General features: G+C 34.2%; 1 protein-coding gene and 1 long non-coding RNA gene across 4 annotated transcripts; one reads left to right on the top strand and one right to left on the bottom strand.

Moving 5' to 3' along the window:
• Nucleotides 1–23,315: 23,315 nt before the first annotated feature.
• Nucleotides 23,316–24,172, bottom strand: LOC149987441 (uncharacterized). 2 transcript variants are annotated; one of them, XR_016498370.1, is made up of 2 exons: nt 24,026–24,172; nt 23,316–23,935 (listed from the first exon to the last, which is right to left on the bottom strand). It is a non-coding gene; the product is annotated as an uncharacterized LOC149987441 (long non-coding RNA). The 2 variants fall into 2 exon arrangements; XR_016498371.1 differs by having other exon boundaries at nt 23,316–23,872.
• Nucleotides 24,173–59,297: 35,125 nt separating this feature from the next.
• On the top strand, nt 59,298–66,962 carry LOC141046505 (uncharacterized). 2 transcript variants are annotated; one of them, XM_090244258.1, is made up of 11 exons: nt 59,298–59,561; nt 61,804–62,007; nt 62,171–62,620; nt 62,767–63,604; nt 63,786–63,998; nt 64,330–64,407; nt 64,529–64,608; nt 64,735–64,976; nt 65,132–65,707; nt 65,835–65,898; nt 66,033–66,962. In XM_090244258.1, exons 2-11 carry the CDS (start codon nt 61,924–61,926, stop codon nt 66,183–66,185), a joined length of 2,778 nt encoding a protein of 925 aa, XP_090100384.1. In that variant the 5' UTR covers nt 59,298–59,561; nt 61,804–61,923; the 3' UTR covers nt 66,186–66,962. The 2 variants fall into 2 exon arrangements, with proteins under 2 accessions (XP_090100384.1, XP_090100385.1); XM_090244259.1 differs by having other exon boundaries at nt 59,299–59,561; nt 63,786–63,887.
• The last annotated feature ends 5,127 nt before the right edge of the window (nt 66,963–72,089 follow it).

Raw genomic sequence — 72,089 nt, 5'->3', positions numbered from 1 at the left:
GAATTGAAACATAGTTTGAAATTTTCTATTTTTGAATTTTATACATTGAAAGGTATTGACACCATCAAAAACGACTAGTAAAAGTTAAAATATGAATGTCAATTAAAGAGTCTAAAGCATGAATGAAGGTTCATTCTCTGCATTCAGCAAACCAGTAGATATATCATTTATCATAATATAATCATCTATATTTTTAGTATAAATGTTGGATTTACATTTTCTATGTAGAAATACAATCGTCTTGTTCTTGGTACAGTGAGTTAAAAACGAAAATAAAGATAAATCTATTGTGATATTCACTCGCAAGTTTTACAAGGGTTTTGGAAAAACTACAGTATTTGGATTGTTTTGAATATAGATTTTATAAATAACCAATTTTTTTATTCCTGTGCATGCATAACACTACTTGAACGGAAATGAGCAGATGTTTGCAAAATGCTGAGTCAGCAAGGAGAAGAATAGTCAGGATCTGGTGGGTCAGGCTGGGGAAGGAGATCCTATGGCCGTGGAAGTGGCACCCTGAGAAATGAAGGGTTGGGAACATCCATGTTCCCCAAGAGAGAGAGAGCTCATGTGTGAGTGTGTGAGTGAGTGTGTCTGTCATTGAATGAAGTGTGTAGTGTAGAACTCAAGGATTCCTTGTGCAAAGGACATCGCACTTTACGAGGGGAACTCATTGGGTGGATAGATAGGAACACGTTGTATACATGGGAACAATCTGGTGGGTCAGGGTAGAAGGACCACCCTGGACCAAGAATCCAAGGCAACAATGAGAGAGCTGCCAGCTCAGCTGGCCAGGTCTTTACCTCTTTCTCGTACTTGTTTTGTTTTGTTTTGTTTTAAATTTTTTGCTGCTGCCCAATCACGTGGTTTATTGGGCAACTGCCAAGTCCAGATTCCTGCGAAGCAAAACAACGGTTGTTGATTCTAATTAACGTTGACAGGATTTAACATAAGCAAGCTTGAACCAAAAGAGAAAAGCACATAATTTTTATTTATTTATTTTCATTTAAGCAAGTTATGTAAACAAAGGTGAGTATCCCCACACATTGAATTACTCGATTGGTTGGGTTAGTTTGTCTCACCTACACAAACCACAATAGACTGGGTGATGCAACCCAACAAAACCTTCAGCTTTATGAGCAAATTCTGTGTTAAACCCACATCTAAGTGTTTCTGCATTTATCTTCTGAAATACACTTCAACGCTTAACCTTTCCTTGTACTGGGGAAAAATTAGGAACCACACCATTTACCTGTGTAGAATGCTCATGTGTGCTCCAAAATTATTATCACTTTTTGCTTGCTTCCGACTTTGAGGTTGAGAAGGATTTACTCATTTCCTCTAACACTATTATTGCTTCCCATCCATCTGTTCACCTTGTACGAGTGTGATCGACAAAGTAAAGCCCCTTGTGTGTGTTTCGACAGTTTGTTTTACTGTCGTAGCATTTTATGATTTAAGCTACTGCTTCGTATCGGGAAAGTGCAACAATTGCTCCGTGCACAAATGCCTTGTGACTTCAGCGACTCTGACAACTCCCTGCAGCTTCACTGCCAAGCAGCTGAGTGTCTCGTGGTTTGCTTGTTTGCAGCACTCATCAAGACAGTTCCTCGTTTATTCTATCACTTGTTTGGTGGCTGCTCGAAATGTCGTCACGATTTCGCTGAGGAAGGTGAGGCAATCATTTGAAGAAGCAAGGATGGACTTGATGCTTCGTTTGCCAGCTATCACTCAGATTCAACTAAGCAAAGGCGAAATAAACAACACTTGACGTTTCTCCGAATCACTTCGACGACAATCTCTAGAAGATGATGTTCAAATTTCATGCATCCCCTCCTGTCTCATTGCACTTGAGAGGAACGATTCTTCACCCGATAACACCAGGTTAACAGAAACCTTGATTTGTAGTCACTTGTGCTCATCAGGGAATTCTATCAATCTGAGAGATAAGAATTATTGCAGGTGGAGTAGACGACTGTGTACCTTTCTACGGAGGTTTGTTTCTCGGGTAGACAGTTGGCGAAGCCCCAGCGAACCACATGATTGGGCAGCCTCTCCTCCTATTATTGAAGCCTAGATGGGTTGTGTCGAGTATTCTGACTCGGCAACCGCATCATCGAAGTATAGGAAATACTAAACAAAATGAACTATATTGAACTGAGAGCTTCTGAACAGGAGCTCGTATTTATACAGAGTATTAGGATAGAATCCTGATCGAGGATGAATGTAGTTGCTAGTCTGTTGATGCTCATCATCTACAAGGCCAACACGCCGTCTTTCTCTAAAACATCGGTTCTAGGATTTGAAGGAAAAACCCTAACGACAATTAGTAGATTGATAGACTTGACAATAGAGACTAATGTTGTGGTGATTATTTGAGTTTCTTTGCTTTTAGTGCTGGAGATACCCGTGATAGTTACTATAATAGTCAATGAGTGGTTGGAGTGGGTTGCATTATTGATTCTGTCTTCGTGGAGGTTCTGTTTTTTAGCAAGTGTTAGTTGCTGTCTTGAATGTCAACAATCAGAGGCAGAGAATTGTTTGAGTGCGGTTGAGGTTAGTGAACTTTGTTTGAGTGAAGCAGAATTTCCTTGCGCTGTGAATTCGACATTGTCTATTCAAGGCAAAATCAGTAGGCTTAAAGAATGATGTATCTACAATGCTTCAATAGAAAAGATTGGAGATGGAGGTGGAGAAGGAGTTTGACAGTGTCATGTAGTAACATGGCCATTAGTTGAAAGAAGAAAAGAAATATTTTATTATAAAAGAGCTTAAATGAAATTATTTTAGCAAATTATCTTAGAAATATAGATAATAGACAAGGAGGTAGGAAAAATTAACAAGTGCTAATGCTGCCTTCTTTTAGAAGAGTCAGTTTTTAAAGTATTTGAATAGTTTACTAGGAAAAAATTGTTATTGGAAGATCAATATTCAAGCTAGAGAAGGAAGGTAGTTAACATCTGAGAGGTTTTGGAAGCTTTTTTTTTAGGATTTTATTATTATTATTATTATTATTTGAAATTAATTTATAACTTCTTTATGTTTCTTTTGTAACTTCTTTTAAATTACTTTTGATTTGGTTAAAGTTTAATTTAAATTGTTAAAGATTACTTAAAATTTAATTAAGACTCTATTTGACTTTGTAGGATTTTATTGTTGTATTTCTAGTTACTTTCTACAATTAGGAGCTTGATGTATTCTCAAGAAAGAATATACATAATACAAAAATAGTGATGTAGATGTAAACAAGATTCTTCAGAGTGTATTAGAAGACATCAAAAAAGAAGCTGTGAATTTATTATCTATGTCAAAAAAGCATGTAAATGCTGTAATTATCCCTTGTTTGATTTTATGTCTTAATTACATGAATGAAATATATTGGCTTCAAAGAATTTTAAGAATATTATGTCGATTGTAGAAAATATTCTTATTGGAGTACAATTCATGAATAATGACTCAATTAGGCTACATAAAATACCTAATATTAATTCTTATAGAAGATGTTTCGTTAGAGAGGTTTTTATAGTAGTAATATAATTTAATTATCTATGTGTTGATTATCTACAACAGTTGCTATATCATAGTAATTACTTAATTATAAGCATTTCTAATTTTTTTGAAATATTATTTTGTCTAAAGACTTATTAAAGATATTGATGTTTTGTTCTATGGATGGTACATATTGAATTGTGATTTCACAAGTTGTGATCCATTCATAAATAAAGTCATAATAAGTACTAATATGCTTTATGCATTGGTTAATTTTGGAATTAGTTTCTATTTTTATAAAAGCTTTTTTGTCATAGTGTAATTACTATATGATTAATTTATAGGCCTAGATTTCTTGTTAATTTCTCCAGCTAGGCTACTTCTTGTATTGTAGTAGAAAGAGCCATGTATTTTGCTTCAAAAGAATTGAAAGCAACAATTTATTATTTTTTTTAATAATCATTTAATAGATCCTTGTTCAAGACAAAATACAAAGTCTATTGTAGATTTTATATCCTCTAAATCTCTTGCCTACTTAGCATCCACATAGCCTAAAATTTATAAGTTGTTATTTTTCTTATAGAAAATGTCATAATGTTTGATTTATATGAGATATTTGAAAATATATTTTATAGCTTATAGTTATAGTAGTTGAGGTCTAGCTATGAATGTGATGCAAATTCTAATGGCATAAGAAATGTTTGGGCGAGTATGTTGCAATTGGATTAATTTTCTAATGATTGATGTATATAGCTCAGGGTCACAATAAAGCATTTTCATATTAGTTTGTAGTTTAAGCTTCTCAACTATGGATATAGAAACAAGTTGATAATTTTTCATATCAAAAAGCTTTAATATTTGTTTCAAGGTCTTTGTGTCTCAAAAATCCCTTGTGTGATTTATATGCCATTAGCTTTAAAAAAACAAAGTCATATTCTATTTTTCTGGCTTAGATATATTGAATTGACATTCAAGCTAATTTTTGAATAATTCAATTCACCTAGTGTAATTTCCTATGAATAATACATTATCAACATATAAAGCAAGGAATAGAATTTTTGCTTCATGCTTTACAACATATATGTTGTAGTCACCTTAATCTTTGATAAATCCTTAATTTTGTAAGAAAAAATCTATTTTCTTATACCATTATTTAAGTGCTTGTTGACAACCATATAATGCTTTGTGGAACCTATATATAAGGTGTTTTTTTTTCTTTGGACATCAAAGCCTTAAGGTTGAGTGATGAAGACTACTTGTTTTAGATTCCCATGTAGAAAGGTTGTTTTGACATCTATATGATATAATAGCTAATTATATTATGTAGCAAGAGCTAATAGAAGTTTGACTATTTTCTAATTCACTACTAATACAAAAGTATCTTCATAATAAATTCTAAATTGGTATACAATAAGAGTGAATAGAAGTTTGATTATTCTCCATTTCACTAATAGCATAAAAGTATCTTCATAATCAATTCTTGGTTGTTGTTCAAAATCTTGAACTACTAAATGTGCCTTATATTTTTAAAATGACGTATTTAATTTTAATTTTTCTTTAAAAATCCATTTGATACTTATAGGAATTTTTCCAATAAAGAATGATATGAAGGTCCATGTATCATTTTTGTATATCAATGAAATAGGTAGGCTCTACTAGTAGCTCGTATACAACCACAAAATAAGCTTGTAACTATCAAGATGAATGTTGAATTCTTTTGCCACTGTGAAAAGTTTTTGATATCGATTGAAGTTATTAGTCATTACTTGGATTTTGTCAATAGTCCAAAAGTGATGTGAAATCATTAAATGCATCAATTATTGGCTAATATTCAAGGTTGTTTAATATATTTTAATAAAAAGAAGGATCTAAAGAAGACTAAGTAGTTAGTTTTGTTGAAGCATTAGCAAAGAATATAGACAATTACTAACTCATATAATTTTGTAAAATTGGCTCTGTAGTGGTCACTTTTAGAGAGTCTAATAAGCTTAATAGAGTCAATTATAATGGTATAAGCAATGGAATTTGAGATGAATTTGAATAAGATATTAATGCTTCCAATATATTAGAATATTTTGATAAAATAAGTATAGATACAATTAAGATGCTCTCTTCATTATTTGTATCTAAAAAGTAGTCATCTCTAAAGATTATATCCCTATTTATTTGGATTTGGTTTAATTTTAGTAGCTATATTTTATATGCTTTGAATTCTTAATTAGATCCAAAAAAAATTTGGTGAAGAAGCAAGATCTAAGTTTATCAAACTTATCTTGATGGCTGTGTATGATACAACTTAAAATAAATAAACAGTTGAGATTTAATTTGCTGCTAAAATAAAGTTTGTTGAAGGCAATATTGTCAATTAAACAAGTGGATATATAATTCACTAGTTGGATGGTTATCTACATTCTTTTTGTTTAAAAAAAATAGATATTTTTTCTCTAAATAGTATAGATATAATTTTATTGAAAATAGTGTAATTCTTCCATTTTCTTAGGATATATGAGTAGTAGATAGATCCAAAGAATTCCTTGAGATTAGAGGTAATAGTCAAACTTTTCATTAGTATATTTTCTTCCATTATTAAAGCATATTTTGAGGATTTTTTGATTTTTTTGCCTTTTCAGTACGTATTGATGTTGTTGAAACTTAGTGACGGTTTTAGCTTTTGATTATAAGAAGTAAATCCAATATTTCCTATTATAATCATTAATAAAGACAAAGAAATAATTTGAATGTTCTAATGATGATATCGATAGCTTGTTACAAAAATTGATGTCAATTAATTCTAATGGAATTTTCACTTGATGTATTGTTTGCTAAAGAAAAGATTGGCATATTTTTCTTTAAAGCATAATATATAGGACTAAGGAATTATTGTGAATTTTGAATGCCATCTCAAATTTTTTTTTTGTTGAATAGGCTCAAAATTTGATAGTTGATATGACTTAATTGCTAATACCAAAGATTTAAGAGATGTATTGTTGAAGAAATATGCAATTTAGAATTTATTGTAACACAAAGTACTTCTATTATTGAGATGGTTTCATATTGTAACATGACTATATGGTGAAAGATAATAATATGGATCTTATTATAGAAGAGCCAAGTTAAAAGATAAAGAAGAAAAATATGAAAAAAAGATAGGAAGGTAGTAAAACTTTTAGTAGTAATACTGCTCTTTTAGAAAAATAGCTTCTATTTACTTTGTAGGGCCAAAAATAAAGCAAAATAAGGTAGATTGGAAAAATAAATAATGTAGACATCTTTAGAAAGAAGTTAAAAGTAAATTTTAGCAAAAATTATCTAGAAAAACTAGATATTGATATCCAAAAAAAGGCCGGTTATAAATCTACGTTGAAAATAGATCCCAATATACAAAACCAAATCTTGATGACGATTTGGAGATTCTTTTGTAGATCGGAGAACAAGTTTTGATAGAAAACTAGATAAAGTTTTTGTGAGCATTGGTTTTGGATGATTTGGATTCGTAATGATTTTTTAAGAGCTTTACAAAGTCAAGTTTGTTTTTAGATGACTTGGATTTTATGAAATAAAATAGGGTTGATGTTTTGGATGATTTCAAGAGTTTTGTAATAGATCTATAAGTAAAATTTTGTAGATTAATGGTTATATTTAGGCTTAATAGGTATTATAAATTTTAGCTTAATCAAATGATTTAATTGAGGGTTATTGAGGTTTAAGTGGATCAAGGTTTTAGAAAAAGAATTTTAGGTCTAGTGAGGATTTTTAAGATGCTTGGAATTTACTTTTTGGATTGAAATTAAATTTATAAATGAAAATAGTAGACTTATTTTTCTATGTATATAAAATTTTTGAAATCAATCGAATGGTGAAAAGGAGAGATATTGGCTCGAAGAGATTGGCATCAAGGTTAGAGAAGGAGGCTGACTAATATCCAAGCACGTTTTTGAGGTTATTGTCTATTTGGTAATTCCAATCCTTTTCAATTTTTTTGTGCTTGTTGTCAACTTAATTGTTAAGAAGTGTGCAAATTTTGAATTAATATCAATGGTTCATTTATTAGTAATTGAGATTTAAATCTGTTATCGAAATTACTAGGATTTGATCAGGGTTTGGTTTAGGATTTAGGATTTGGTTAGGATTTAGTTTAGGATTTAGGATTTGGTTAGGGTTTGATTTAGGATTAGGATTTGATTTAAGATTAAGATTTGGTTTAGGATTTAGAATTTGGTTAGGATTTGGTTAGGATTTGGTTTAGGATTAGGATTTGATTAGGGTTTAAGATTTTATCAATATTTATTTAAGATTTAAGATTTAGTTAGTTTTTGGCCTAAAGTTTTAATGAAGACCAATAGGATTTTAATTAGGATTAAATTAAGATTGAATTGAGATATATTTGACTTATATTTGTAAGCATTCTAATATTTCTTTAAGATTTCTTATTGTTTCTTTGTAATTCCTTTGACATTTCTTTGATTTTGAATAAAGCTTGTTTAGCATTGTTATAGTCTAATTAGATTTTAGTTAGTATTCTATTAGAATTAGGATTTTATTGTTGTAATTTCCATTCTACCTTCCATAGCTAAGTGCCCAGAGCATTCTCAAGTAAGATTTCACATATTATGACAATGGTTATATCATCTATGGTTACTAGTTTGTATAATCTTATTAGAGTATCTCTTTTTTCGGATGCAATAATTATGAATGGCTTTATCTAGATTAATATGACATAATATTTTTTATTGAATAAAATAATATGTCCTATATCAACAAGTTTATCAAAAAATAATATATTGCACTGTAGTTCAGATATGTATTTAATATCATTTATGAATTTATTTATTTTTAAAAGGAAAGACTTGAGTTGGCCATTGATCTCTTATTACATAGATGCTTCTTTTTGCTGAGATTACTAAGGACGAGCATGAAGGAAAAAGAATCTTCATTGCTTAAAAAGTAGATAGAAGTATACAAATTAAAAATCCGCTCATTGTTATTTTTTTAGATCATAAGAACTTTATAGATAACTTCAATAAGATCCTCAAACAAGTTCTATTGATTGTCATAACCATGCTCTATAATATTTGCATTTAATTATGGATCTTCTATAAAAGATGAAGAATGGTTATGAGTAGGGCTAGTAGAAAATAAATAGTACTAATTTGATAGTCCAAAAGAATGCAATGGCTATTCATAAGAATTTGCAAGAGCTATTTGAAGTTGTATAGACATAAAAAAAATATCTAAAATTAAGACTAAAAATCTCACATCAAGTACATATAAATTAATCAAAACTTATTTGTAATTAGTTAAAAAAATTATAAGATTAGTGATTTTATTATGGATAATAGCAGTGGTTGATAGCATAATAAAAGTTCATGATTAGTACTTCTTTTGAATATTTTGTCGAAGTCTAATATGATGTTTTTTTATTTGAAGTTATGTATTGAGCTCTTTGAATGTTAGTATAGTATGTTTATTTTTAACTTATTATATAAACAAGTCAAATCAATGAAGTAGTTTATAAAATATTTTGTATATGACTTGCCAAGGATATAAATTTCAAAGAAAGAAATCCTCAATACACTCTTATGTCATTAAAAAGAGCAAAAAAGTCACTCAAAGATGATATAGTATTGAATTAGAATGGCTAATTCCAAAAATAAAAAAAAACTAGAAAATCTTCAAACAAGACTAGAGACTAAAAAAGCATTGACAAGAATGAAGGAGGCTTCACCCTTCACTCCATACATACTCTTAATTAGGAACTACATACCAATATTCTATAGGACCTTCAAAATCTATTGACTTTGTAAGACATGTATCTTAACTTACAAGGCAAGTTCTTTATATGTACGTTGTCATGATGTAATATGGCTAACAAGTGAAAGGGTGAAGAAAATATCATGTTTTGAGGATCTCACTTCAAAAATGTTGTAGCAAATTATCTTGGAAAAATAGATATTAGTCAAAGGGTAGAAAAATTAAAGGTGCTAATGCTGTCATTTTACAAATTATACTTCTATTTATTTTGTAAGGCCATAAATAAGACAAAACAAAGTAGATTAGAAAAATAAAGAATATAGGCATATGTAGGGAGGAGTTAGGAGTGCAAATTAGTAAAAATTACCTCAAGAAGATGAAAGTTGATACCCAAAGAGGACCGGTTATGAACCTAGGTCGAAATCAGACCCCTACGCACAAAACCATGCTCTGACGGCGACTAAAAGTTCTTTGGCAGATCAAAGAGCCAAATTAGAGAAAAGACTTGTGGAAGAATTTTTGAGAGGTGATTTCGTGTCGTTTGGATCAGTATTGGATTTTTGAGGGATTTTCAAAGCGAGTGATGTTCACTGTGAATTCAAATCTTTGAGAAATAAAACTAGTTTACAAATGTTTGGATTTCATGTCTTTTGTAGCATTTTTACAAGTGAAAATTTCGAGAATTATTGGTATGCTTTTTGTAAATGTGTATAAGAGATTTGAGGTCAATTGAGTGGCTAGATCGATACATATGAAGATTTTTGTGCGCTAAGATCTCGGAATTTAGGGTTTTGAGGACCTGTAAGGTTTTCTTAGATATCTAGAAATTTGCTAGCTGGATTGGAGAAATTTTTGGTTTTATCAGTAGAAGATATGATTTCCTATATGCTAGTAAAATTTGGAAGCAATCGAATGGTGGAAAAAGAAAATGTCAGTGTTGGAAGTTGGCATCAAGATTGGAGAAGGAGAGACCATCCAACATTCGAGCGGAATTTTGAGGTCATCGACTAATTGGTAAGTGCGATTTTCTTCGAAATTTGTGTGCTAGATTCTAACTTAAATTCCAAGTAGTATGCAAATTTTGAATTAGAATCAACAGTTCAATCTTTAGTTATTTAATTTTCAAATCTGTGATTAGAGTTTGGTTTGGATTAGGGTTTGATTAAGATTTAGGATTAGGATTTGGTTAGGATTTGGTTTAGGATTTAGGATTTGTTAGGATAAGGATATGGTTTAGGATTTGTTTTAGGATTTAGAGTTTAGGGTTTGATTTAGGATTTGATTTAGGGTTTAGAGTTTGGATTAGGGTTTGAATTAGGATTTAAGGTTTAATTTAGGATTTGATTAGGGATTGATTTAAGGTTTAAAGTTTGATTAAGAATTGATTAAGATTCGATTCAGGATTTAGGATTTGTCTAAGGTTTGATTAAGGTTAGATTAGAATTAGGATTTGGTTAGAATTTAAGATTCTATTAGATTTTTGTTAAGGTTTGACTAAGTTTTCTATAATATTCTTTTATATTTCTTTAGGATTTCCTTGTGTTTTTTTTATAACTTCAATAAAATTTAATTGAGCTTGCTTAATATTTGATTATGATTGTTAACTTTTAATTATAAATTTTCTAAAATCCTATTGGATTCTTAGGACCTTTTGTTGCAATTTTCTTTTACCTTCCATAGCTAAGTCCTCAATGCATTCTCAAGCAAGACTTCACATAATACGACAACGTAACACAATTATCTTGCTCCACAAGCAACTAATATCTCGTTAACTTGTTTCTAATCTATCAATCAACTATAAAGATATGTAAAATTAAAACAATGTCCATGAAGCTTCAAAGAAACTTTTCTAGAAGGAATAATAAAAATAGTTTTATTTTTATCCACTATTATTAACTTCAATGTACTCATATATGTATTTATCAAAGAATGTATATATACTTGTACCGTTCTCTGCATTTCTAAGGACAAATTCTACAACAAGTTAATTCTATTTGACACATATTCAAATCTTTGTTTTCTTTGAAGATGGATGATGGGTCTTTTAAGCCATTGATAATGTCTCATATCAAGACGTGAAGATTACCTTATTATTTGTACATTGTTGAAGCCTTCATAACTTCCTTCAAATAAAACATTAAGAACATCATTAAGAATTATTTTTAGGTCTCATAAAATCACCAAATATCAAGAGTCTCTTCTAGGGTCATGATATCCAAAATGTTGTATTTTACCATCTATTTGAGGTAGAAAATGTCGTTCTTAAAGATCTTCATCTTAATAACATTGTTTTAAAGATTGTATCAATTATAATGTATCATTTGGTAAATCAACAAATGAAAGCTCTTGAGTTGAATCTATTGATTTTTGGTTTTTCATCTTTTTAATATCACAAATACATAGAAACTACAAACAAGGGTAGAAGATAGAATGCTATCTTTTTTAGATCTTATTTTTTTATAGTGAAGATTTGTTATTCTTTATTTTGATTTTGATGGATGTTATCAATGAAAAGTCTCAATTCTCTTTGTTGCATTTATAAGATTCTTTATTGGCTCTCATGTGCATTCATTTATATCATATCCACACCAATGAATAAGATATTCCAACCTATTTTGGCACCGCCTTGAATCTAAGACTTCTTCTACTTCAAATTCTTTATTATTATCCACTTCTATAGGAGGAGGTGGCATTTGTCTTCTTTTTGAGATATTCATTGTCTTATATGATTTAAGAAGAGACACATGAAATATAAGATGGATCTTCATAGACTTTGATAGATGTAATCAATAAGCAACAAGATTGACTTATTTACAAATAAGAAAAGATTCAAGCCCACGATAGTCCAACTTGTCACAAGAATAAATAGTCTTAATATTACAATAAAATAACCATACCTTATCATTCATGTTAAATTATTGTTGTTCCTTGTGATAAGCATTTGCATTGATCTATTATTATTCTTGATCTCCCTTTGATTGCATCTTTATTATTGCATGTAGTATTGACAAACAGTTTGCTAAATCTTATACTATATGATTATTAATTTTTGAAAAGTCAAAAGTATCAAGTTGTAGATGAAAACCATAGTTGGCAAAGAAAGATACTTTTTGAGTGGAAGAATGTACCAAATTATTGTACGCAAATCCTGCCAGTAGTAAAACAATTGTCCAATCATCTTGATAATAATTGATGGTACACATCAAATACTACTAAAAAACTTGATTCACACATTCTACTTATCCATCAATTTGGAAATATAAAGCTAAAGAGAGCTTTATATCCACCTTTAGAATGTTAAAAAGGATTTTTCAAATCTTGATATAAATTGAGCCTTCCTATTTGATATAATAACTTAAAGCAATCCATAATAGCAATAGATATTGTCAAAAAAAAACTTAGCCATTTCTTCACTTGTAATAGATTTTATACATGATACAAAGTGTGTTATTTTGATAAAAATGAACTACAATTCATAAATATAGAATTATACAAACTTTAGATTAAAAGATCTGTGATAAAATCTATAGATATAAAAGATCATAATTATTTTGAAATAGGTAATGGCTGAAGAAATCCATAAGGTCAATAGCAAGGAGTTTTGGATCTTAAACAAATATCACATAATTGTACAAAGTCTTTGATTTCCTTCCACATTTGAAGCTATAAAAAATCTCTTAATATTAGTTCCAAAGTCTTCTTGTATCTAAAATATCCAGTTGTTGGAAAGTCATGACAAGCTTAAAAAACACATAATTATGCCTCGTCTTTTGGAATATATAATCATCCTTCAAAATAGAGTAGGTTATTCTTGAACTTGAGCTTTGAAGTATCATGAGATTTAGAAGAACTATTCTTAATATCATAGACAAGAAGATCAAAGAACATACTTGATTGAATTTGCTTGACAAAGGTTGAATCAATAGTCAAAGTTGATTTTATTGCTCAAAGGTGAAAATGCTTTGGCTTTAAGAGAATCATTCTTTGTTGATTAAAAGATACATTTCTTTCTTTTTGTACAAGATAAGAATGTCTAGAAAAGACATTTGACAAACCTTGTTGTTTTCCAAGTCAATAAGTGATCTTAAAATCAAATCTCAATAAAGACATGCTCCAACAAGCTTGGCAACAATTCAAAACAAATATCGATATGAAATACTCAAGGTCCTTATGATCTGTATGTACAATGATTGGATCCAAGGTACCTTCTAGATAATGACACCATTTTTGAAATGAATCCACAATTGCAAAGAATTCTTTGTTGAGAATCTCATAATTAATCTTAGCTGTTGAAATTTTTTTTTAATATAAAAGCTATTAGATGGAATTTATTATTTACTCTTATTTATGACAATACTACATCTAAGACAAAGTTTGATGCATTTATTTCCATAAAAAATGTCTTAGAGAAGTTAGTATGATATAAGATTGGTGTAGAAATAAACTCTATTTTTAAAGCATCAAATGATGCTTTGGCTTCTTTACACCATTTAAGTTTGTTTTTACAAGTCAAATGTATAAATAGAATTGTAACTTGAAAAAAATTCTTAATGAAGATCTGATCGTAATTGATAAAGCCCAAAAAGTATTGAACATTTTTTATTGTTCTTAGAATCTTCTTATTAATGAGAATCTGGATCTTTTTTGGATCCATCATTAGCCCTTTGTTGAAAATAATGTATTCTATGAAATTAACTTGAGTAGTGTGGAATACTCACTTTTCTAACTTGGCATATAATCTTGTATCTCTAAGTTTTTATAATACACAATAAATATGAACTTCATGTTTTTTTATATTCTTAGAATAGATTAAAATATCATCTAAATAATAGATGATAAAATCATCAAAAAAATACATAATAGACATCATTCATTAAATGTTGAAAAGCAGTTGATACATTTGTGAATCCAAATGGCATAACATTATATTTAAAATACCTACATCTGGTTTAAAATACAATTTTTTTGTTCATCTCTTTCTTTAATGTGTATCAAATTATAGACTCCTTGTAGATCTATTTTATATAAATATTTAATTAATTTAATTAATTAAAAAACTCCTAGAATTAAAAATAGAAGATATTTATTTTTGATGGTGATCTTATTCAGTACTTAATAGTCTACACACATTCATAGAGATCAATTTTTTTTTTTCTTCTCAACTAAAATAGGAGCCTTGATTGAAGATTTAAAATGGAATATGAAATTCTTAGCCACGTCCTTATCAATGTATTTTTTAAGTATAGCTAATTCATTTTGTAATAGGCTATAGATTGATTCAAATGATGGTTGAGTCTATTTGTGAAGATCTATGGAACAATCACAAGGACAATGGTCTAAAAAAATATTTATATATTTTTTTAAAAAAACATCTTAAAAATCTTGATATATGCTAGGAATATTACTTGATATCTTTCTACCATAAAAAATGGACGTGGCATATATAGCAAAAGATGATCCTTCTTTAGTGATATGCATAAAAGTTCTTGTAACTACTAGTAAGGACTTGAATATACTAAACTTATGTACTTCAACTTGGTTAATGAGATTTTGGATTAAACTACAAGAAAAATTAAAGTTACAAAAAATCCAATCCATTTGAGGATTATATTTTTTTAATTAAGATAATCCTAAAGTAATAAAATTAGATAAAGATCTTATTATATTAAATATTACTATGCTATTATGATCTTTAATTACTACATCTAAATAGATAATTTCATGCGTAACATCTCTAAAAGATATCAAATAACTATCTATGACTTCTATATATATATATATATATATATATATATATATATGGATTTAAATTTCTTAACTAATGATATCTCTTATTTTTTGACAAAATTTTTATCTATAAAACAAGTTAAGGCTCATAAATCTAACAAAACTAAGACTTTGTGATTTTTTTGTCCTAAATAAACTTCTATTGTAAAACATGGTGAAGAGTTTGAGGAAAAAATATAACCTTTACTAGAAATTATTCAAGATTCTAGCCACACAATCTCTATTGTAGTTGGAGAAACTCTTTTTCTAACACATTGTCTTCTTTGGCAACCATGCTTTTTTATTTTGTGGTTGCATTGTTTCTTTGCACAATGTTAATTAATATTTTTAGCTTCTCCATAATATAAACATAAATCCTCTTGATGTTATCAGGTCTTTTTTTCTTGCTCCATGAGGGATTCAAAACGTATCATATCAATTTACATTGGTTTTATTTAGGAGATGAATCTTGAGAAAAGAATTTTTTTAATATACTCAAATATCACCAAAAGGAGCTAAAAAATCACTCAAAGATGATATTATAATGAATTAAAATGACTTTTGCCAAAAACAAGAAGACTTGAAAGTCTTGGAACAAGATTAAGGTCTAGAAAGGCATTGATAAGAGTGAAGAAGGCTTCACTTTTGCCTCCATATATACTCTTAATTAAGACCTATGTGGCAATGTCCTAAAGGACTTCTAAAAGATATTGACTTTACAAGACATGTATCTTAACTTGTAAGGTAAGTTTTTTTATATATAAACCATATAGTAAGCTTGTTCATAAGCTACCAACACGTAGTTTACTTATTGACTAAGTTTCTAATCTATCAATCAACCACAAATACACGTAAAGTCTAGCAATGTCTATGAAGCTTCTAGGAAGCTTTTCTAAAAGGTCTTATGAGATTAATCTATTTTTATCTACTTTTATTTATTCCTACCTAATCATATAAGTATTTATCAAAATACTAATATATGTCTATGATAGATTTTAGCCTTGATGAATACGTTTCTGAAAACATGGGAGTTTCCATCATTACTTGATTTGTTCTTCTCTAATCAAGTCTTTATTATTCACATCTTTTGTTTAATCAATTGTTGCATTGAATGGCTTGAGTAATAAATTGTTCGAAAGATTCTATCTTTGATATTGTCAATAAGAAATCTTTGACATTATCCTTCAATACATATAAAAATTGATTGATAAGGACTTTGTGATTCCAATCCACATTGCAAGTAAGATTTTAGAATTTAGCACCGTATATGGTGGCTGAGCGTGATCATTGCTATAAAAATAAGAGCTTGGTCTTAGCTACTCTTTCTTAATCACTTTCTCTAAATGTATTTGTAAATACTTTTAGGAATTAATTCAAATCATAAAAGAGTCCCAAATCTTTAATTATTAATGGTAGAAATCAAAAGATAGCATTTTCTATTAGAAGTGTGCCTATGAATCTGACTTGAGTAAATCCATCAGGATATTGGAAGGGATGCAACCTTAAATAGAACTTGACTTATTATAAAAATCTTCAAAATTTTGATCTTGTTCCATCAAGTTTTTCATCCATACTAATCATTGTTCTTGTTATACTTGTAGAAGAAAAATTCTCTAAATTTGGTTGTAAAGTTAATCTAATTACTTCCTTTAAGTACACAAATTCTTGATTCAAACTCTAAACTTCTTCCATTGGCATAGGAATAGTATTTCTATTATTCACATTGAAAATACGTGAGATTTCTACTCTTAGAGTATTATCAAGCTCATGAAGATTTACAATAGTTACAAATCTATTTTTACTTTCAATAAGAATAGCATCCATAATTTTGCCTTCCATAGACAATTTTAAAAAATTCATAAAGTTAAATTAGAGGAAAGTAATTTACAACTTCTATTTTCAAATGAATTTTTTTATAAAGAGGAATAATTTATTCTTTTCAAAGAAAAAATTAGTGTTAGAAAATAAGATTATTATTTAAAGGTGGATAGTTTGAAATCTTTAAAATACAAGAATAGAAGTGAAATAATCCACTCACTTCTTAAAGTAAATAGAATTAGTAAATTAATAGTCTTGTCGAATTGTCAAAGACATGAATTGCAAAGAAAGAAATTCTCAATACATTCTTGTATCATTGAAAAGAACTAGAAAGTCATTCAAAGATGATATATTATTAAACTAGAATGGCTATTGCAAAAAAAAAAAAGACTAGAAAGTCTTAAAACAAGAGTAAGGACTAAAAAGATATTGATAATGGTAAAGAAGGCTTTACCTTGCCTTTATATATATTCTTAACTAAGAACTATATGAAGATGTCCCAGAGGACCTTCAAAACATGTTAACTTTGTAAGGCATATATCTTAACTTGCAAGACAAGCTTTTTATATGTAGGCCACATAGTTAGCTTGTTCCACGAGCTACCAACACGTGGTTAACTTGCTGACTAAATTTTTAACCACCAATTAACTACAAATATATATAAAGTCAAAATAATATCCATGAAGCTTTTCAAAAGCTTTTCTAAAACATGTTATGAAATAAATCTACTATTTATGCTTAATCACATAGGTAAATATTAGAATAGGTAAATATTAGAATAAATATGTATGTCTATGATACAATTTATTATAGTAATAAATATTATCTAAGAAAATTTTAGTTGTCTTTTTTACTGGGATAGTTATATATATATTTTTAAATATGCTATTGTAGTAAAAGAATCTATTATTATAAATATAAAATCATAAAAACTTGAGATTAAAAGATTTGTAATAAAATATATAAAAACAAAAGACCATAATTATTTTGATGTAGAAGTAATTGAAAAACTTTGTAAAGTTGATGACAACAAATTTTTGATCTTGAAGAAATTTTACATGATTATATAAAGCCTTTAATTTCCTTTTATATTTGAGGCTATTAAAAATCTCTTGAAATTAATTTCAAGATCTTATTATATCTAAAAGATTTTATAATAAGAAAATTGTGATAAGCTTAAAAAATAAAAAATTATATTTCACCTTCTAGAACATATAAGTATTCTTTGAAATAGAATAGATTGATATTTGATTCAAACTTAAAAGTATTAAAATATTTTAAAAATATATTTTTAATATCATATATAAGAGTGTTTAAGAATATAATTCATTATAATTTTTTTAAAAAGATTGAATTAATAATTAATGTTAATTTTATTGATCAAAGATGAAATTATTTTAATTTCAAAAGAATAGTTTGTTTTTATTGAAAAGTTACAATTCATTTTTTTGGTACAAGATAAAAAAAAAATAAACATGATGTTTAACAAACCTTGTTGTTTTTTTAGTCAATTAATGATATTGAATATAAAACTTGATAAGAAAATACTCCAACAAGCTTGTCAATAATTCAATATGCATTTTTATATAAAGTATTTGAGATTCTTGTAATTTGTATAAAAAATCACTTGATTATAAGCACCTTCCAAATAATGACATCATTCTTGAATGAATCTATAATAGTAAGAAGTTCTTTGTTGTGGATCTTATGATTAATATTGATTGCTAAAAAAATTCTTAAATTGAAATCTTTTAATTTTCTTTTATTTGTAAAAATATCACATCGAAAGCAAAGTTTAATGTGTTTGTTTACATAAAAAATATTTTATAAAAGTTGATACAATATAAGATTAGTGAAAAATAAAAATTTTCTTCAAAGCTTCAAATGATTTTTCAAGTTCTTTATTTCATCCAAATTTGTCTTTACAAGTCAAATGCACAAATAAAGCTTCAATTTTAAAAAAATTCTTAGTAAAATTTTAATAATACTAAGTAAAATTTAAAAAATACAAGATATTTCTTTCCTTTTTTAGAATCTTTAAATAAATGATAGTCTGAATTTTTTTAAAATCCATTATAAGACCATCATTTGAAACAATACATCATAAAAAGTCAACTTGAGTAGTATAAAATAAATACTTTTCTATCTTGACGTATTATCTTGCATTTCTAAGTTTGTATAATAAGCATTAAATATAAAATTTATATTATTTTTTATTCTTAGAATAAATTAAAATATTCATTAGATATCAAACAACTAAATTATTGAAAAATATTAATAAAAATCATTGATTATGTATTTAAAAAACTAATAAAGATTTCTAAGCTTTGTGATAATTTATCAATTAAATTGAAATAAAATTTTACATAAAAATAACAAAGATAATTACCTAAAATTATGAATTTTTTTAAAGAAATTGAATAGTAGAATCAAGAGATATTGGTGTTGGAGGAATGGCATTAAGGTTAGAAAAAAAAGCCAACCAATATCAAAGTAGATTATGAAGATTATCTCTCATTTGATATATATAATCTTCTTTAAAAAATATTTTACTTATTTTTAATTAATAGATTAAAAGATATGCAAATTTTGAATTGAAATCAACAAATAAATTATTGATTATTAAGGTTTTATTATACATTAGGATTTGGTGAGGATTTGATTAGAACTTGATTAGGATTTTTTAAGAATTTTATTAGAATTTACTGAAGATTTATTTTGGAATTTTATTTTTAAATTTTTAAATTAAATTGAGATTTAATTAAGATTTGATTAAATTTTGATTAGGGCTTACTTAGGATTTACTTAAGATTTTTATTTTAGTATTTTTTATTATTTCTATTTTAATATTTCTTTAAGATTTCTTTATTATTTCTTTAGGATTTTTTTTAAAATTATTTAAGATTTTTTATGTTTCTTTTATTATTTTTTATGACTTATTTTGGATTTAATTAATATTTGATTAGTAATATTTAGGTTTAAATAGGATTGATTGAGGATTCTATTAAAATTATTAGGAGCTTGTTGTTGCAATTTCCAATTTATCTTCCACATCTAAGAGTTTGGTGCATTTTCAAACAAGACTTCACATAATATGACACTGCAATGATCCATTCTTTTTCTTCACAAACAAAATAGGAACTTCTATTGGAGATTTTAAATGGAAAAGTGTTTCATTAATTATTAATAACATTTTTTTATTTTATTTTACACATAGAAAGAGTTTAATATTTTCGTTTCTATCAGTCACAACAAGCCACTATTTTTCTGAAACTCCTTGTGAGGGTTCTAAGAAGACCTATAGCTCTATTCCATAACACTAAATTACTGTTTTGTGATGTTATATAACATTCCACAATCATTATCAGTTTCTAGTTGGAAAATACAAATAGAATCAATATGATGTGAAAACCTATAAAATCTCAATTAAGAACATCAGCTATGAATATCTTTCATTTATTTAGTGCATTGCTCAAAAAAACTGCATGATTATTATTAAGTGCAAATGTGTATATATATATATATATATATATACATATGTATGTATGTATAAAAACTTAATCATAAATTACAATTCAACTCCTTTTCTAAAACATATAGTCTTTGTAATATTGGTCTATCAATTATACTTTTACCAAGGTCCTCAAAATGTCTTCATAGAAATTCTATGAACACTTATTCCACCAAAAGTTGTTCCAAAAAACTCAGAAATGATTTTATATGGAAACAATGTTTATTTTATCTGAAACTTAATCTTGTTCTTTGTATTTTAAAAACAATTGGGATTATTTGTAACTTAGTGTCATTCATTGCACATGCATGTTCATTCAATGTGTGTGTGTGTATATATATATGTCACCTACATGAACAACAATTTGATATATGAGAATCCAAAGGATTGTCAGAATACAACAAAGTAATATAATGGGTAGTTGGATGTCATACATCATAAATACAAAAACATGCTTTTTAATAAAGATTTCAATATGGATAATTATACAACTATATTTCTTTACCAAAGATTCAATAAAGAATTCAAAGAATGTAATTAATTAAGCAACTCAATATTTTCTAGATTCAAATGTTATTTTAATCTAGCAAAAATTGTGAGAGAAAAAAACACTGCAGGAGACAGTCAAGTCATACACAATATACAGAATTTAAAATTTAAAACCAAATGGCTGTAACGAAAAAATATTGGACACATTAAAGTTTCATTGAAACGTTGTGATTGCCAAATTTATGCTTGAGATTATACAGGAGTTTTGAAAATTCTCTCTCCCTCTCTCTCTCTCTCACAGACACATTGAAATTTTTGAAACGAACATGCATAAGGTTCAAAGACTTGACCTCAAATAGGACACCATTTGAAACATTGAATTTTCAAATACAGTACGGTTAATAATGGAGGACTTAAACTTAACAAAACAGATGGAGAAAAGTAAAAAGTAAAAATTTGCCCATCTCATAAGGTGACTTAAAAATATGGTGGAAGCAGTCAATGCTGAATCATTTTTTTCAAAAATGTAAAAAATACAAAAATCATACAAGTAATCAACATCTCAATTTATAAAAGAACTCCCTTATCATTCAAAAAATTTGTTACTGATTTAGTATATCACCAAAAAATAGTTGCTCGTCCACATAGTTTATGGAATGGAAAAAATAATTAATTACTCGGGAATGGAACCAGAAACAAGATTTCCCTTCCTTGTATTTTTAAGAAAAAAACGTCAATAACCAATTCTGACAGAATGGCTAAATTTGAGAGAACTGAACAGCACTGATGAAGCGGGATTCAAAGTCTAGGAGGCTTTTTCAGAGCCTAATAGTTCAGAGCCACGGGCACCCTCCTGAGCAGACTGAAGTAAAATCCACCAGATTAAAATTTAAAAGCCGACATTCAAATGCTATCACATCCGTTTCGAAATCCATCAGTTTCCTCGGTCGTTGTCTTCGTGTTGTGTTCTTCGTGTGCCTGTGGAATCGTGGTGCAACGCTGCCTCGTCATTGCTACGTCTTCTGAAAGCTTAGTGAGATGGGTTCATGGGCCAGCCATGGATTAGCCACAGCAAAGCGATGTGGGTTTTTACGGCGTGCGGGAGTGTTGTTTGCTTGGGAAGTTACTGAAAGATTTTGACGTGGTTTTGTGCAAATCACGCCGCAAGCAGCCCAGAGAGCAAGGTGGGTGGGTTCCTTGTGGTGGAAGATAATCATTGGAAAAAAAACCTACCCCTCGCGCCGTAGTTTTGAGTATCTTTCGCCATAAGCTTCCATCCCTTCCTTCCCCTACATTGCGTGTGAGCCTCAAACTCATCGCCTCTTTCAAATTCATCATGCTGGATCCGACGGAATCTTTCAAGCGGGAGAGCGGGGAGCCGGGGCGAGAGTGACCGTATTCCAAACTTTGGATGAATCTTGAGCAGAGTAACTTCAATTGAACAAGCCAGAGAAATTCAATGAATATATATATAGAGAGAGAGATATAATTGAGTTTGTATATGTATATATATATATATACATTCAGGTATAAACATGGAGGAAAGAAATAGTACGACTCTATGTGAATGGAACTGCACTGGCCAATCTCGGCCAGCGCCATAGCCACAGCATTGTCTACGTCTTGTTTCAAGCGGGCCCCACCTGATCTTCTCTTGTTCCAACTCCACCAACATGGTTCTGCAATTGCACATGTTTGATCGACAATCGATCTCGTCTAGTCGTAGGGGGGCCTAAGCTAGAGTTAATTCATCCCGGTTTCATGCAGGGATGTACTTAAGACGTGCCCTCTGGCTAACGTCTGGCACCGTCTTACATTGGAAGCGCACGATCCAGTTCCGATACAGACAGAATTCGGAACTGAACTAGCGATGAACGCGCGTATCGATGAATTCATAACTGTCTCAATTATCTCACCCTTGGTAAACATCCCGAACTTTCGTTTGATTGATTACCTCCGGGAAATGGCACACACCCACGAAAAATACCTTCAAAGATTAAAGTAAAAGCTGAGAATCGGAATTTTACCTGCAAAAGTCGAAGAAGACAGCGCTTAAAGACCGGGAGAAAGTCGGAAAGAGACTGCAAGTCTTGAGGCTGCCATAGAAAACGCGACTCTCTGGTAAAGAGCAACGAAAGTCAATCTGGGTCTTCAGGTGTGAGACGGTGCGGTGAAAATCTAGAGTACCGAGAAAGATCTTCTTGAGTCGATGCCAATGACTTGATGATGAAGTCACAAGACAGTGCATAATTCCAGTTAAACTCATGGAATACGATCCAACTTCATGTTTTCTGGAAGGATTTCCCAACCACGATAACCTATACTGCTCATCAATTGCTGTATTTTGAGCATTTCAATCACAGGTGCATGTGCAAAAAAATTCCATTGATATATGATATTTCTCGCCCAAAATCTAGACAATTTCGAGCTACGGCTCCAAGAAAATTGATTGTCATGGATTTTGGGTAAACTTAGTATGGAGAGGATCAAAGCAAGTCAAAGGTCAAAGTTATATTCATTACATTCAGCGGTTACTTCGTTCAAAGTGGAGACCAAATGATCCATTCTAATTCTGTTGCAAAATTCCAGTGAACAGGGGTTTCAAATTACAAGGCCCCTTGTTCGTAAAAGTCAGAAATGTGCTAAATTCAATACGGTTGGTAGTGAGTATCTTTGCTCATAATACAACCTTACGCTCCCATCTCTTTAGTTTTGTACAGCACGGACATTGTTCATTAAAGGACATGAGCATTGGACAAGGGCAAAGGTGATGCATTGAGCAAGCAGAGGAGGTGATGACATTTAAAACTCAAAAAACTACTGTGTACCCTTCTTTAACGACGCCCCCGATGATTTCTGAATGATCTCAGCCTTCTAACCTTCAATTATGCAGCAGAAGTCTCAATGTAAATTCTCAACTCTCGTCCAGGTAGGTCCGCCAAGTTTGAAAGGACCGTGCTTTTTTAAATCAAAGAGGGCTTACTTGTAGCTGGTGCAATTTGGAGGCCCACCAAGTCTTCGCAAACCACCTTTGATCAAGTAAAGCTGCAGGTTGAAACGAAGTCACTCACTGTTGATGCGATCACGATACACCAGCTAGTCAAACATCTGGGAGGCAAATTATGTGTGATCAGTCAAATTAACTGTGGATAAGAAGACTCTCAGCTTGTGGGCTAGCCACAGAAAAATTTCTGTTACCTTTACTGCTGGCAAGGTCGGCCTTGTGCATACAAACGTGTCCGAGAAACCCCTCCTCACGACATTCTTGCAAGCATTAGAGTCTTCATGGCCTTTTGCACTCCTGTGCACAGCGAAAAAAATATGTTTCATGAGCTCAACACTCGCTTCATATGGTAGGGCTTACTGAGTTTCACAGCCCTAAAACCTGGTCATCTGAAATCATGCACTTCGTGTTGGCCTTGTAGATGATAAGCATTAACAGACTAGCAACTACGTTCATCCTCGTTCAGGATTCTATCCTGATACTCTGTATAAATACGAGCTCTTGTTCAGAAGCTCTCAGTTCAATATAGTTCATTTTGTTTAGTATTTCCTACATGGTAGCAGAGTAGGCTAGGTCCTTGATCCATTAGCATCAAGTATTTTTTAGTGTGCTGAGTTTTCTAAACCAGCCATAGGAATATTCCACTTCAGAAGTCCTTTTAACCTTTGTATTACTTAGTACTTTAACACTATCCACTAGAATATATGCACATTGTGCACATCACAAGTTATTCCCTTGGGTACCATGGATACGGTAGTTTCTAAAGAGGTTATGCTATTAGGTCTTGCTAACTTTTAATTGTGGAAATCTATACAACAAAGCTATTTCTTCAAGACAATCTATGGCAGGTTGTCAACGACTTGCCTTCTACAACTACACCAATGAATGATCAAGCAACTTTTGAAGCAACTTACTCTGCCATTGCTGATCTTGATTCAAGTAAAACTAAAGATTTGCATACTACACCATCAACATCACTTTTTAGACCTTCACAAGATCAAGACCATCTATAACTCAAACAACAATAAGTCTTTTCAGTCATTAAATTTTCATAATAGCTTGAGCTTTGTATGTTTGTAGAAGATCTTTCTTATCCACAAGATACTTGGTACAAATTCAACTCAATATACCATACAAACACCATTGCAGATACAATGGTTATTTTGAACAAATGGAAGAATTTACACATGTCAAATAATATGGATGTTATGACCTTCATGACAAAGGTATATGACATCCAAAGGAAACTTCATCATATTGGCCACTTTCACAGCAATGTTATGGTTATGTCACAAATATACATACATATTTTAATAAATACCTATATAATTATGTAGAAGTATATAAAAATAGTTAAAAATAGATTAAATTTGAAATATCTTCAAGAAGAGCTTCCTAAGAGCTTTATACATGTTGCTTTGACTTTATATGGATTTGTAGTTGATTAGTAGGTTAAAAACTTAGTCAATAAGTTAATCATATATTGGTACCTTACAAAATAAGCTAACTATATGGTGTACATATAAAAAAACTTGCATTACAAGTTAAGATATGGCCTTACAAAGTCAACATATTTCGAAGGTCCTATGGGACATTCTTAAATAGTTCCTACTTAAGAATATAGATAGAAGCAAGAGTAAAGCCTTCTTCACTCTTATCAATACCTTTCTAGTTCTTAGTCTTGTTTCAAGTCTTTTCTAGTCTTTTTATTTTTGGCAATAGCCATTCTAGTTTAATACTATATCATCTTTGAGTGACTTTTTAGTTCTTTTTAGTGATACAAGAATATATTGAAAATTTCTTTCTTCGTAATTCATGTCCTTGATATTTAAATAAGAATATTAATCTACTATTTCTATCTATTTTAAGAAATAAGTGGATTATTTCACTTTTATAGTTATATTTTAAAGATTTTAGACTATTTACCTTTAAACAAACAATCTTGTTTTGTAACACTAATTTTTTACTTAAAAAGAATGGATTATATATCTTTATAAAAAATTTCATTTGAAATTAGAAGTTACAGATTACTTTCCTCTAATTTAATTATTTGAATTTGTTTGAATTGTCTATAGAAGGAAAAATTATGGATGTTACTCTTATTGAAAGTGAGAATAAATTTGTAACTATTATAAATCTTCATGAGCTTGATAATACTCTAAGAGTAGAAATCTCACATATTTTCAATGTGAATAATAGAAATATTATTCCTATGCCAATGGAAGAGGTTTAGAGTTTACATTAAGAAGTTGTGTACTTGAAGGAAGCAAGTAGATTGACTTTACAACCAAATCTAGAAAATTTTGATTTTATAACTATGACTACAACAATGATAAATATGCATGAGAAGTATGATAGAACAAGATCAAAATTTTGAAGATTTTTACAACAAGTCAAATGCTATTTAAGGTTGCATCCCTTTCAATATCCTAATGGATTTACTCAAGTCGGGTTCATAGATGCAGTTCTATAAAAAAGTGCTCTCTCTTGATTAGTATCTTTAATAAAAAAAGATTCACAACACCTTTATGATTTGAATTCATTCTTTAAAGTATTTACGAATACATTCAGAGAAAGTGATTAGGAAAGAGTAGCAAAGATCAAGCTCTTATCTTTATAACAAGAATTATGATTAGCCACCATATATATAACTAAATTCCAAAATCTAGCATGCAATATAGATTAGAATCACAAAGCTCTTATCAATCAATATTAATATAATTTGAAGGATAATGCCAAAGATTTGTTATTCATAATATCATAGATAGAATCTTTAAAATAATCTATTATTCAAACCATTCTATGTAATAATCAATTATTTAAAAGATGTCAAGAAAAATGATAGAATGGATAAGATAAAATCAAGTAATGATGGAAGCTCTCATGTTTTCAAAAACTTATTAATCAAGATGAAAACCAATGGAAATTGATATGATACATTTTGAATCCCTCATGGAGCAAGAAAAAAAGACCTGACAACATCAAGAGGGTTTATGTTTATATTATGGAGAAGCTAAAAATATTAATTAACATTGTGCAAAGAAACAATGCAACCACAAAATAAAAAAGCATGGTTGCCAAAGAAGACAATGTGTTAGAAAAAGAGTTTCTCCAACTACAATAGAGATTGTGTGGCTAGAATCTTGAATAATTTCTAGTAAAGGTTATATTTTTTCCTCAAACTCTTCACCATGTTTTACAATAGAAGTTTATTTAGGACAAAAAAATCACAAAGTCTTAGTTTTGTTAGATTTATGAGCCTTAACTTGTTTTATAGATAAAAATTTTGTCAAAAAATAAGAGATATCATTAGTTAAGAAATTTAAATCCATATATATATATATATATATATATAGAAGTCATAGATAGTTATTTGATATCTTTTAGAGATGTTACGCATGAAATTATCTATTTAGATGTAGTAATTAAAGATCATAATAGCATAGTAATATTTAATATAATAAGATCTTTATCTAATTTTATTACTTTAGGATTATCTTAATTAAAAAAATATAATCCTCAAATGGATTGGATTTTTTGTAACTTTAATTTTTCTTGTAGTTTAATCCAAAATCTCATTAACCAAGTTGAAGTACATAAGTTTAGTATATTCAAGTCCTTACTAGTAGTTACAAGAACTTTTATGCATATCACTAAAGAAGGATCATCTTTTGCTATATATGCCACGTCCATTTTTTATGGTAGAAAGATATCAAGTAATATTCCTAGCATATATCAAGATTTTTAAGATGTTTTTTTAAAAAAATATATAAATATTTTTTTAGACCATTGTCCTTGTGATTGTTCCATAGATCTTCACAAATAGACTCAACCATCATTTGAATCAATCTATAGCCTATTACAAAATGAATTAGCTATACTTAAAAAATACATTGATAAGGACGTGGCTAAGAATTTCATATTCCATTTTAAATCTTCAATCAAGGCTCCTATTTTAGTTGAGAAGAAAAAAAAAAATTGATCTCTATGAATGTGTGTAGACTATTAAGTACTGAATAAGATCACCATCAAAAATAAATATCTTCTATTTTTAATTCTAGGAGTTTTTTAATTAATTAAATTAATTAAATATTTATATAAAATAGATCTACAAGGAGTCTATAATTTGATACACATTAAAGAAAGAGATGAACAAAAAAATTGTATTTTAAACCAGATGTAGGTATTTTAAATATAATGTTATGCCATTTGGATTCACAAATGTATCAACTGCTTTTCAACATTTAATGAATGATGTCTATTATGTATTTTTTTGATGATTTTATCATCTATTATTTAGATGATATTTTAATCTATTCTAAGAATATAAAAAAACATGAAGTTCATATTTATTGTGTATTATAAAAACTTAGAGATACAAGATTATATGCCAAGTTAGAAAAGTGAGTATTCCACACTACTCAAGTTAATTTCATAGAATACATTATTTTCAACAAAGGGCTAATGATGGATCCAAAAAAGATCCAGATTCTCATTAATAAGAAGATTCTAAGAACAATAAAAAATGTTCAATACTTTTTGGGCTTTATCAATTACGATCAGATCTTCATTAAGAATTTTTTTCAAGTTACAATTCTATTTATACATTTGACTTGTAAAAACAAACTTAAATGGTGTAAAGAAGCCAAAGCATCATTTGATGCTTTAAAAATAGAGTTTATTTCTACACCAATCTTATATCATACTAACTTCTCTAAGACATTTTTTATGGAAATAAATGCATCAAACTTTGTCTTAGATGTAGTATTGTCATAAATAAGAGTAAATAATAAATTCCATCTAATAGCTTTTATATTAAAAAAAAATTTCAACAGCTAAGATTAATTATGAGATTCTCAACAAAGAATTCTTTGCAATTGTGGATTCATTTCAAAAATGGTGTCATTATCTAGAAGGTACCTTGGATCCAATCATTGTACATACAGATCATAAGGACCTTGAGTATTTCATATCGATATTTGTTTTGAATTGTTGCCAAGCTTGTTGGAGCATGTCTTTATTGAGATTTGATTTTAAGATCACTTATTGACTTGGAAAACAACAAGGTTTGTCAAATGTCTTTTCTAGACATTCTTATCTTGTACAAAAAGAAAGAAATGTATCTTTTAATCAACAAAGAATGATTCTCTTAAAGCCAAAGCATTTTCACCTTTGAGCAATAAAATCAACTTTGACTATTGATTCAACCTTTGTCAAGCAAATTCAATCAAGTATGTTCTTTGATCTTCTTGTCTATGATATTAAGAATAGTTCTTCTAAATCTCATGATACTTCAAAGCTCAAGTTCAAGAATAACCTACTCTATTTTGAAGGATGATTATATATTCCAAAAGACGAGGCATAATTATGTGTTTTTTAAGCTTGTCATGACTTTCCAACAACTGGATATTTTAGATACAAGAAGACTTTGGAACTAATATTAAGAGATTTTTTATAGCTTCAAATGTGGAAGGAAATCAAAGACTTTGTACAATTATGTGATATTTGTTTAAGATCCAAAACTCCTTGCTATTGACCTTATGGATTTCTTCAGCCATTACCTATTTCAAAATAATTATGATCTTTTATATCTATAGATTTTATCACAGATCTTTTAATCTAAAGTTTGTATAATTCTATATTTATGAATTGTAGTTCATTTTTATCAAAATAACACACTTTGTATCATGTATAAAATCTATTACAAGTGAAGAAATGGCTAAGTTTTTTTTTGACAATATCTATTGCTATTATGGATTGCTTTAAGTTATTATATCAAATAGGAAGGCTCAATTTATATCAAGATTTGAAAAATCCTTTTTAACATTCTAAAGGTGGATATAAAGCTCTCTTTAGCTTTATATTTCCAAATTGATGGATAAGTAGAATGTGTGAATCAAGTTTTTTAGTAGTATTTGATGTGTACCATCAATTATTATCAAGATGATTGGACAATTGTTTTACTACTGGCAGGATTTGCGTACAATAATTTGGTACATTCTTCCACTCAAAAAGTATCTTTCTTTGCCAACTATGGTTTTCATCTACAACTTGATACTTTTGACTTTTCAAAAATTAATAATCATATAGTATAAGATTTGGCAAACTGTTTGTCAATACTACATGCAATAATAAAAATGCAATCAAAGGGAGATCAAGAATAATAATAGATCAATGCAAATGCTTATCACAAGGAACAACAATAATTTAACATGAATGATAAGGTATGGTTATTTTATTGTAATATTAAGACTATTTATTCTTGTGACAAGTTGGACTATCGTGGGCTTGAATCTTTTCTTATTTGTAAATAAGTCAATCTTGTTGCTTATTGATTACATCTATCAAAGTCTATGAAGATCCATCTTATATTTCATGTGTCTCTTCTTAAATCATATAAGACAATGAATATCTCAAAAAGAAGACAAATGCCACCTCCTCCTATAGAAGTGGATAATAATAAAGAATTTGAAGTAGAAGAAGTCTTAGATTCAAGGCGGTGCCAAAATAGGTTGGAATATCTTATTCATTGGTGTGGATATGATATAAATGAATGCACATGAGAGCCAATAAAGAATCTTATAAATGCAACAAAGAGAATTGAGACTTTTCATTGATAACATCCATCAAAATCAAAATAAAGAATAACAAATCTTCACTATAAAAAAATAAGATCTAAAAAAGATAGCATTCTATCTTCTACCCTTGTTTGTAGTTTCTATGTATTTGTGATATTAAAAAGATGAAAAACCAAAAATCAATAGATTCAACTCAAGAGCTTTCATTTGTTGATTTACCAAATGATACATTATAATTGATACAATCTTTAAAACAATGTTATTAAGATGAAGATCTTTAAGAACGACATTTTCTACCTCAAATAGATGGTAAAATACAACATTTTGGATATCATGACCCTAGAAGAGACTCTTGATATTTGGTGATTTTATGAGACCTAAAAATAATTCTTAATGATGTTCTTAATGTTTTATTTGAAGGAAGTTATGAAGGCTTCAACAATGTACAAATAATAAGGTAATCTTCACGTCTTGATATGAGACATTATCAATGGCTTAAAAGACCTATCAATCATCTTCAAAGAAAATATTATCTATAAGAAATGCCATTTGTTGCATCTTGATTTTTATTAGTATACGATGACTACTTTTTATAGAATTTGTCCCTTAAAGAGAAGATAATGTCATATATATATATATATATATATATATATATATATATATTTTTCTGATAAATTCCTATATGATTATGTTGAAGGAGTTAAAATTAAATTTATTTTGTAATATCTTCTAAAAAAGCTCCTTTAAAGCTTCGTAGATACTGCTTTGACTTTAAATGTATTTGTATTTGATTCGTAGGTTAGAGACTTGTTCAATGAGTTAACCAATTATTAGTAGCTTATGGAGCAAAAAAGTTGTATTGTGTACATTTAAAAAACTTGCCTTACAAGTTTAGTTACATGTCTTACAAAGTCAATACATTTTGGAGGTCCTATATGACATTCTGACGTAGTCCTAGTTAAAAGTATATATGGATGCAATAAAGAAGCCTTCTTACTCTTGTTAATACTTTTTTAAACCTTAGTCCTATTTCAAGACTTTCTTGTCTTCTTATTTTTAGCCGTAGCCATTCTAGTTGAATAGGGCATCATCTTTGAGTGACTTTTTAGTTCCTTTTAATGACACAAGAGAGTATTGAGGATTTTTTTTCTTTGAGATTCATGTCTTTGATAGATTGTTATAAGATATTATATCTTCTAATCAATTTTAATTTGTGTTGAATTTTTAGAAATTACTTTTTTAATCATTAAAAATAGAGATAAAACTATCTTTAATTTTTGAATGTCTATAAAATAGAGAAATTAAATAAATAAATAAAATTTTAAAATCCTATCTAAAATGAAGAATGAATTACTATAAAGATGATTATATAATGATTATTAATTTTAGCATAATATTTATATAATTATAAAATAAATTCTTTTATTTAGTAAATACCTTCTATACAAATTATGATTACTATCCACAATTTGGTAATTCTGACTTTATAAAATTTGATAGTTTTGTGGTATAAATTTTTAAAAATTATTTATCAAAGATATATGTGATAATGAAGGCATAATCAAAAAAATAATAATAACAATAAAAGATTGATGTAAATATTTATTCCAATGAACAATTTTTACTTTAAGTTGATAATATAATATAGTGGATTTATTGTAATAAAAATATTAGTTTCTCTTGTAATAAGTTAGACTACGATAGAGTTAGACCATTTTTTTTCGTGAGTAGATTAATGCTATTGCATATCAATTACTATCAAGGACAAGAACTCAATGAAAGTAAATAATTAAGTGAGGCTTTTCTACAAAGAAGTACGACATAATAGAAATAAGAATTTTATATATATATATTAATAAGAAGTCAAAATGATTATTGCCTAAAGACAAAAAAAATAAAAATAAATTCTTGAATTTAGACTAGAGGAAGAAAAAAATTAATAAGAGTAAAGAAGACTTTGCTCTTACCTTTATATATAATATCCACCTAAGTGTTACTTGGTAACATTCTATAGGACCTTCAATATGTATTGACTTTACAAGCCACATATCTTAACTTGCAAGGCAAGTTTTCTATGTATGCACTACATAGTTAATTTATTTTACAAGCTATTGACCTGTATAATATGTAGTTAATTTTTTGACCAAGTTTGTAACCTAAAATTCAACTATAAATATATATAAAATTAAAATCGTATGTATGAAGCTTTTGTGAAGCTACTTTAGAAGATATTATGAAATTAATGTATTTTTATTTATTTTTACTTATTTCTATCTAATAATGTAGGTAATTACTTAATTAAGTATATATGTCTATGATATTATCCTTCTTTTTAGAGATGAATTCCACAAGACAGGATCATCATATATTGAAAAAATTTAAGATGTGAAAAATTATATTTGTTACATAATTTCATCTTTGTTTGCTTCAAATATGGTTGATAGGTTCTCTCAGCTTTCAAAAATGTCTTATACTAGGACAAAAAAATCACCTTGCTATTTGATTATTGTTGAGGCCTTTATAATTTCTTTCAAATAAAACATTTAGAACATTGTTAGGAGTTGTTCCTACCTCTAATAAAATCACCAAAAATTAGAAGTCTTTTCCAAAGTTGTGATATCTAAGACTTCTTCCAGCTCAAATTTTTTATTATTATTGACTTCTATAGGAAGAAGTGATACTTCTTTTCTTCTTAATATGTTCATTATCTTGTATTGTTCCAGAAGAGATATGTAGAATATAGAATAGATCTTCATTGAGTCCAATTTGTGTAATTGATAAGCAAGTAGATTTATTTATTTAAAAATGAAAAAAGGTCTAAGCTTATAATAGTCCAACTTGTCACAAGAGTAAGTAGTCTCGATATTGTGACAAAATAACCATACCTTGTCATCCGTGTTGAATTAAGGTTGATCCTTGTAATAAGCATGTGCATTTATTTTTTATTTTATTTTTTGAACTTCTTTTAATTACACCTTCATTATTGCATATAACTTTGATAAATAATTTGCCAATTTTTTTGCCATAAGTTTATCAACTCTCAAAAAGTCAAAAATATTAAGTTGTAGATGATAACTATAATTAAAAAAGAAAGATATTTGGTGAATAGAAAAATATTTTATATTATTATAATCAAATTGTGTCAATAGCAAGAGAGTCTTTCAATTATCATATTAATAATTGATGGAATATTTTAGATACTATTCTATAATTTGATTATCATGCTCCATTTGTCCATGAATTTGAGAATAAAAGGCCAAAGATAATTTTATATCTATTTTTAAAATCTTAAAAAAGAATCTCTAAAATCTTAATATAAATTGAGTCTTCTATCTAATATAATATCTTTAAATAATTCATATTAGCAATAGATGTTTTCAAGAAAAAGCTTAGCTATTTTTTTAACCAAGATAGATTTTGTATATGGTACAAAATATGCTATCTTGAGAAAATAATCTACTATCACAAATATAAAATCATACAAATTTGAGAATAGAACGTTTGTGATAAATCCTTAGAAATAAAAGACCATAGTTGTTCGAATATAGAAAATAATTGGAGAAGTCCATAGGATTGATGATGAGGAATTTTTTACCTTGAACAAACGTTGTATGACTTTATAAAGTCATTCATTGCCTTCTATATTTAAAGCCATCAAAAATCTTTAGATATAAGCTTCAAAGTCTTATTCTATCCAAAATATCCAACCATTGAAAAGTCATGATGTGCTTGAAGGATACATAAACATGTTTTTTTTTTTAGAATATTTAGGCATCTTTTCAAATAGAGTAAGTTATTCTTGAACTCAAACTTGGAAGCATCATGAGACTTAAAAAAAAGATTCTTAATATCATAAATAAGAGGATTAAAGATTATACTTGATTGAATTTATTTCATAAAGGTTGAATCAACAATCAATATTGATTCTATTGCATAAAGATAAAAATGCTCCAATTTCAAGAAAATCATTCTTTGTTGAACAAAAGATGAGTTTTTTTTTTTGATGAAAGATAAGAATGTCTAAAAAAGGTGCTTAAGAAATCTTATTATTTTTTAAGTTGAAAAGTGATCATGAAATCAAATATTGACAAAAACATGCTCTAACTGACTTGACAATGATTCAAAATATGAATTAATATAAAATATTTAAGATTCTTGTGGTCATATAAAAAGAGACTGGATTAGAAGTACCTTCCAAATAATGGCATCATTCTTAAAACAAATCCACAATTGCGAGAAGTTCTTTGTTGTAAATCTTGGAGTTGATCTTACTTATTAAAAAAAAATGAAATAAAAAGCTATTTGCTAAAGTTTATCATTTTTTTCCATTTGTGATAATATAACATTCAAAGCAAAGTTTGATATATTTGTATTTATGAAGAATGGCTTAAAAAAGTTGATGTCATATAAAAGCAGTACAAAAATAAAGGTTGTCTTCAAAGCTTCAAATGCTACTTTTGCTTCTTAAATCCATTGAAGTATATCTTTACAAGTTAAATATGTAAGTAGAGCTGCAATTTGAAAATAAGTCTTTGATGAAGACCAAATAATAGTTGGCAAAATCCAAAAAACATTGAATATTTCTTATCATTTAGAAATCTTCTAATCAATAATAGTTTGAACTTTTTTAGAATCTATCATAAGTCCATCATTTGAAATAATATATCCTAAAAAGTCAATTTGAGTAATATAAAATAAATACTTTTTTATCTTGATATAGAATCTTTTATCTCTTAAATTGTGTAAAATACAATAAACATAAAATTCATGTTCTTCTATGTTCTTAAAATAGATTGAGATATCATCTAGGTAACAGACAATAAATTCATCTAAAAATCCTCAAAAGACATCATTCATAAGATGTTGAAAAGTCGTTGGTGCTTTTATAAGTCGTAAAGGCATAACATTGTATTCAAAATGTATCAAGGACAAGAACTCGATGAAAAAATAATTTAGACAAGTGAGCCTTCACTCAAAGAAAGGTAACAAAACATAAATAAACAAGTATGTATATTGAAAGAAAAATTGGAATGGCTATTGCCAAAAGACAAGAAAACTAGAGACCCTTGAAACTAGACTGGAAGCAAGAAAGGAGTTGACAAGAGTGAAGAAGCCTTCACTCTTGTCTCTATATATACTATCTAACTAGGGGCTACGTAGCAACGTTCTATATGACCTCCAATATGTGTTGACTTTGTAGAACACATGCCTTAACTTACAAGGCAAGTTTTTCTACATGTGGGCCACATAATTAGCTTGATCTTCAAGCTAACAACATGTGTGGCACATGGCCAACTTGTTGACCACGTTTCTAATCCAAAAAGTCAATTAAAGACACCTATGAAGTCAAAGCAACGTTTATGAAGCTTCTAAGAAGCTTCCATATTAAATACTATAGAATTAACTTATTTTTACCTACTTTTACTTATTTCTACCTATTTGTATATGTAATTATTAGCTTATATGATTATGTCCGTGACATTACCCCTCCTTTTAGGGACGAGTTCCACGAGGAGTAGTCATCATATGTTAAGAAAATCTATGATGCGACGAATTCTATTCACCACATACTCTGATCTTTGTTCTCTTCGAAGATGATTGATGGGGCCTCTCAACCATCGGTAGTATCGCATACCAGGGCGGGAAGATCACTTAGTTATTTGATCATTGTTGCGGCCTTCAAAACTTCCTTCAAATAGAATATTTGAAACACCATCAGGAGTTGTTTCTACCTCTAGCACAATCACCAAACATGGGGAGTCCCTTCCCAAATCGTGATACCAAACGCATTGTATCTCGCCATCTATTCAAGGAAGAATATGTCATTCTTGAAGATCTTCATCTCGATTGTGTCGTCTTGAAGGTTGTGACTTTCGTAATGTCTCATCTGACAGGTCAACAAATAAAGGCTCTTGAGTCGAATCCGCTGGTTGTTGGTTCTCCATCTCCTGAGTGTCACTACTACAAAGAAGCTACGAAGAAGAATTGAAAGTAGAATGTTAACTTGCCTAGATGTTGTTTGTTTTATAAAGAAGGTTTTCATCTTGATTTTGATGGATGTCGTCGATGAAAAGCCTCCACCGCCTTTGCTGCATTTGTAAGATTCTTTATTGGCTCTCATGTGCATTCACTAATACCATATCCGCACCAATGAACAAGATATTCTAATTTATTTTGACGCCGCCTTGAATCAAAGACTTCTTCTACTTCAAACTCTTCATTATTGTCCACTTCTATAGGAGGAGGTGGAGCTTGTCATCTTCTTGGTATGTCCATTGTCTTGTATGGTTCAAGAAGAGACACGTGGAATACTGGATGGATTTTCATTGACTCTGGTAGATGTAAATGATATGCAACTAAATTGATTTGTACAAAAATAGAAAATGGTTCTAGCCTTCAATAGTCCAACTTGTCACAAGGATGAGTGGTCTTGATATTGCGACGAAGTAGCCATACCTTATCACCCAAGACGAATGATGGTTGTTCCTTTCGACAGATATTCGCATTGACCTTTTGTTGTTCATAGACCTCTTTTAACTGCGCCTTCATCGTTGCATGTAGCTCTAATAAATAAATTGCTAAATCTTTCACAACAGGATTATTAACTTTTGAAAAGTCAAAAGTATCAAGTCGTGGATGATAACCATAATTAGCAAAAAAAGGTGTTTATTTTGTAGAAGAATGTACCATGTTATTGTAAGCAAATTCTGCCAATGGCAAAAGAGTTGTCCAATCATCTTGTTGGTAATTAATGGTACATCTTAAATATTGATCCAAAACTTGATTAACACGCTCCGTTTGCCCATCAATTTGAGGATGGAATGTCGAAGATAGTTTTATATCCACTTTAAGAATCTTGAAAAGAGTCCGCCAAAATCTTGATACAAATTGAGTTCCCTTATCTGATATAATATCCTTGGGTAATCCATGATAGCGATAGATATTGTCAAGAAAGAGTTTAGTTGTTTCTTCACCTATAATAGATTTTGTACATGGTACAAAATGTGCCATCTTGGTAAAACGATCTACTATCACGAATATAGAGTCATAAAAACATGAGATTGGAAGATCCATGATGAAGTCCATAGAAACAGAAGACCATGGTTGTTCTGGAATGGGTAATGGCTGAAGAAGTCCAAAAGGTCGATGACGAGGAGTTTTCGATCTTGAGCAAACATCACATGATTGTACAAAGTCTTTAACTGCCTTCCACATTTGAGGCCACCAAAAATCCCTAGATATCAGCTCCAAAGTCTTATTATATCCAAAATATCGTGCTACTGGGAAGTCGTGACGAGCTTGAAGAACATGTAAACGTGCTTCTCCTTCTGGAACATAAAGGCATCCTTCGAAATAGAGTAGGTTGTTCTTGAATTCAAATTTAGAGGGATCATGAGATTTAGAAGAATTATTCTTGATATCATGAACAAGAGGGTCTGAAGACATACTTAACTGGACTTGCTTAAGAAAAGTTAAATCAATAGTCATTGTTGATTTTATTGCTCGAAGATGAAGTTGCTCCGGCTTCAAGAGAACCATTCTTTATTGCTCAAAAGCTGCATCTCCTTCTTTTGGTGCAAGATAAGAACGTCTAAACAAGGCATCGGACAAACCTTGTTGTTTTCCTAGCCGATAAGTGATGATGAACTCGAATCTTGATAAAGACATGCTCCAACGAGCTTGGCGACGATTTAATACACGTATTGACATAAAATATTCGAGGTTCTTATGATTCGTATACACGGTGACTCGACTAGAAGCGCCTTCTAGATAATGACGCCATTCTTGAAAAGAATCCACAATTGCAAGAAGTTCTTTGTCATGGATCTCATAATTGATTTCTGCTGCTAAGAATTTTCTTGAATGAAAGGCTACTGGATGAAGTTTGTCATCTGTTCCCATTTGTGATAAAACTGCACCTAGAACAAAGTCCGATGCATCTGTTTCCATAAAGAATACTTTGGAAAAATCAACACGATATAAGATTGGTGCAGACACAAACGCTGTCTTCAAAGATTCAAAAGCAACTTCCGCTTCTTGATTCCATTGGAGTTTGTCTTTACAAGTCAAACGTGTAAGTGGAGCTACAACTCGAGAGAAGTCTTTGATGAAGATCCGATAGTAGTTGGCAAATCCCAAAAAGCATTGGACATCTCTTACCGTTTTTAGGATCTTCCAGTCTATAATAGTTTGAACTTTATTAGGATCCATCACAAGTCCATCATTTGAAATGATATAACCTAAGAAATCGACTTGAGTAGTGTAGAATACACACTTTTCTATCTTGGCATAGACATCTGCATCTCTTAATTTTTGTAACACATGACGAACATGAAGTTCATGTTCTTTTGGATTCTTAGAATAGATCAAGATGTCGTCTAGATAACAGACGACAAAATCGTCCAAAAACTCTCAAAAAATGTCATTCATTAGATGTTGAAAAGCTACTGGTGTATTTGTAAGTCCAAAAGGCATGATGTTGTATTCAAATGTCCATACCTAGTTCAAAACACAATCTTCAATTCATCTCCTTCTTTGATGCATACTAGATTGTATGCTCCCCGAAGATCTATTTTTGTATAGATCTTAGCTTAATTCAACTGATCAAGAAGTCCAGATATTAAAGGTAGTAGATACCTATTCTTGATGGTAATCTTGTTGAGTCTTCAATAATCAACACATATCTGCAATGATCCATCTTTTTTCTTCACAAATAGAATTGGAGCTCCTGTCGGAGATTTAGAATGGCATATGAAATTCTTGGCTAGATTTTTTCTTCAATATAGTTCTTGAGTTCAGCCAACTCATTTTGTGATAAACTGTAGATTGGTCCGAATGGCAGTTGTACTCCTTCTTGAAGGTCAATTGAGCAATCATAGAGATGTTGTTCTGGGAGTGTATCCGCATTCTTTTTTTCAAATACACCTAGAAATTCTTGATATTGGCTTGGAATGTCACTTGAAGTTTTTTCACTAGTAGAAATGGGTGTGGCATAAATAATATATGATGATTCTTTCATAGCAGCATGCAAGAAAGCTTTTGTACCTATAAATACGGATTTAATTGAACTGGACTTATGACTCTATACTTGATTAACTACACTGTTAGTTATACTTTTAGACAAAGTAAGAGTTCGGAAAATCCATTCTATTTGAGGGTTGTATTTTTCTAGCCACGATAAACCTACAATGACTAGATTAGAGGGAAATCTAATGATATTAAATACTACAAAACTATTAGGACCATTGATTATTACTTCTATAGGAAGGGTTTCATGAGTAATATCTCCAGAAGATAATGGACGACCATCTATGACTTCTACATGAACAGATTTAGTTTTCTTTACTGAAGATATACTATGTCTTTTAGTAAATTCTTCATCTAAAAAACATGCTGAGGCTCCTGAATCTAACAAGGCACAGATTTTGTAATGTTTACGTCCTACAATAACATTTAATGTAAAATAAGGAGAGGGCTCTGAAGAGAGGATATGACCTTTACTAGATGTTGTGCAAGGTTCCAACCGCACAGTCCCTATTGTAGCTGGACAAACTTGTTTTCTGACATATTATCTTCTTTCACAGCCATACTCGTCATTTTGTGATTGTGTCGTTTCATTGGATAATGTTGAGCAGTGTGCTTAGGTTCTCCACAATAAAAACATAATCCTTCTTGATGATGACGAGTCTTTTCTTGCTCAATAAGAGGTTTGAAACGTACTACATCAATTTGCATATCCTCTACTTCCGAATGTATGTGTTGAAGAGGTGTTGGTGTTGCCATTGAATTATAGTAATGTTGAGGTCCACTTGTACGGTTCTCACATTAGAATTCAAAAAGGCGATTGTCGCACTTCACAACAAGGTCAATTGCTTGATTCAATGTTTGAGGATCAAGTAAGTTGAGCATTAATTTTTTTACCTCATATTGTAATCCGTGGAGAAATTGACTAATAAGTGCAGCATCATCCCACTTGATATCAGTTGCAAGTTGTCAAAATTGTGAAGCATATAACGTTCTGATCGATTGCCTTGTTGTAAAATATGAATCTTATTGGTTGCAACACGAATTGCATCATGTTTTCCATACATGGATCAAAACTCTGCCAAAAAAACCTCTAGATTATCCAATATTGAATCTTGTCGTTCAAGAAAAGATGAAAACCACGATAGTGCTGAACCTGAAAGAAGCGTACCAATGAATCTAACTTGCGATCCTGGAGTTGGATAGCTTTGGAGTTGAAGTTCAATCACAAGTTGCACTTGATTGATAAATCCTCAAAACTTGGATCTGATGCCGTCAAACTTCTCGAATAGGATAATTCTTGATTCTCTAACATTTGAAGGGCGTTCCACCATAGGAGAAAGGACATGGTTTGGTGCAGATGATGAAGCAGCTCCAACCATTTCTATATCTTCACTTCCTGCCAATCTTGTTACTCCTTGTGGTGGTAAATTGAATTGATGCATCGCAAGCATTAACTCCCTCAATTCCTCTTGCATTCTTGCCATTGTACTCTTCATTTCAATAAGTTCTGCCATGATAACACTTAGAAGAGAGAAGATATCTAATATCGCTCAAGACAAATATAAGACAGGACTTGCGAACAAAGAAAATACTAAGGACAATATGTCATGGACATACATTGGAAGATTCTTCAAATATTCTTCTAGAATATTTTCTAAAGATTTTCTAAAGATTCCTTTAGAAGATTCTAGAAGATTCTTAGAATATTCCCTAAAGATTCTCTTAAAAGGTTCTAGAATATTCTTATAGATTCTAGGAAGTTGCTCGAGAAGTTTCCTAATTAGTAGAAGTTGTTGGAGAAGCGTCCTAGTTAGCGGAAGTAGCTCGAGAAGCTTCCTATTCAGTAGTATATATAGGAGTCCAGGCTGAAGGGTTCTTCAGTCTCGACAACACATCTCTTGGAGTTCTAGCTCACCTTTCTGGTGTTGTTCTTGTACTCATCTGTTTAATCTAGTTCTGCCACTTCTTCTTGAACTTCTTGTTAGATTTCAAGTCTATATTTTGTGTCCGTGACAGTTTGTCGAGACTGCATTTTCACTGGTATCAGAGCTAGTTCCTTCTTGTTAGAGAGTGGATTACCCCTCTTCTTGAAGGTGTGCTAGTGTTTTAGAGGTTGCGGATTACCCTCCTCTAAACTGGTATCTCTTCTTTCTCAATATTGGAGCCTTATTCTTCTTGGAGAGAGTGGATTACCCCTCATCTTGGAGTCTTAAGGCGTTTTAGAGGTTGCGGAGTAATCTCCTCTGAACCAATATTGTCCACTTGTCAAAACTCTTTTTTCTTCTTTCTAAAGGTTAACCGAAGGTTAAGACGTTAAAATGGCTGAAAGTTTGGAATCCAAACTAGACGCCATCATAAATGCTCTTGCCTCGTTGTCACATAGGACAAAAGAGATCGAAGGAGTCATGGTAGGACTCCATAATAATGGAGCATCTGGGATAGCGCCATCTAAAGCATATCAGCCTCAAACTTCTGCGCCAGAAGAAGCAGTTCTACCTTCACTTCAACAAGATCGAGTAGTCCTACAACGAAAGGAGCCTCGAGTTAGTCTTCCGAATAAGTTTGATGGAACTCGTTCCAACTTTCGAGGTTTTGTCAACCAAATCAGGTTGATAACAATTTTACAGCCCGAACGTTATCCGACGGAGGAAGCGCGTGTTGGGCTTGTTGGAACCTTGCTTACAGCACAAGCTCTGTCTTGGTTTACTCCCTTGTTCAAGAAGCAATCGCCAATCCTGAGCAACTTTGAAACGTTCTTGGAGGCGTTTGCAGAAGCATTTGGCGAGCATGATAAAGTTCGATGGGCTACAACAAAGATCCGATCGCTACGACAAGGAACACGCTCTGCATCAGTCTATGCCTCGGATTTCAGACAATTGGCAAGTGACATTAATTGGGGTGAAGAGGCATTGGTGAGTCAGTTTTATTGAGGCTTGAAGGATGATGTGAAGGACTTGCTGTTATCTCTTCCTGATCCTCAAATGCTCAACGAAGCTATTAGCCAAGCTGTAAAGTGTGACAACCGCCTATTCCAACGTCGCCAAGACCAACGTCCAAGACACCAAATGACTCGTTACGACGTGACTATGTCTGCAAATAGCTTAAACTCACATTCGGAGGCAACAGACATGCAAATCGACACGGCGCGTGTCCGATCTCTTACTCCAACAGAGAAGAAACGGCGTATGGAGGATGGGTTATGTTTGTATTGTGGAGAAGAAGGTCACAAGGTTGGAAATTGCCCAAAGAAGCAAAATTGGCACCCTGTCAAGACTAGAAGTGCGATGATTCCGGAAAACGACGACGCCCAGCCACATAGGAACCGTGCGGCTGGACAATCTAATATCACGACAACAATCAGGTTCCTCCTTCTCTGTCCAACCTGCCCGTTGCTTTACAATTCCTTTGTTTTTAGGCCCTCAAAAACAAAAAACTTTAGCTTTATTGGATTCGGGGGCATCTACTTGTTTTTTAGATGAAGAGTTTGCTAAACGCCACAAGATCCGTTTAGTACAGAAGTCCAAACCTGTTCACGTAGAGGTGATAGATGGACGACCCTTATTGTCAGGCAACGTTACCCACGAATCAGAACCTATAGAAGTGGTGTTTAAGGACCATAGTAGTCACGTTGTTTTTAATATTATTAGAACTCCATCAAGCCTTGTTATCCTTGGTCTTTCTTGGTTAGAAGATCATAATCCGTCCATTGATTGGAGGCTACGAAGGATAACATTTCCTGAAAAAAATAATAATAAACCTGTTGGTAGAACCTACATGAAGAAATCCATGTTTATTGGAGCGAGAGCGCTCCTAAGATCGTCCAAGGAAGGCGCACCATTTGTCATTTATGCAGCTCCAACTAGCGGCGAGAATATCTCAACATCGAATATACCAGAGCAATATAGGGATTTTGAAGACGTGTTTCAGAAGAAGAACGCCGATATACTGCCGGAACATCGACCATATGATTGCGCCATAGACTTAGAGGAAGGAGCGCAACCACCTTTTGGTCCAATATACAACCTATCGCAGATGGAGTTGGCAGAATTGCGGAAGTACATCGATGAGAATCTAGCCAAGAATTTTATTCGACATTCAAAGTCGCCAGCTGGAGCACCAATCCTATTCGTGAAGAAAAAGGATGGCTCACTGCGGATGTGCGTGGACTACCGAGGACTCAACAAGGTGACCAAGAAAAATCGCTATTCCTTACCTTTGATCTCCGGCCTTTTAGATCAACTTGGACGTGCAAGGATTTTTACAAAGATTGATTTAAGAGGAGCCTACAACCTTGTGCGAATCAAAGAAGGAGATGAATGGAAGACTGCCTTTCGTACAAGGTATGGCCATTTTGAGTACAATGTCATGCCTTTTGGTCTTACCAATGCTCCAGCGGTCTTTCAGCATATGATGAACGACATCTTTCGGGAGTACCTCGATGACTTTGTTGTCATCTATCTGGATGATATTTTGATATTTTCCAAGAATGAAGAAGAACATGAGAAGCACGTTTGTTTGGTTCTTGAAAAACTACGCGAACGAGGACTCTACGCCAAGTTGGAGAAGTGTCAATTTCACCAGAATGAGATGGAATTTTTGGGCTTCATTGCGACTACAGAGGGCTTGAAGATGGATCCAAAAAAGGTAGAAGCAATTATATCTTGGGAAGTTCCGAAGACGGTTAGAGATGTTCAGTGTTTTCTTGGATTTGCTAACTTCTATCGGATCTTCATCAAGAATTATTCTCAAGTTGCTGCACCACTCACGCGTCTAACAAGCAAAGACAAGCTCGAATGGGGATCACAAGCAGCAAAAGCATTTCAAGATCTCAAGACGGCATTCACTACGGCTCCAATCTTGGTACACCCTGACTTTGCAAAGGCTTTCTATTTAGAGACCGATGCTTCAGATTTTGCTTTGGGAGCTGTGCTTTCACAGATGGGCATAGACAAGAAGCTTCACCCAGTTGCGTTCTATTCACGGAAGTTCTCTACTGCTGAGATCAACTACGAGATCCACGACAAAGAGCTGCTTGCTATAGTGGATGCCTTCCAAGAGTGGCGTCACTTCCTCGAAGGAGCTGCACATCCAGTGACTGTTTATACGGACCACAAGAATTTGGAGTACTTCATGACAGCTCGAATTTTGAATCGTCGTCAAGCTCGATGGAATATGTCTCTATCACGATTTGACTTTATTATCACCTACCGCCCTGAAAAACAGCAAGGATTATCTGACGCATTATCGAGGAGATCGTATCTTGCGCCAAAGGCTGGAGAAGCAGCGTTTGAGCAACAATGTACAACATTGTTGAAACCAGAAAAATTCAGGATTTTTGCTACTGTTGCAACTATCGATGACGGCTTCCTCAGCGAGGTACGTACTGCGACCATTGAGGATTCTATAGCTCTTAACATCAAACAACGTGTCGATAATGACAAGTTTAAGGTGGAGGGAGATCTTCTGTATTTTGAGGAGCGGTTGTATATCCCGAAAGGACCAACTCGACTCTGAGTACTTCAATCTCGCCACGACTTTCCAGCTGCGGGACATTTTGGATTCAACAAGACTTTGGAGCTCATTTCATGAGATTTTTGGTGGCCCCAAATGTGGAAGGATGTGAAGGAATTTGTCCTTTCTTGTGATGTTTGTTCAAGATCCAAGATCCCTCGACATCGTCCGTATGGACTTCTCCAGCCATTGCCTATTCCGCACCGACCATGGTCTTCAGTTTCTATGGACTTCATTACGGACCTACCGCCATCGAATTCATTTGACAGCATCTTTGTTGTGGTGGATCGATTTACAAAGATGGCGCATTTCGTGCCTTGCAAGAAAACATCGTCAAGTGAAGACACCATAAGACTCTTTCTTAATAACATATATCGTTATCATGGCCTACCAGATGATATCGTGTCGGATCGAGGTACTCAGTTTGTATCCAAGTTTTGGAGGTCCCTCTTTGAGATATTGAAGGTGGATATTAAGCTCTCTTCGGCTTTTCATCCTCAAACTGACGGTCAAACGGAGCGGGTGAATCAAGTTTTGGAGCAATATTTACGATGCAGCATCAACTATCAACAAGATGATTGGACTGCATATCTACCGCTTGCTGAGTTCGCATACAACAACACTCTTCATGCGTCAACTCAACAAACACCATTCTTCTCCAACTACGGATACCACCCCAAGCTCGATTTATTGAGTTCTTCAGCAAATAACAACCCAGCAGCTGAAGGATTTGTGAAGCAATTATCGGAGCTTCAAGCGACGTTGAAGCTTCAATTGCAATCTGCCCAAGAGAGTTACAAGGCATCTGCAGATAAATATCGAAATGAGGCACCTACTTTTAAAGTTGGAAGTAAAGTATGGCTTCTTCGACGGAATATCAAGACCAAGCGGCCATGTGACAAATTGGACTATTGGAGATTAAGGCCATTTGTTATCGGGAAGCAGATCAATCCGGTGGCATATCGTCTGGAGTTACCAGCTACTATGAAGGTACATCCAGTCTTTCACGTGTCTTTGTTGGAACCTTATCGAGAGTCAGCTTTTCCCCAAAGAGTACAAAGTCCGCCACCAAGTATCGAAATTGAAAACCATGAGGAATACGAGGTGGAAAAGGTACTAGATTCACGGCGTAATAGAAGAAAATTGGAGTATTTAGTGCATTGGAGTGGATACGACATCAATGAACGAACGTGGGAGCGTGCCGAAAATCTTGCCAATGCGCCTAAAAAGGTACAAGAATTTCATCAACGATATCCTCATAAACCTAAGCCGATTCAACGATAGCTTCTTGCTGAAGCTTGCTCATCAAGTAGCATAAAAAGGGAGGAGGGCACCTCCAAAACCCATAGTTCGATAGTGTAGAACTTTGTTAGCAACTATAGTTTGCTCTCATCATTTTAGCCTTTGGACATGGATAGTCAAGATACTACACTTGTTATGTCATCTCAAGCGACTAGCTCACGAAGATGACCGCGAGATGAAGAACCGCCTGCACCACGACGACGTCGGAGGATACCGAGCAACAGATCGCTAGTAATTGTATTTGAGGTCGAGCCTGCCTACGACGGTCAGCCAGAAGGTGTGTTTGGAGGACAGTTTCACAATGAAGACACAGAAGTCCACGCTTGATCAGAGGTTGAAGGTGTTGGTCACTACCGTTGGCTCCAAGGGCCGATGAATCATTTGCCTCGCGAACAACAATTGGAATTCATAGCGGATGTGATGCGACAGATTTTCATTTTCTTGCGTTGGTATTGACTGATAACACATTGCTTCTCGGAGACCTCGAAGCTAGAAGAGGAGGTGATGTCATGGACATACATTGGAAGATTCTTCGAATATTCTTCTAAAATATTCTCTAAAGATTCTCTAAAGATTCTCTAAAGATTCCTTTAGAAGGTTCTAGAAGATTCTTAGAATATTCCCTAAAGATTCTCTTAGAAGGTTCTAGAATATTTTGATAGATTCTAGGAAGTTGCTCGAGAAGTTTTCTAATTACTAGAAGTTGTTGGAGAAGCGTCCTTGTTAGCGGAAGTAGCTCGAGAAGCTTCCTATTCAGTAGTATATATAGGAGTCGAGGCTGAAGGGTTCTTCAGTCTCGACAACACATCTCTTGGAGTTCTAGCTCACCTTTCTGGTGTTGTTCTTGTAATCATCTGTTTAATCTAGTTTTGCCACTTCTTCTTGAACTTCTTGTTAGATTTCAAGTCTGTATTTTGTGTCCGTGACACAATATCAGTTTAGAAGAGGGTAATCCGCAACTTCTAATATGCTTATATCTTATCAAAAAAAAAGGGTAATCCACTCTTAATCAAGATTAGACAAAGCATTGATATTGTAGGTGTACTCTTGTCAATCTGTGAAGGACAAGAACTCGATGAAAAAACAATTCAGACAAGTGAGCCTTCACTCAAAGAAAGGTAACAAAATATAAATAAACAAGTATGTATTTTGAAAGAAAAACTGGAATGGCTATTGCCAAAAGACAAGAAAACTAGAGACCCTTAAAACTAGACTGGAAGCAAGAAAGGAGTTGACAAGAGCGAAGAAGCCTTCACTCTTGTCTCTATATATACTATCTAACTAGGAGCTACGTGGCGACGTTCTATAGGACCTCCAATATGTGTTGACTTTGTAGAACACATGCTTTAACTTACAAGGCAAGTTTTTCTATGTGTGGGCCATATAGTTAGCTTGATCTTCAAGCTAACAACATGTGTGGCACATGGCCAACTTGTTGACCACGTTTTGAATCCTGAAAGTCAATTAAAGACACCTATGAAGTCAAAGCAACGTCTATAAAGCTTCTAGGAAGCTTTCATATTAAATACTATAGAATTAACTTATTTTTACCTACTTTTACTTATTTCTACCTATTTGTATATGTAATTACTAGCTTATATGATTATGTCCATGATAAAATGTCCATATCTAGTTTGAAATGCAATCTTTTATTTGTCTCTTTATTAATATATACTAGATTGTATGCTCCTCATAGATCTATTTTTATATATTTTTTAGTTTGATTCAACTAATTAAGAAGTTTAGATATCAAAGATAGCAAGTACTTATTCTTAACGGTGATTTTGTTGAGTCTTTGATAATTGACATATATCTGTAATGATCTATCTTTTTTCTTCATAAATAAAATTAGAGCTCTTTTTGGAGATATGAAATGGCACATGAAGTTTTTGGCTAGATTCACTTTAATATATTCTTTGAATTCAGCTAACTCATTTTGTAATAAACTATAAATTGGTCCAAATGGCAATTGAGTTCCTTCTTGAAGGTCAATTTAGCACTCATAAGAATAATATTTTGATAGAGTATGCGCATTCTTCTTTTCAAATTCATCTTGAAAATCTTGATATTGACTTAGAATGCCACTTGAAGTGTTTTCACCATTAGAAATAAGTGTGGCACAAATAATATAAGATAATCTTTTTTTTGTAGTGTACAAGAAAGCTATTGTATTTACAAATATAAGATTAGTTGCACTAATTATATGACTTTTTACTTGATTAATTACACTCTTAGTTATACTTTCAAAAAAATTAAGACTATAAAAAATTCAATCTATTTTAGAATTATATATTTTTAGCCATGATAAATCTAAAATGACTAGATTAGAAAAAGATCTAATGATATAAAATATTATAAAGCTACTATAACCATTAGTTGTTACTTCTATAGGAAGGATTTCATGAATAAGATCTTTTAAAAATAATGGATGACCATCTATGACTTCTACGTGAACAAATTTAGTTTACTTCACTAAAAATATGTTATATCTTTTAATAAATTCTTCATCTAAGAAATACATTGAGGCTCCTAAATCTTATAAGGTAGAGGCTTTGTGATGTTTGGGTTCTAAAATAATATTTATTGTAAAACAAAGAGATGATTCTAAGAAGAAAATAGGACCTTTGCTAGATATTATAGAAGGTTTGAGCTTCATAGTTCCTATTGTAGTTGGATAAACTTTTTTTTTATCATATTATTTTTTTTTATAGCTGTACTCTTCAATTTGTGGTTGTGTTGATTCTTTAAAGAATATTAAATAATATCCTTGGATTATAATAAGTACAATCATGCCTGACAACAACAAGTCTTTTTTTACTCAGTAAGAAGTTTAAAATGTATTGCATCAATTTGTATATCCTCTACTTTCAAATATACGTATTGAGGAGACATTGGTGTTTCCATTGAATTATAGTACTATTAAAGAGTACTTGTGCAATTCTAAAATTAAAATTTTAAAATTTAATTGTCACATTTCATAACAAAGTTAATTATTTGATTCAATGTTTGGAGATTAGGTAAGTTGTGCATCAATTTTTTTACCTCATATTATAATCCGTGGAAAAATTGATTAATAAGTGCAACATTATCTTACTTAATATCAATTGCAAGTTATCAAAATTATAAAGCATATAATATTATTGTTCGATTGCTTTATTGCAAAATTTTCATCTCAATCTTGTTTTTTTATTAATAAATAGATATACTTTTATAAAATTAACTTGTCTACTATTCCAAAATTAATGTTGTAAAACATTTGTCCAACCGTAAATATCAAACAAAATTATAGTTTGGAAGTATTGAATACTTCTATTTATTTATTTATCTATGTGCATCCTTAAACAAGTCATGTAAAATTAGATGAAGGCATTTTCCATCACAATAAAACAATGTTTACCTTTAAGAAAAATACTGATACATTAGCTGTTTCAGAAAGCGAAAATGATATAAACTTCATACTTCAAATTAACTCTATTAAAAAATAAAAAGGAACTTGTGGACTTCTTACACACATAAAATTTACATTTCTAGGATGATATTATGGAGGGAAGATAATGGTTCAGCTCTTTTGTAATTACTTTCTCATGCTCGAATGCAAACAACGTACTTTTGGTTTAGCAAGGATGTCGGATTCTGCTTTATATGCATATATATATATATATATATATACGTGTCTATCACTTGGGACTTGGTACTCGGGCTCCTATGATCCACAATTTGGAGTCCAGCTTACATACAAGAGAGCCGCGGCTTTACGGGCCCTATCTTATTGTAATCCAATCCACCCCCATCCAGTCAAACCCACAGTTCCTCAACCATGGAACTCTGCTCGCTACTCACCGCATTTCTTCAGCAACTGTGTGGAAAAAAAAAGGCCCCTGTCAGAAACACGTGGAATGTCTGGAGTCGATGTGCGGCAAATGACGGGTAACCCGAAATTCTGTGCTGGTCGTCCGGGGTTTGGGCGGGGGGGGGGGCGGGGGACAAAGTCCGACGTGGGGTCAGAGAAGTGGAGCTGGTTGTTGGAATATTCTTAGAATCGTTCAGACTTATGGTTGTTATTATAATCACGAAATGAGGGCATCTGGAAAACGGGATTTAATGGAACATGATTACTCAGGAGAATCATTTTGGGACCTATAAATAGAACAGTTCCCATGTCTTTTTAACTTTCCAAAGTTACATGTTCATTATTCTCTGTTCTTTTCATTCCATTGGCAGCCTGGATCGGTGACTTAGCTATCACTTTTGCTGATCAGGCTGGAGACCGGGGTGAGTTGCTGAGCAGGCTGGAGACCAAAGTGAATTCGAATAGGATCGTGCCATTGTTGTAAAAATGAACATTTATATATTTATATATGTAAATAATACATGCGATCATGTACAGAGGGAGACACGTGGCAAGTAACCACTTTGGTATGTGAATTTTGCACACTGAAACTTTAAGTGAACTTCCTTTGAGCCTTAATGCAACTTATTATAAAATCATGATTCAATTTAATAGAACATAATAAGTTGATGGATGGATGTATTCATGCAAGACTGTCTTGGTTGTACAATACTTGAATCACCTTTCCATTTCATTGATTTGAGAAGAATTTCATACCTTTTTTTTAATTCACTTAAAGGGTTCAGGTCTTTAAAATAGTGGAACAAACAAAACAAATGCTTTTTTTGTTGCAATTTTACATTTTTTCATGCAGTGAAGACATGAAGTGCAAGGTTCAAAAAGTCATTTACTCATGGCATGTATGCCTCATAGCTGATGGATTTATGGATGAATATGTTAGCAAACTGAGAGATTGAGTGAGGTTCATGCCATTTGTTGACAATAGCTCTTGAATGAATGAATGAATGTGCCATTGATTGACTAGGACAAATTGTTTGATGATACATTATTGACAATGTATATTATAGGATATTGGTAACACCACCATAATTTTTGCTATTGCTACCACAATTTGTCATCTAATTGACATTTTTTTATAGTTTTTTATTTCAATCAAAATAATTGAAAATATTTTTAATATTTCTTAAATATTTACAATTTTTAAATTTAATTTTCATTTAAAATAATTAAAAATATTATTAAGTCTAAGTTGTGATGGAAATAGCAAAAATATAATGGTAGTATACAATGAATGGCAAATTGTGGTAGCAATAGCAAAAATCATGGTAACAGTAGCAAAAATTGCAATAGCATGAGCAACATCCATATGATAATACATTTGAAATATGTATTGATATAATGAATGAACATGGAGTGCTACCAAAAAGACATTAACTCCTCTTGAAAACGTTATTAACCATAACAAGCATAAAAATTCAAAATCATTTGATCATTGCAATAGTCATTGTCAATTCTATTGGCTATACAAAATAGTGTTTCTAATGTCACCATAATTTGCCATCTAATATATGCCATCACAATTTTGCCAATGCCACCACAAGTTGCCTTAAATTTATGTTACACACCACAATACACTTATTAAATACTAAAATGCACATCCATAAAGCATGTATATTTTATCCATTGTAGTGTGCATTGGCAATGTTCCATAAATGCATTGTGGGGTACAATACTAGTTTATGGCAGCTTATGGTGGCAATAGCAAAAACTATAATAATATGTGGTGAATGATAAGTTGTAAGGGCAATAGCAAAAACTCTAGTATTGGCAAAATCCTTACACATAGAGAGAGAAAAAAAAAACATTAAAAAACATTAAAAAAACATAAAAAAAACATAAAAATATAAAAATTATATATAATCTTATATTAAATTACAAATGAAAATTTAAAAACCACAAATTTTTTAGAGATTTTTTAAATTGATCCAAGTATGAACAAAATTGATCCACTCACCATCATTGGTTGCAAATCCAACCTTTTTTTATGGTTTTTTATTATTATTTCATTGTGGTATTATTTTTTTATTGTTTTATTTTATACTATAAAAATGGCTCAATTTATTATCTTTATAAATGATTTTAATCATCTTATTTTCTTGAAGTCTTGTGGACAAAAATGTTTTAAAGTTTGGATGATCTATTATTAAATCCATTAGCATTGTTTTTAGGTGTGTAACACTGTGGATTTTGACCCGTTTCTATATGTTGTATTTTTGGTTTGACACAAATTGCATAAAAAACTTCACCGTTACTGTGTTATGGTTTGTAATCACAGTTTTACAAAATGATGTGTGTGTGTGTGTACATATATATATATATATATATATATAATTTTGTGTGTATTTGTGTACTTTTCAATCTTCTATTTTATGGTTTATTCATTTTATATCTATATTTATCTAATGAAAGAGTACAGCTATTTATATTTTTTATTCAATGTCTGAAATGTTAATATAACTATTCACGTGTCAGGTATGTGTATTTGTGTGACTATCTATACATCTGTATGTGTGTGACTGAGAAAGAGTATTTGTAATTGACTGTATTTATTGATGTTCAGTCTATAACAAATAAAACCATTGAACCTTGAATTTATATAAATTCAAATGTTTTTTTCATTTTCTTTAGTATTTTTTGCATTATCTTTTCAAAATCTTCAAAACATCATTCTATGCATTTCCCAAATTTATTTTATTTTTTTGATAGAAAAATGTTTATATATATATATATATATATACACTCAAACATTCATTGTTCTGTTGTAACAAACAGTGAAAGCTAATCAGTGAATCTCTAATTACTAAGTTTGACAGCTTTCTAAATTAAATTTACAATATATCTTGTCAACTTAATCTCATGGCTTTGCAATTGTCATTGCAACAAGCATCCACCCATTATGCCTTAATAAAAGTCATCCATATTTAACACAATCCACTAAGAAACTTCATATAAATAAGTTTGTGTGTGTGAATATACATACATACATACATACATACATACATACATTTTAAAGGAAAATGGACAACAATTAAACAATTGGGAAAAGAAGGCGTACCATGTTCCAAAATTTTCGGGTGATTGTAACAAATCCAGTGAGTTTAATATTGACCGAAGTTGAGAGATGGTTTCAGCTTGGAATTGACAACGGTGAAGGTATTTTTTTGGATTTGGGCAGGACAGAATGGCCGACTGGGGCAGTGGAAGAAAGTTGGAGTTGGATCAGACTGGGAGGGGCAAGGGACTGCAATTTACGGAGGAGAGCTCATTGCGCTGCTTCACCTCCCACTCACACATCATCTGCCCCAACCCTGTCGAACCAGCAGTTGACTTCAAATGGGGCCCACCATTTCTTATCTGCCCGCTACCCGAGCCTATAGGAATTTTCTATAGATCTGCCCCTCTAGAGGTTGGCTTTCACCGGGCACCTGCTCTCAATGAAGGTTCTGTGGCGCAAAGTGCACGAGCCCCTGCCCAGGCTACCGGATCCACCGGTAACTCATGCCACCCCACCCCACCCCCTCCACCCGCTTTTTTTCGCTGAGATGGGGAATCGTATAATCCACCGGAGCCAGTCAGAGAGGCCGCCCCACCCTTTAGTCATTGGGCTTCCCAGAGACTCATTGGGTGTCCATCCGCAGTCTCATCTTCCCTTCTTCACGAGTATACCAACCACGGGAACGAAGGCATCTCCGTCGCGATCTCCCTGATGCCCCTCGTTCCCCCCCCCCCCCCTCTCCTGTGCCGGAGTCCACATATTGAGTCACTGTGACGCTATTGGCTGTTCTAGTTCCCATCCAAATACCACACGCGTGGCGCGTATTCAGCAGCGTGTGGGAAAGGGGTCCGTTTTGAGAATGAATTCAATTTTAAAGGGCAAACAAAGAGTATTCTGAAATTTATCATTCAGTGATGAAAAAGCGCAAGCATCTAATGTAATTCTAATGGGTCACTTACATCAATGTCATTGTATTCATGGTTGAAACATGAAAATCATTACCCACTTTCAAGGAACGATGTGTTTGATTCTCATTGGTTTGTAAAATTGTTAAAATTGTACGACTTTGCAACTAGAGGTGGAAGATAAATTAGTAATCTGGAAAACAAAACAATTGATAATTCCCATTTCATATTTGAATGCCAAAGCCAAAGCCATGATAACCAATCACCATAGAATCACCATCACATATTATCTGAACACAAAAGAAAATGTCAAATTTAAAAGTGAAGGTTGACCTGCATGTATTTATACTAAACATGAGGATTCACTTTAAGAACCTCCATGTTTAATTGTGTATATATATATATATATATATATATTATTTTAATTTTTTCTTATGTTGAATATTATAAATTGTGTGAAACAAATTGGAGAATCTATCCTTGGTTGTCTGGAGTGGTCAAGGAAGAGAGCCTCTATAATTGCACCACAGCCAGGTCACCAAATTTGAAAGCCTGCTGGAAGTCTCCCTCCAGGTTTCTTTGCTCTTATGTTAAAATGACATAAAAAAACAGGAAGGCATGACAGGAGAAAACACTCAGCTGCTTAAAAAACTGTTTGGCACTGTGGACATTTCCATTTATAATGTAAGCTACTTTGCTTGTTCAAACCCACTTTTCTTTATTATGTCTTCATCTTTCTTTTACTTATTGGCCATTTGTTTTTATCCTCCAAAAAGACAACAGAGTGTACAAAATCGAAATTGTTTCCAATCAGCATGTGAGAAGTGTAAAATTTAGCTGTAAAAAGTCAATGATGGACCCTCAAACACCGACACGTGTCAATCGTCATCCATGATTGGATGTTCTGTGTCATCTAAATAATTTCCCAAACAGAAGGAATTCATTGCTTCCAAATATGCAGTGTAAAAGAAATGTTTGTCATCTCATTCAATATTTTATTAGAATGCACCCACCTTGGTCATCTCATTCCAATTGCATTTGAAATCACCCTTCTTATCATGAAAAGGAATTGACCTCAAAGCTGACCTTTTTATTGAAGCTTAAGAAATCAAAGTTTGACAATTAGGTCTTTTTCAGTGATGTGTGCAAATAAAGTTTGTGCATTTTTCATTGTCAAAAAAACAAATGCAATGGAGCATAGTGGTTTTTCAATTCCCTTAATTCACATACAATTAGAATAAAAACATCAATGTGGGAACTCTCAAATCCAAACAAACACAAAAACAAATTGACCTTCACTTTAATTCCTCTTCAAAAAGAACATTGGTTTGTTTTCATTGTTTACATGTATGGTAGATTTTTGGCTTTGATACTTTCTCAGGATGAGCATTAGTATCATGTGGGGTTGAACACAAAACTAGATTTGGCATGTTGTAAATTTTTAGCATCATAATATAAGCAATTACTTCACTTTTACATCAATAACATTTCAAAATTAAATCCACACAATGTAAAGCTTTTTTCATAAAACATCCTTGCATATTTGGTACAGATTCATCTTACACACAAGCAAATCTAAGATGTTCTCATGAAAATATTTTCTAATCACTGTGCAACCAATTTTTTGCATATTTATTTATTTTCTGCAAAAGAGTTTTAGAATGTGTATGTGAATATAAACAATGTACACAAAAATACTTGCATACATAAAACATGGAGAGAAGGGATCAAGCAGTTCAAGATGGATTACCCTGGTGCAGTTTGGCATCCATCCATGGATCTGTGAAGATACAAAGCAATTCTTTCACCAATATGAAGTTTCCAAGTAGCTGCTTGGCACCAAAGACTTATTCTATTGCAGTCACCAATAGAATCCTCCCTCTTGTCTAAGCATGAATATAAAGCAAGCCCAATCCAGGTAAATAGGTTTTACAGCAAATCAAGAGGAAAAGCATTGCACCATGCACAAGCCCCACAGGTTTTCCTCAAACCATGCTATGTTGACACATGTACTTCAGCATGAAACTGTATGAATGCTCAAATCCTCCAAAACCCCAGGTTTAAAATTGAAAGGAAGGGTGTCATGTATGTATGTGCACATACTCAAAAATTACTTTGTTCTTACACAAATAAATCATGGCATAGTATTTTATGTCCACAAGCTATTATGAAATTGAGCTACTGAGCATCTAAGCTAGTGAACAGGACAACAGGACTTTGAGATTTGGAAGCTGCAACAATTGGGGTTATGACACCTTATAATCCAATTTTTCGTACTTTTGAATCATTTTACATTTGGAAGTTAGAGAGGACACACACACCTAAATAAATTAACAGAAGTAAGTGTTCCTTTAGGATGTGAGGAACAAGGGTGTTGGTTTGAACTTTCAGTTGCTCTCTGAGTGACCTTACAATGTACACTTGGACCTTCACAATCTCAGAACCTTATCAATAGCAATGACAGCATGTAGGGCAAAAGAGGGATCCCATCACAGCAGTATTTGTGTAGTTGATACAACACCTCACTTGGGTATTATTTTTTTTTTGAAAGATTGAATGGTATTGAGAGGAACTTAGGGTTAAGTAATACATGAAAATGGCGAGGAGAATGGTTCGAAAAAACACAAAAGTAATGCAAACAAACAGACATGCATACAAAGGCTGTAGCAAATTACCTTCTTCTTGGGCTTCTTCTTCCAACATCCCTTCTTTGCTGTCAAGCCATTAAACTCGAATAACTTTGAATTATAAAAACGTTAATTTTTTGGTTCTGTTTTAGTGAAGATTTCGATTGAATATGTATCCATGTATATACAGTTCAAAATAAACAAATTTGGATGGTTATTTGATTTCCTTTTGTTACAGATGGAGAATTCATCCTGATTATTCAACATCAAGAGGGAGGGCAGGCAGGGCATCATTGGTACTAGGGGGCAATGAGCTTAAGTGTGTCAGGCAATAATGCAGCTCACTCATATCACACCCTCCTCCCCTGCTCTGCTGTGTCTGCCCCCTACCTTGCACTAGTGCTTTGCTTCTGCCAGCATTGCTGTCAACCATTCTGATTCTCGATGTGGAGAACAGCTAAGCTTCCTCTGCTTCTTGTGCTCAATCACACACTACTACTACAACTTCCAATATTACTACTAATATTTACACTATTGATATGGCCCCAATCCTCCTTCACTTATGTTGAACCAACAAGTTTGGGCTCATACCCATCCCAATCGATCAAAGGCTGAGCCACAGCCTTCCAATCAGAGGGGGAGGGCTACTTTTTTCATTCTTCCTACATGGCCTCATTCATTACAAGAGAGTACTTTCCCTCTCAACAGGTGAAGGAGGGCAACACATTTACCATCCATGGAGGGTGAGAGAGAGCCTGTGGTGTTGGTCTTAGCAGTAGCAGCAGAGGCAGATTACAAAACTACAATGCAGTTGAGTCAGTTTGGGGGGTGGGGAAAAAAACAGAAAAAAAAATACAGAGGAAGAGTCTGTAGGGTAGTGTCTATGTGTACTTTGACTGCCCCCCCCCCTTCCCCCTTGTGTTTGCCGATGGTCACATCAAGGCCATTTCAATAATAAATGAGTAAATAAATAAATAAATCAATAAATAAAGCCTGGCTCTGTTTGGTAAACAGCCTTATTATACTACATGATACCCATTTACTTATTGTATTACATCCTTTGTTTGTATAATGAGGGTGGTCCCAAAAACTGTAACCACACAGACAGTGGAAAAAGAAAAGGAAAAGGAAAAGGAAAAGGTAAGAAAAACGTTTATCTCCTTTTTCTAAACATCAATTGGCTTGAGTATCTCTTTGTCTTTCAAGTAAACAAGAGAATTGTATATTTGATGCAGAAAAGCTGTTAAGATGTGATGCTAGTTTTGCATTGTACCAATTCCGGAAAACTGTGTTAAAAAAGCAAAGAAAAGAAAAAGAAAAGAAAGAATTGGCAATTAGCAAGTTTGAAATCAGCACCTGACTTACTTGTTCAAATTAATCTATCAAACCCTCCATATTTATTGTTTTATCTATTTCATTTATTCATCCATATTAACATTAATACATATTGAATTCACCAGTAGTATCTTAGTGCATGCAATGATTTTTTGCTTATTCCATGATTAGACCAGGCTCCTCGACCTTCTCTGTTAATCTGTACTTGGGAAAATATACTAAAACAAAAACTATGGGTTTAAGAAGCTTCATATGTGCGTCAAAGTAATACAAACACAAGTGAATGAGGGAACCTTCAATGGAACTAATAACAACTACCAATGCTACTTGACTGGCTCAAAAGACTCAAACATGTTGTATAAACAAATGCATGTGAACAACAAGAACTTATTGGATGAATGTAATCATGCATGCAGACATTCATTGTGAAAAGCATCATTTCAAATACCTGAAATAAAAACCACTTATTCTGGTTAAAATAATAATACTAAGAAAAACAGTCATGCTACCTAAAACCCTTGATAGAAACCCCTCAATAATTGCATACAACAATAATGTGTACCTGAAAACATTGGAACACAGTTGAGTACTTGTGGCTGATAAATATTGCACGCATTTATATACTTCAAAACATTAAGAATAAAAGATAAGAAAAACAAAAAATCCTTGCTTATTGCGAAATTTCTTTTCGGTAAAAAAGAAACCGATTAATAAATTAGTTAGTTTTAAAGCCTCTACACATTCTCTGAGGTCTCAGTGCAAATTATAAAGTTGAAAAATGAAACATTATAAACACAACTGACTTCACTAATCATCTCCATCTCTATTTCAAGATCAACACCATGATGGACTTTCTCTTAAAGAAGTATAAACTGGAAATTTATTCTATGGTAAATCCTATTTGTAGTTTACCAAACAATTCCCACTTCAGGAAGGAAAGGGTTGCTTGTTCTCTACCGACCGGAAGATTATGCACATGGTTGGTGATGGTGGGGGGGTGGGGAAGGGTCCGGTCAGCTGCCCGGCGGGCAGTGACCCCTGGTCGTCGTCCCCCAGGTGCGCTTTTTCTTTCCATGAGAGCTCATTCGTGACACTGGGCACCCCACCACTCCACAGCCACCCACTCTCCTGGCACCCAAACCCCGCCCACGACCCGCGCTGCCCCTCCCTCCATCCCCCCGTATACCCCGGGTATGGCTGCCGGCCGGGCAGATGGCAACGCGGGCTGACCGGGTGGCCCGTGCGACGTCGTGGTACTTGGGAAGGGATGTTGCTTTCGTCGTCTCTCCTGACGGACTCGTTTTCTGCTTCTTCGCTCCCCCTCTCTCGTCCCATGACTTGCATGCTGTGTGTGTCTGCGTTTGAGACTGGGCTTACCTTTCTCCATTCTCCTTTGGAACCTCTGGGCGTTGCTTCTCCAATTCGTTGGCGCCGGTGAGGTGTTGGTTGCGCGCGGGTTGGTGTACCAAGGTGCGGCTTCGATCGGGGCATTTGCGTCCCTGTGTTGGGCGTGCATCTTGCAATCGGTGGCGTGTTCAAGGTGTGGACTCGACTCTGGGAAGGGTTTGGAAATTGAATGGGGTGGCGGTGTTGTCGGGGTTTTTGATGTGATTTGGCGCGGGAAGGCGATGGTGGGAGGTTGGGAGGGCGGGTGCGGGTGGAAGGGAGGACCGGTTTGTGGGATTGAGTGTGGGCGCGTTGGTTGTGAGAGGCCGGGGTGGAGGGAGGGTAATTTTGATGGTGGAGAGCTAAGAGTTGTGGCGAAGGTAGGGATGAAGTGGATGTTGGGAGGGAGTGTGAGGTAGGTGCGAGGAGCGTGGGAGAGGGATGATTGAGATCGGGTGTATGGTGGGGCGATTGATGGTAGGAGCGTGGTGGGTGGTGGTGGACATGGAAGGAGTCGAGTGTGGGGCAGTTGAGTGGGAAGATGGGGGAGGAATTGTTGTTGTGGATGCGGGATGAGAAGAGGGTGTTGGATTCGGGGAGTGGTGTAGAGGGATGCATTGTGTGGGAGGAGTGGAGTGCGTCGTAGGAGTTTGAGATGGAAGCGAGGAGTGGAGAAGAAGTGGTGGTGGAGAAGTAGTATGATTGGGTTGGGTTAGGAGGGGAGGGTGGCCGTGAAGTTGAAGGTTGAAGGTCGAAGGTTGAGGGGTTAGGGGCGTGATTGAGTGGTGATCGTTAGGAACAAGAGTTCTTGGCAGTGGTTTCTTTAAATTGTTTGAAAGAAATCATGATCGAGTAGTAATGTGCAGACTGAGAGAGCTTTCAAGCTGGTCTGATGTGGACTTGCTTTGGCGTAGTTGTTTCTACCATTTTATAGTGTTGGTGCTGTTATCCGGTTTAAGTGTTTTTGTGGTGACCGCTCGGGGCTTTGATCAGCGCTATTCGTGGCGTTCACGTTGTGGTCAACGCATCAGATCTGAGTCTCGGGCTACGCTATCGGCGTTCACATCGAAACAGTTGTGCTGGAATAGACAGCGTTTAGTTTCAGTTAAGCTGTTTGTCTTGTCGTTTCAACACACCGATGATTTTGACGCAGCTATTTACTGTGTGTTAAGGTTGGTTTTGGTGCAAGGGGTGAGTGGCGGTGTTGTGACGCAGTGATCATTGCGGTTGTGGTGTACTTGGTTAATTTTTGTCATTTTTACTTGGTTGCGTAGTGCGAGGGAATTATAGGAAAGCCGATCTGCAGTTAAGCGTTAAGTTCCAGCGAAGTTTTCTGTGGGTCCGTGGAGTGCAGATAGCTGAAAATGAAAGAACAGCATATGTATGTTAGTCGAGAGTGGACAGCTTTTGAGCCGAGATTTTGTGTTCATTGGATAAGTTCGTCTACCGAAATTCGTATTGCTTAGTATCAGTGCGGCCTATTTTCCTGCAAGGTTCTATTTAGTCAGGCAGTGTCTTTACGGGTTGAGTAAGGGTTTTGACGGGGTTTTTGTGGACGATCGGGGGGCGATGGGGGACTACTCGAAACCCTGCCTCTGTGCACCTTCTGTCTTCCGTGTGTTACAGTTTACTGAAATGAAGTCCGAATTCCATGAAACGTTCTGAAGTCGTAAGTGATGACGAAGCGTTATTGAGGGGTTAGTATGTCTGAGGGTTTAAGTTAACGTCTTTACTTAACAGTCGTTTCTTCGGAGTGCTTGTTGCTACCTTAGATAGGTGGAGATCTTTACAGCAACTAGTAATGAATTCCTAAGCCTACAGTAGCATGCATCGAGATTTATGAAGTCCAGATTTGGGAGAATTTTTTCCTATATGCCATTCAAACCTTTTATATTCGTAGTAATGTTCCCATCAATTTCATATGTTGGAAGTCACAGCTTTCTGCACACATCGAAGTGGCTCAGTTTCTGTCTGCAACTTCGTATAACGTATGCGTGCCGCGTTCTATGGCACTATCATAAGTGTGTCGTTCTTCGTAGCTATGCTCTGCGTTCAACTTGAGGAATATGCAGCCGTTGGACCAACAAATGCTTCACACGCTTTTAATACGAAGTAGTCCAGGAACTGTCAAAAATACATATCGTTCGGATCACTACTCTGTGTAACGCAGCTTCCTACAGAACTGCATGAACCACTTGAGGTGGATACTTGTTTATTTTTCAACTGTTTAACTTACAGCTGTGATTTTTTTTGTCCAAAAAGAATGTCAAAACCACCATAAACACCAACTGAATTACAAACAGGTTGTAGTCGATGCACAACTCTTGAATCCAACACCACGCCCCTAAACTCTGTACATTTGCAAATCCCAATACTAATTGCTTCCTGCTTTGCAGCACTTCTTGTCATGCTACTACTCTTACCAGAAACCTCAACAACTTGGTTCCGCTGAAAATCCACACCACATTCAGGAAGTTACTGGTAATGGCTAGCGTTTGACGTACACGTAAGCAAAGATGGAGCCTCGAATTCGAAGAGTTGGTGGCGGTTTTCCCGGATACGATGGCCCTGCGCTTCCGCGTGGTCTGCGGTCGCAGCGGGTACGATGTCTGCCCTGGCATGAATGCAATGAGTCCAGCATCGGTATGTAGATGCCTCGGCGATTGCAGCGTAATTGTGTCGCAGGAGCTGAGATTTCCTTGCATGAATCTGGCGAATGGTTTCTCATTCCTCTAACGTGATGCACGTGTGACTGAGGTGCAGGGGCGATCAGGCGATGCCGCGAAGGGGCATGGCGTGAACCTGGCTCGCACTGGAGTGTTCGAACTGCTGGCGACGGTGGCAGGCCAGATACTGCAAGACGCGAGAAGCGACGATCCGAACGGCGCGAAGCAGGGTGATGGCGAAGGCGCGAGGGGCAAGTCGCAGTCTGGGATGGATTCTCAGATATCAGGGCTGGACAGCGTGAAAGACTTCACGTCCGTGGACAAACCGCAGTCGAGTGGAAGCGGGAATGCGTATGCAGGGGGCGTGACGCATGTGAGCTCGGTGGACGAGGTGTCTGTCGAGGGCAGCAACGATGGTGAAAGCGCGAGCTGTGGGGCGCGGAGTCCAGCACAGGAAGAGGATCGGGGGGCGTTTGTGAAGGATGTGGCGGTGGACGAGGGCAGCGGAGCGGTTGTACATACGAAGGGGTCGGCGATGGAAGGCGTGGTAAGTGTGGCGGCGACGATGTTGGTTGAGGATGGGATGTGGGTGGTGGAGGGTGGGGAGTGTAGGGTGCGGTAGATGCGTGTTTTGAGGTGAGCGATGTGCAGTGGATGCGGAATGCTGATGGTGAAGTTGGCGGAGGATTGCAGGTGATGGCGCCTGTGTGTGATAGTGACATGTCGAGTACGCAGGCTGGAGGCGAAGTGGGGTCGCCCCGCTGCGGTGTGAAGGAGATGGTGCAAGTTTCGGGAACGTATGGCGGAAGCAGAGAGGTGGAGCGGTATTCTACGGAGGAGGTTGGCGCAGCAGCGGAGGAAAGGACGCACGCAGCGGTGGAGGTGGTGGGAGAAGAGATGGTGGTGGTGGAAGCGGGCGTGGGCGTGAAGCAGGCGTCATCGAAGTCGGAAGCGGTGGTGAGTGAGGCGCTGGTGTGCTCGAAGTCGATGGAGGCAGAGGGGGTGTGCGGTCCGATGGACGGAGGTGGTTGCGAGGGGTGGAAGAGGTCGGCGACGTCGGTTGCGGAGATGCAGATGCAGTGCAAGATGTCGGAGAGCGAAGAGTACGGGGAGTCGGCGGAGGTGATGGAGGAAGGCGAGGAAGGGATGGAGGATGACGATGCGGGGAGCATGGAGGTGGAGGTGGAGGTGGAGGAGAGGAAGGTGGTGGTGTCGGGGAAGAGCAAAGGGAGGGGGGGTTCGTGCGGGAGGTTGGCGGTGGCAAGTCCAGGGGTGGCGGAGTGCAAGAGCAGTCGGCCGATGGTGAGGAGGGTGATGAGCAGAGTGGAGGGGAAGTTTTACAAGAAGGAGCACGGGTATGGGACGTCGCAGCGCGTTCACCCGGAGACAATGACGACGAAGCTAGAATCGTACAGCAGGAGCTTGAAGGTGCGGAGGGCCGTGAAGGTTGCGAAGCGCAACCACGTGGGCGGGACGAGGGCGAAACGGCAGCATGCGGAGATGGAGTCGACGGATTCGGGGTGCAGCGAAGGTAGGAGGAATGCGTGGCGTGATGGTGGGGATGTTGGGGAGGGAGAGTTGTTATGGGGGTGGGCAGGATGCGGTGATTGTGTGGGGGCGTGCTGATGGTTGGTACTGGACTTCTATGAGGCTTGCGTCCAGCAAGCTAAGGAGCTCTGTACTCAGCTGCGTGGTTGCGTGGTGGGGTGCAGATTGTGGATACGGGAAGAAGTCGTACTTGGGCGGGATGGGGGCATACACTCGACAGCGGACGACGCGAGGAGCGGCGAACAAGAGGAGGAAGGTTGCGGATGGTAGCCCCAAAACCGGTCCAGATTTGCATTTGAGCAGCAGTGATTTGATGGAGCTAGAATACGAGTGTGTAGGTGGTGAGCCTCCTGCGGCTGCAGCCAAGATACGCAGTGGTATGTATGCCTTGTTTGAGCTCGAGGGAGTGTGGTGGTAGGGGCGGTGTGGGGGTGTGGGTGTGGGTGTGGGAAGGGGGTAAAATGAGCGGGAAGGAGGTGGAGACGTGCGTGCGAGGAGGAGGGGGGAGGAGTTGGGGACGGGGTGAGGAGGCGTGGGTGAGCCGTGGTGGTTGTGGAGGGTAGGGTGGGATTGGTGAGTGGAGGTGATTAGGAGATGTTGGAGGGAGGGAGCGATGGGGTGGGCGGGAGTGTGGGGCGGCGATGGATGGTTGGGGGGGGGGGGTTGGGATGGGAGATTGATGGGATGTGTGGGTGCGCGTTTGTGCAGCAAAAGCAGCGAGCGTGGCGTCGTCGCCAACGTCGAGATCGGCGAAATTGGGTTCGAAGAAGTCAGCGGAGACACATGGTACGTGGGCGGAGGTGTGGTGCGTGAGAGTGATGTTGGAATGGTGTGAAGGGGGTGGGGAGGGTGAGTGTGATGGGAAGCGGAGGTAACGGGTTGGTGTGGTGTTGGGGGGATTGTGCAGTGAAGTTGAGCATAAAGTCGTTCACGGTGCCGGAGCTGTTCGTGGATCTGCCGGAGACGGCGAGCGTGGGGAGCCTGAAGGTAAGGGGCGGGAGTGGTGGCAATTTGATGGTGGGTGAGGTTGTTGCGGAGTGGGATCGGATTGAGGATGGGACGTGGTGCGAGTGGAGTGACGGTGGTTGTGTGGTTCGGTGCGGTGGTGTTCAGAGAGCGGTGATGGACGCAGCGATGAACTTGCTGGGAGGTGGGCTTCGAGTCCGAGTGCTGATGCAAGGGAAGAAGGTGCCGGACGAGGGCGCGACGCTGTCGCAGATCGGCATTTCGCGGGAGGCGAAGGCGGAGTCGGTGGGGTTCATGTTGGAGCCGAGCCCCGTGGTGACGTCGAGCTGCGGGACGGGAGAGGATCCTCTGCTGGTTTTGTCTCGAGCCGCGAATCAGCCGGCGCCGAGGTAGGCAGGAGTGATGGATTTTGGTGGGGCATGGGATGTTAGGGAGGGTTGGGGGTGTGCGGGCGGGTGGCAGCGGGAGCGAGAGAGAGAGAGAGAGAGAGAGGGGGGTAGAGGTAGAGACGGGTGATGATGAGGAGGCGTGTGGGTTGGCGCAGGTACCCGGTGTACGGAGTAGGCGGGGTGTCGGGAATGGGAGATGGAAGCGTTCGGTGCGCGATGAAGGGGCGGGCGAGCAAGTCGAGCGGGACGGTGGTGGACCCGGATCCATCGTACGTGCCGCCGTCGGCGTCGAGCGAGCAGGAAGGGTACGTGGAGGGGAGGCGAAGCGGGGTGGCGGTGTCGGTAAGCCCGGAGGAGTCGGTGAAAGGGTGCAACAAGCACGTGAGCGAGCGGATGGCGATCTCGGCTCATCCGACGCGGGTGGCTGCAGCGGGGGCTCTGGCGGCGATACGCGCACAGGCGGATGCGAGCAGGCGTGCGCGGAACGAGGTGGAATCGGGATGCACGTCGCCAGAGAGTTGCGGGCAGGACTCGGCGGTGGGTGGATCGGGGGCGATCATCTTGCATCCCGGCGTGAGCGGGGGGGAGAACGTGGGCGGGATGGCACTGGTGCCGCTGCGGAACAAGATAGCTCGCGCTCTGGACAACGGGAAGCGACGAGTGCGGCGTCCTTTCAGCGTGCAGGAGGTGGAGGCTCTGGTGCACGCAGTGGAGAAGCTGGGGACGGGCAGGTAAATGACGAAGGGGGGTGGTAGTGTTGGGGGGGGGGGGTGGGTGGAGGGATGGGGGAGGGGTAGAGTGGAAAGAAGTGGATGATGCGATGAGGGAATGCTGACTGGTGGTGTGGTGTGGAAGCAGGTGGCGGGATGTGAAGTTGCGGGCATTCGAGCAAGCGAAGCACAGGACGTACGTGGATTTGAAGGTGCGTTGGTTGGGGTGGATGACGACGATATGGTGGTGACAGTTGCAAGGGGAGGGGTGGTGCGGTGTGGTAGTGGGTGAGGGAATGGGCGACGGGTGAACTGATGTGTTGTGATGGGGGTGGCGGATGTGCAGGACAAGTGGAAGACGTTGGTGCACACCGCTCGCATCGCGCCTCATCAGCGGAGAGGAGAACCGGTTCCTCAGGATCTACTAGACCGGGTGACCCGCGCACATGCGTTTTGGACTGCGCATGCAGCGAAGCAGCAGGCAGATCTGGACTCGTAGGTGGAAGGGCGAGGGGTGTGGGAGGAAGGCGGAGTGGGGCTGCGTGAGAGGATGGGATGGAAGGAATGGCGTGGAGGGTGGGGGTGGAGGATGTGCAGTGGGAGGCAACGGCGAGATTGGTGGGCGTGGGGGAGGAGGGGGCGCGGGGGTGGGATGTAAATTGTAAAGATGGAGGAGGTCAGGTGTGAATTTCTAGGTTTGCGCGTGTACGATCCATTGAAAAGCGTTTAGGAGTAGGTTAAGCTGGGAGCAGCGGTTATGTTCATTCTTCGTATGGCAAAGCCCAATAAGGGACACGCGAGTCTGGATGACTGGAGCGTGCGAAGGCGGGATGCGCGCGGGGGGCGTGCGCAAGGTAGGAGAGGAGGTGGGCACGGTGACGGATAAGAGACCGTGGGGGTGGTGTGTTGAGTAGGGGGGGGAGCAGGAGATGTTGGACGGGGAGGAGCTCAGGCGCGGGAGTACATAGTGAACGGCGGTTGGCATTCGCAGCGTAGATGGGTCCCCAATTTGATGCTGTTAAACTTGTACATGGATTGGCCCCGTAGGCGAGTAGCGTAGAGCGTAGGTTGTATGTTTGGACAGTGTAGACACCGAATTTGCCGACGTGACAAGACCGCACTGTAGCGTGGGAAGGGTCCACATTAGGCGCAGTTGAGGACAGGTGGGAGAAGAGGGAGGTGGGTGGGATCTGTGCAGTTTCTTGGCAGTTGTACAGGGGTTGAACCTGAGTGATGACTTAAATCGAGCAATCCGTTGGTGCGCTCAGTTCGCAGACGTTTGTGTTGGGCGTGTGATGGTGAGTTGGTGTGGTAATTGGGTGGAGTATGGCGGAAGGTAGCAGGTTGAGACAGAGGAATGGGTAAGAGATGGTGTGTTGTGGAGTGTCGTGGATTGGGGAGTGATGTGTCTTTGTTTGGCACGATCTATGTCACTGGTGTCACGTAGAATGTAATGAACTCGTCATGCAGCTGTGTGGTAGTAATGTTGACTCTGTGTTCACGTTAACGTTTGGCAAGGTGACGTCTCAAGATTGTCTTGGCGAGGTAGCAAGGTTTTTGGGAATCTTGGTTGTGGTGTTGGAAGTCGCAGTAGTTCTTGTGTGAATGGATGGTTGTGCTGTCAATTCGAATTTTGATTGTATATCTGATATGTTGTGGAGTATTTAGCATCCCATGAAGCGATGATGATTGAGTGGAGTCCATTATCGTTGTATATTTTTATGTGGGAGTGCATGTTCTAGGTGTCAGTTTTTTACATATGGTCATTACCTGTACTCTTCCTCCACCTCATTGGACACCAAACTTGATCGTCTTTTTACTTTTGTGTTGGGGTTGGTGGATATGATCCGCTGCAGTCAAAGTGGCGGCTTGCTTCTCTTTGACGTAACGTTCTTATTGTTATCTTACATACAATTTGTGAGAAGCGGTTGAAGTGAAGAACTGTAGCGTTTTGTATCTCATTTGCTTCTCCACACGCAATTTTATTTTTCTTATTTTTTGGTCAATCGCTTGTGTCGTGAGCTACCCGGTCAACCTGGTCAACTTCCATTTCAATCACGCTTAAGAAAATGTTGATGAATTTGGGGATACTTTTAGCTACTTTGTGCGTGGTTGTGGTGTTGGGATCATTCTTTAGTATATCACACTAGTCATACATATAAGTATATAGACCAATATATGTTAATCTAACACTAGTCATACCTAAAAGTGTATAGACTAATAGTTCTTAAACTTAGTCATAGAAGATGATGAGTCAATTATATTAATGATAATTAAAAGGTTACACAACCTACTCATTTATATGTGCAGGAGAGGCGACAATATAAATACTAGAATTGTAACTATTTAGTTTATTGTAGTACTATTGAGTCTATAGAGAGCTGTGTTTGTTGAGTCTGTAGCTAATTAGACTAATTGTTGTAACACTCCTTCAATTGTAGCACTAAAAAATAAATTGTATATTCCTCCTTGCTTCAATTTAGAGAAGCATTATTCATGTCATCAAGCCAATTGGAGGTAAAGATTTTGTCAAGATGTCAGCCTACTTCATAGATGTGGGAGTATATTCAAGTTGGATTGAACTTGATCACGTAGAAAATGATACTGCAAGTCAATGTGCTTGGATCTATCATAGAAATTTGGATTTTTAGTGAAGGCAATACAAGTTTGATTATTACAATAAAAAATGCTCGGTAGTTTAATGGAATATCCCAATTCAGAAGTTAATGTTTGTAATCAAAGGAATTTCTTAGTGGCAGTAACTGCATCAATATATTTTGCTTCGCTTTTAGATAAAGCTACAACTGATTTATTTTTTTGCTTTGCCAAGAAATGAGACAAAGAGAGTCAAGTTGGAAAAGATAGCCTAAAATTGACTGTCTAATATCAATATTTCAAGCTCAATTAGCATTATTCCAACTTGCTAAATTATGAAGTGGGCATAGTGATGTAGATGGAGAAAAATTATCACCACTATATGTTAAGCCATGATTCATGGTATTGCATAAATATTTGAAAATTCTTTTAACACCAAGCCAATGGGCATGAGTAAAGAACGCCATAAATTGAGCAAGATGATTAATTGCAAAAGCCAAATCCTAGCGGGTCTATGTAACGAGGTACTAAAAGGTAGCAATAACTTGTTTGTAGGGAATGGAATTCATGAGTTGCTATTCATTGATACTGAGATTTTAACTTATTTGCAAGTGTAGTAGATGCTAGCTTTGAGTGGATTATTGTGTGGCATGTTGAATATATTTAATATATCAAAAATATATAATTTATTGTTTTGAAATAAAGTTAAGGTTCTTTGTGTGCGGTCTTTGTAAATTTGTACACTTAAGATATATTTGATATCATTATTATTTTTCATTGAAAAAAGTTGATAGAGTATGGTCTTTGTTGCAAAAAGTCATCAATGTATAATCCTAGGAATATTAACAAAGTCTTATAGCGTTTGATGTAGACATTGGTGTCAGATTTATATTGAAGAAAACCTTGAGCTAATAAAAATGAATCAATGACTTCATACTAAACTAGTGCACATTGCTTGAATCCATAAGTAGACTTTAAGAATTGACAAACTTTATGTTCATTTCCAAGTTAGATGAAGCCTCCAAATTGTAAGAAGTAAGTAACTTCTTTTAAAATGCCATGGAGGAATGTAGTAGTGACATCCATTTGATAGATGTGGTAATCATGAAGAGTAGCAAGTGCTAGTAAGAGTCAAAGTGAGGTTGTTTTGATGATTGGTGAATATGTTTCATCATAGTTAATGTTGGCTTGTTGGAGAAATCCTCTTACTATCAGTTTTGCTTTGTAACAAGCAAGAGTATCATCTTAGTTATATTTTTGTTGAAAAAGCCATTTGGTGCTGATAATAGATCAATCAAGGGATAAGTCAAGTAATTTTCAAGTTGAATTTTGGATTAAGGATTGATATTTTTGATTCATTGCTGTCTTCCAATAGTGAGAATCAACACTAGAGAGTATGTCTTTCTTAATGGTAGGTTCAGTAACCTGTGTCATGAAGGAGTAAGCAAAATTTTGTTTATCATGAAATTTTGTCATTTTCCATTGTCCTTTATTCAGACAAGATGAAGTTTGCAAGGGTAAAGAGGTTGAAGACTTGGATTGTTGCATGTGAGAGCATATGTGAGCATTTCCAAGTGAATAATACAAGGGATCTTGATGTTGTTTTGTGATAAAGCCTATACAGACATTGAAATGAATTAATTTAATACATTGCAAGGGCAACCATATTTGTAATTTTGAATTTTTCTTTTAACCATGTTGTCATATTTTAATTTTAAAGATTAATTATTTTTTAAACATTTAATCTTTTTTCTATGAAATCAACAATTGTTGAAATTAAAGTTGTTTCAATGCAAGTCTTTGATTTTATTAGCAATTTTAAAGTCAATATTTTCGTTCTTGAAAACTCTGAAAACATTATATTAGTTTTGTTATATTTTAAGTCTATCTTGAGATAGAAAAATTGCTAAGGTAGATAGAAATACATTTTTGTTTTAGTTTTTATTTGTATGCAAGTAAAATAAGAAATACCATAGTCATGCCATTTCACATTTTTTTTCTTTTGTCTTATGTGCTTTGATCTTTATAAATTTTAATTTTTTTTATTAATATTAATATTACAAATATACATTATCATAAATTTTGAATTGCTTCTAAAAGAATAAGGATTATCCTACTTCTTAAAAACTATACTTGCATCTCAAGTATTTATTTTAAAATTTCTTTAGTAAGTAAAATCAACATAAATATAAAAGATATAAATATTATTGATTATGCTTCTTATAATTGTTAGAATATAAAAAAAATTCTAAATAATATGTTAAGATATAAAAATATAAAATATAAAAAAATAAATATTATAAATAAATATGATAAATTTAAAATTAAATATTATTGAAATATGTCTTGATATATATTTTCTTTGTAAATGCTACTAATAAAAGGATGATTTTATTAGTACATTAGATAAAATAGAAAATAAAATTTAAAGAAATATTAATAAATATGATTTAAATAATTTTACAAATAGCTTATTAATTATACTTTTAATTATATTTTTAATTATTTGTATAATTATATTTAAAATCATCAAAGTATAAACTTATAAAATCTAAATATACTTTGTAATTAAATATAATTATAAAAATAATTAAAAGTATAATTAAAAGTATAATTAATATATGATTTAAATAATTATACAAATAATTAAAAGTATAAATTTTATATGATTTAAATAATTATAAAAATAATTTAAAGTATAATTAATATATTTTTAATATAAATTATATATTAATTATGATATATTTTTGACTAAAATATATTTAAATTTGTAAAATCAAACATTGTAAGAAATCTTTATGTAGTACTAAAACTAAAACAGTTCTTACAAACCAAAATATTTGCAATGTTCCATTTGTTTCTAATTTTAATGACTATTCTAAGCTTTAATTCTAAAAATATGATTGCTGAATAATCTAATATAATATTATTTTTAATAATATTGTAAATTTCTATATCAAACTTACAAAGTATATTTAGATTTTATAAGAAATGATAACAAGTACTTTAAAGGATATGAAATATAAAATGATACTATTATTTGTTCTTTTATTACATCATTTATTCTTTATGTTATAATAGTTATAAATTAATACTATTTAATAAACCAACATGAACCAATTTAACTTTTTATTACCAGAGATGAGTAAATATAAGTCTATTTAAGCATTAAAATGCATTAATTTTATTTTTTATAAATTTTAAAAGATATATATTTATACCAAAATTAATTAGCACATAAAAGATAAAGCATATAATATTTTTTTATGAATTTATATACATAATATTCTATTTATTAAACATTAAATAAATAAATATATATATATACATATAAAATATTCTATCTTATTTTTAAATATATATATTTTAAATTTTATTTAATTTTACTATCAATAATATATTTATTTTTAATATGTCAATTTTATTTTATATTTTAATGAATAAATTTATACATTTTACCTAAAATATAAAATATAAATTATTATTTTTTATTCATAAGTTTATAATATTTTATTGAATGTAAGAAAATAAAATCTCCAAGATTGAAGAATTCTTAGATTCAAGGCAATACCAAAATAGGTTAGAGTATTTTATTCATTGGTGCGGATATGATATTAGTGATTGCACATGAGAGCAAACTAAGAATCTTACAAATGCAGTAAAGAAAGTTGATACTTTTCATCAATAGAATCCATCAAAATCAAGATAAAAGATAACAAATCTTTATTATAAAAGAAATGTAGTTTAAAAAAGATTCTACCTTCTATCCTTGTTTCTAGTTTTTGTGTATTTGTGGTGCTAAGAAGGT

Source organism: Physcomitrium patens, chromosome 18 (assembly GCF_059467195.1).
Source record: "Physcomitrium patens ecotype Gransden chromosome 18, ASM5946719v1, whole genome shotgun sequence".
NCBI classification, from domain to species: Eukaryota; Viridiplantae; Streptophyta; class Bryopsida; order Funariales; family Funariaceae; genus Physcomitrium; species Physcomitrium patens.
The sequence above is the reverse complement of the archived record's forward strand: the minus strand, read 5'-3'. Positions and strand labels throughout refer to the sequence as shown.

Bases quoted from the DNA above. Each gene is read 5' to 3' on its own strand.
- LOC141046505 (XM_090244258.1), top strand. From the start codon at position 61,924: ATGGAGCCTCGAATTCGAAGAGTTGGTGGCGGTTTTCCCGGATACGAT. The intron at 62,008-62,170 runs GTACGATGTCTG...ACTGAGGTGCAG, and splicing joins GTGGTCTGCGGTCGCAGCGG to GGGCGATCAGGCGATGCCGC. The intron at 64,408-64,528 runs GTACGTGGGCGG...GGGATTGTGCAG, and splicing joins GAAGTCAGCGGAGACACATG to TGAAGTTGAGCATAAAGTCG.